Consider the following 57,332-nt stretch of genomic DNA (forward strand, 5'->3'; position numbering starts at 1 on the left):
TCATTGTGGGTTATGTGTTTGCAATGGCCATAAACAAAATGGTGACCTCCTGGAGGATAAGGCTGAGCTTTATGCCTCGTTGTGTTAGCCTTTGATCCCAGAGCAGGTGCACGGGGCCTGGTCCAGGTGGGTGCTCTGTAAATGGCAGTGAGTAAATGGCAGTGAGTTGAGTGGTGGGTTGGATAACCTGGTGGACAGGGGTCTCCCCACCTGCACCTTCCCGACGCAACCTCTAGAGGGCAGTCACACCACACGCGGCTTCTCGAGACTCTGCCCTCCCCACCCCCAGACGCTTCCTTTCTGACAGAGACACAGGTGTCCACGCTTTTCCAAAGTCATCAGGCCACTTCGCTTTACCGAAAGATCTACAGTAGTACTTGTTTTCACTACCTGAAAGAAATCCAAAGAGGATCTTTTCTTTTATGAAAAAAGTGAAAATAGCCCTTGCTCAGCATTAGTCTTGCAGGGAAGACCCCTCAGCAGCGCAGCGCCCCCTCCCCCCAGGCTCCCCCCACCGCGATTCCTCCCAGCCACACTCAGCATCTCAGCACCCAGCAGCCTCCAGAGCTCTTTTTCTCCATCTACTTTGTGCATCCCTTTGCAAGAAGCGTCCTAAGGTACCACAAAGGCCTAAACGAATTTACCATATAAATTAATGATAATTTCTTCTTTCCTTTGTGTCATTTTGGCTTACACAAGATTTCTCAGGATCGCTCCAGTTTTGGATATTGGGGAGAAATCTGTGAAGAGATCAGTGGCTGGGTGGAAAGACAGGTAGGGTGTGTGTGGTCCAGGTGGACTCTGGAGTGGACAAGCTCTGGGACAAGCTCTGGTTGAAATATAGAATGATGTTATTGGTTTCAAAATAAAAAGAGAAGATTGTGAAATGGAAACTCATAGATATTATAGTAAATGGCAACAAAACCAAACATCAGCCAATCCGCTGCAGCCCCATTTGTACGGTTTGTCTCGAAATCACACTGCATGTGGGATGGGTGTGCCTCTTAGCATTTTTGACATGATGCGGGCACAAGTGTCAAGGGCCCTGGATGCCCTTGAAAACGGTCTGGGAGGGAGTAAACCCACCAGACTGCTCTGTGGAAGCCCGGACTCCCCGCCAGAGGGCTCTGGGTGCCGCTCCAAAGCTCAGCCAGAGTGGCTGGGTCAGAGGCTGCCTGTCCAGAGCCCCCCTTCCTGCTTGAGGGCTCTGGAGCCAAGCCCGGGAAGGTAAGGATCAGTAACAAAGGCTGCCCTCAACCACCCTTGCCTGATCTTGAGATGAGATGGAAGAGGAGTGGTATTTCATTTACTTAAATTCCCACCCTGGGGAGATGCTGGATAGGAAAAGATGCTGTCCCCTGGGACTTTCTGGGGTGGCACGAACAGGAGGCAAGTAGAGAACTGAGTGACTCTGAATTTAAGTCTGAACCAGTCGGCATCCGGTGGGGACCCAGGCAGGCTTCTGGGAGGAGGCAGCATTTTGAATGGGCCTTGACAGGTGAGTCAGCATTCCGCTGGCAGTAGGTGGAACATCCTAAAAGAGCAGGGGAGAGGGAAAGGGAGACTCCAAGACCGGTCCTCCAGGCCTTGTTTCCAGCGGACACAGGAAGGGCCTGACACTTGGGGAGTTGGTTATTGTCACAAGAGTCACTTGCTGAGTGCCCCTTTCCAGCCAGACCTGTGTCAAGCCCCTGACATATATTGTCTCATTTAATCTTCTCAGTAACACTAATGCGAGGTAGATGTTATTGGGTTCATTTGACAGAAGGGGAACTGAAGTTCACGGAGCTTAAGGAAGCTGTGGCAAGTCAGCATTCAAGGGCAAGGCTGTCTAATTTCAAACCAGTGATTTTTTTTTTTTTTTTAATTCATTTGAGAGAGAGAGAGAGAGACAGGGAGAGCACAGGCAGGGCTAGAGGGAGAAGCAGACACCCTGATGATCAGGGAGCCCGACATGTGGGTCTCCATCCCAGGACCTGGAGATCACAACCTGAGCCAAAGGCAGACACCATCTGAGCCACCCAGGTGCCCCGAAGGCAGTGTTCTTGATTCTGACCTCATACCCTCTTTCAAGGAGGCCTGCCCAATCTCATGAGGCTCTTAATTAAGTGGCGGAGTGGAACATTTATTGAGAGCTTACAATCAATGAGGCCGATGCTGTCTCAATGCTTTCCATATTTTCTTTACAGTAGAGACTGTATTCGTCATTGCCAAATGGGGAAACCGAGACCAAGAGAGGCTAAGTAATTTGCCTAAAGTTGTTGCCAGGTGGTCCGGTCCCAGGGTCTGGGCTCTTGACCGAGGTACTCAACTAGCCAGCCTCCTCGATGGAGACACAGGTGTGGGGTGGCCAGAATGCGGGGCCGGCGGCAGACCCAGGGGGGTAGAGACGTGGTGGTTTGTGAGGTGTGCGGGGGAGCTGGGATAAGGAAGGACACGCCAGCCGCAGGAGACGCGGGGTGTTTTCCTCTGCTGTTTCCTCCGAAGGAATTCAATGCTGACTTCCCAACAAGACTACTGAGTGCATGGTTGTTGAAGTGGTTTTTAATTAGCAAACCCAGCCGTTTTGAAATAGGGGCTCCTTTGTTTATGGCCATAGTACCCTGAATGCAAGACCTCGCCTGAAATAGGGGTTCCGTTTTCCTGCTGAGACCGGGGCTGCCAGTCGGCTCGAGCTTTTCTGAATGGCTAGCACAGTCCTCCAGTCAGGGTTAGGAAACCACTTTGTCAAGAGGGGTGGGAGCAAGACATGGTTATCCAGAAGGAGCAGCTGGTGTGGACCTAGTCAGAGGTGGCCTTAAGAGATGGGAAAGAAACCAGCCTGGGGTCTGGACCCTAATAACTCTATTCATCTTCTTTGGCACCAGTTGTAGGTTTCCTGGCTCAAAGGAGAATAATGGCAGGTTGATGGGGATGAAAACTAGCGAGACATAGAACATTAATTATGGAGCTCGTGGGCTCTGAAGTTGGACTGTCTGAACTCAAATCCCAACTCTGTTACTGTATGACCTTGGGCAATTTACTCAACCTCTCTGTCTTGATGTCCCATCTCTAAAATGGGTATATCAATGATATCTTTAACCACTAATTGTTCATTCATTCCTATGAGATCAATGGCTTGTTATGGGGATTAAAATCACCAAATACAAAGTGTTTAACCCCGCAGGCATACCACTACGTAAGCATTCAATGCCAACTAGCTCACTCAGATCCAAAGTACATATTGTATCATGGGGAACAAAACAGAAACAATCCTATTGTTCTGGGCTATAGGAACAGAGACTGAAGTTGGCTCCAGGAAGAATTTACCCACAGCAAAGGGTGTGAAGCCCTGAGCGTATTGGAAAAACTCCTTGGTTTCTTCCCAAGGGTGGGGTGGGGTGGGTGATGGGGGGGGGTGGTCATTCATGGAGGCTGGGAACTGGAGGACTTGCCCTGGTGATGGGTGCGGCTGTTTGGCTTCCTGAATCCACAGCAGTTGATAAACAGATGATCTGTTTGGCTTTGCCCCGGGTTTACAAGCAGGAGACTAGCGCCTGTATTGCCAAGGTGCCCACTTAGAGCGATTTCCTGGACCCAGGTACATTTCTGTTTTACAAGTACTCCGCCATCCTACCTCAATCTCCCTCCTGCTGAACCGTGATGGTTGCTTCTCCTGGGCTGAGTGGGGGCTGAGCTGCAGCGCAGTGGGGTTATGTTGCAGGGGCGGTGGGGATGGGTCCCCATGATGGGGATGATGGGGATGGACCTGGATCTGGGCGGCTTCAGAAGGATTTGTCCTGACTTGAAGGTAGGCTGGAAAGCCTGGCAAGGAAAGGGTTACTGAAGGGGGCCCTGGCAAGTGGTGAGGGAGGCTCTGGCCAGGCAGTTCTTATCTTCCAGGAAAGTTTCAGGGTCATTGTCACTTGCTGGGACTTTCCTGGACTATGAACTTAATTGCAGAGGGGAGAATGGAGGGGTGAGAGGAAGTCAGGCTCGGCGCCACACCCCCCCACCCCCCCACAGCGGGGTTTGCTGTTTCCCCAAACAGGAGTGTTGCACACCTAAACCCTGCTCCGGCCCCGCCTGCTTGGCTCTGCCACCGTCCTCATCCTCTATAAAAAGGGATAATGGGGCACCTGGGTGGCTCAGTCGGTTAAGTGTCTGCCTTTGGCTCAGATCCCGGGGTCCTGGGATCGAGCCCCGCATGGGGCTCTCTGCTCAGTGGAGAGCCTGCTTCCCTTCCTCTATCTCTCTGCCTGCCTCTCTGCCTACTTGTGATCTCTGTCTGTCAAATAAATAAATAAGATCTTTAAAAAAAAAGGGATAATGGGGCGCCTGGGTGGCTCAGTCGGTTAAGTGTCTGCCTTTTGGCTCAGGTCATGATCCCAGGGTCCTGGGACCAAGCCTCTTGTAGGACTCCCTGCTCAGCGGGGTGTCTGCTTCTCCCTCTCCCTCTGCCCCTCCCCTTCCTTGGGCTCTCTTTGTTTCTCTAACAGATAAAATCTTAAAAAAAAAAAAAGGATAACAATAGCACAAACACTCAGTGTGCGTTGGATTTAAATAATATGATAATAATGAGTTCCCCGGTCAGCTGGGGGTGGGGCACAGAGCTGGAGGCACTCAGAGGTGGGAGAGCAGAACAGGACCTCCCCCTCCCACCAAGCAGATGCTGAAGATGAATGACGACGGATGTGAAATATTAACCTAGGGAAAGGGAAAAGTGCCTGGTGTTTATCCAGCCCAAAGCAGGGCAGCAGCTTCCGTGGGAGGAGGTGCAGGAAAGGGCCCCAGGTCCCGAGGGCCACGCTCCTGCTGGCTTGCCGGGGGATCCTCCCCGAGGTCTGGAGGAATGCAGTCCCCCCCAGCTGGGGCATTTAGAGAAGGATGCTTAGGTTGGGAATCAAGGCAGGCACCTTACCTGTGCACTCGCATCTAAAAAATTGGTCTTTTTTTTTTTTTTTTTTAAGCTCATAGGAAAAAAAAACCAGCTGGAAATGTTAGTAGTGATTGTGTTTGCTTGCTAGAACTATACTTGACTTTCTCCCCACTTCATGCATTTCAAACATTCTTTTTTAAAAAGTATTTTATTTGTTTATTTGAGAGAGAGAGCATGGCTTGGGGGGAAGCGGAGGGAGATGCAGACTCCCTGATGGGCAGAGTCTGATGTGGGACTCGATGCAGGGCTCGATCCCAGGACCCTGAGATCATGACCTGAGCTGAAGGCAGACACTTAATCGACTGAGACCCCCAGGTGCCCCATTTCAAATGTTCTTGGTTTTTAAAAAGGGAGAAAGTAGGCACATCTGCATGTTTCTTCAATTCCTAAAATCAAATGTTTCTTTCCAGGCCTAGTCGCCCAATATTTGACACTGTGGCTTGAACCCCTTTCCTGAAGCTGTTTTCTTGCTTGACTTCCAGGCTGTGACTCCTTGCCTGGCTTTTCTCCCTTTCTTGGATGGCTGCCCAACCCCTAAAGTTGATGCTATTCGGGGTCTGTCCTCAACTCATCCTTTCCTTCTTCTCTGTCCAGGCGAGCGCCTGTCCTATGTCAACAGTGACTTCCAGCCCCAACCTAGCCCTTTGCTGGAACATTTCTCCCACGGCCTACTGACTATCCCTACGAGTCCCTCAGATTCAACATGCTTAAAACTGAAATTCTCTCGCCGAAGGCCTTCTGTTTTCTGTATCGTCTTCCTTGGTGGCCTGGGTCAGAAGCCTAGGAGTTAGTCTTCCCTACCTTTTTTCAGTGGGGTGAATGGTGCTCTCCCCATAAAAGAGCTATCCCCATCCTAATCCCCGGAACCTGTGATCATTACCTTATACGGCTAGAGAGTATTGCCTTATAGGACAGAAGACATAATCATCTTTTCTCTTGGATTATTCAAGTGACTCCTAAATCCAATAAGTGTCCTCAAGAGACATGCAGAGAACACACACTGGGAAGGAATTAGGGGCATGGAGGCAGACATCGGAATGAAGCCACAAGTTGAGGAATGCCAACAGCCACTGAAAGAACGGACTGTCCCCGACAGCCTCTGGAGGGAGCGTGGCCCTGCCAACACCACCCTGGTTTGAAACATCCAAGGGCCTCCGGAATCTGAAGGGTGAGAGAATAATTTTGTTGCTATAAGGAATCCGGTTGGTGTTCATTTGTTATGGCTGCTCTAGGAAATTAACACACCCTCATTCTTTGGCATCTACAGGTTCCCCCAAATCCTGTTGATTTCAATTCCTTGAACAGCTCTGGGTTTTGCCCCCTTGTGTATCTCTAATCTGGTCCAGGCCCTGGCTGCTCTCGGGAACCACCGTAGAGAGAAGTCTCCTAACTGGTCTTTCTTCCTCCAGGCTTCCCCTGCTTCCTATCCCTACCACCCCATTCATTCTCCACAGGGCTCCTACAACCCAGAACCGCACCACAGGGATCATTCTAGAAGACAAACTCGATTACATCATTCCCCTATTAAAAATCTCAAAAGCTCTCTCTTGCCTCTGTTAAGACCAAACCCGCCTTATTCCTTGGAATAGAACACAAAGCCCTTCCGGGACTGGTTTGAACCTTCTTTCCAGCCTCCTCTCTTCCTGTGCCCCGAAGGGGACACTGTGTTCTCATCACACGGACGGCAGCAGTTCCTTCATCCTGACCTGCTCTCTCGAAGCTCCTGTACTTTTGTTAAATTTTTAAAATTAAAAAATAAATAAATAAATAAAGATTTTATTTATTTATTTGACAGGGAGAGAGACAGTGAGAGAGGGCTCGATCCCAGGACTCTGGGATCATGACCTGAGCCGAAGGCAGACCCTTAACAACTGAGCCACCCGAGTGCTCCCCCCCTTTAAAATAACACTTTTAGTTTTGAGGTAATTGTAGATTCACAGGCCAGTTGCAGAAAACAGTACAGAGAGATCCTATGTACCCTTTATGCAGTTTCCCCCAACATTTTGGAAAACTTTCGTCCAATCTCACAACCGGGATATTGACATGGGTACCATCCGACAGTCAACTGAGATGTCCCAGTTTATTGGTTCTCATTCACGTGTAGTTTCATGCAGGTGTATCGCGGGGATGTTTCTTATCCACCAGCAGGGTCAGGGTGCAGCTCTCTCACCACAAGGACCCCTGGCCTAGCCCTTCAGACCATACCCCCCTTCCCTTTCCTTCCGAGCCTAGCTGCAGCTGAATCCCAGCAATCACTGGTCTAGTCTCCGTCTCTCTAATGTTGAAGTCAAGAGTGTTAAGTAAAGGAAATACAAAGCATGCAATATAATATGTGTTGCAAAGTTAGCATAATTCCCTGGAGACTTCAGTCAGGTTTTTGCATGGATCCAAGTTTGTTCCTTTTTATTGCTGAGTAATATTCCATCCTGTGTCTTTTTCTTTTTAAAAGATTTTACTTAGGGCACCTGGGTGGCTCAGTAGGTTAAGCATCATCTGTCTTTGGCTCAGGTCATGATCCTGGGGTCCTGGGATCGAGCTCCACATCAGGCTCCCGGCTCAGAGGTAAGCCTGCTTCTCCCTCTCCCTCTGCCTGCAGCTCCTTCTTCTTGTGCTGTCAAATAAATAAAATATTTTTTTAAAAAAAAGATTGTATTTATTTTTTTACCAGAGGGAGAGCAAGAGCGAGAGGGAGCGAGAGAGCACAAGCAGGGAGAGCAGCAGGCAGAGGGAGAAGCAGACTCCCCGCTGAGCTCAATCCTAGATCATGACCTGAGCTAAAGGCAGACACTTAACCACTGAACCACCCAGGTGTCCTCAAAAGCACCCTTTAAAAAAAAAAATATTTATTTGACAGAGAGAGAACACAAGCAGGAGGGAGCAGGAGAGGGAGAAGCAGGCTCCCCACTGAGCAAGGAGCCCCATGCAGAACTCGGTCCACGGACCCTGGGATCATGACCTGAGCCAAAGGCAGATGCTTAAGCTTAACCGACTGAGCCACCCAGGTGTCCCCAAAAGCTCTCTTATCAGACATCATTGACTTGGGCCTTGGTCACACCTTGGTTAACACTCAGGCCTCACGGCCCTTCTGTCCTCAGTCGTGAGAAGACTTCCCCTATCTTTGTATCCTTAAATCGCTTTCGTGGGTGACTCTTTTCTCCATCAGATTAGGAGACCCCTGAACCCCAAGCCTCTTTCTCTCAGCAGTTTAAGCGTTCCCTGAGGACCGAGGGACTGTTTTCATTAATCTTGCAGCTACCTCAAGGGAAGAAATTTTCTATTTTTTAAAAATCCTGGCCCTGTGCTCGTTCTGCACACTGTGGGTGCTTAATAAATGTTGATTGACTGAGTAAACAATAGACTTAGTCCCCGGAGTGTCATATTCCTCCTTTCCACAGGGAGAAAGTAATAACATTAGGCAGAGCAGGCTGGCTCCCTTAATATGATTATCTGAAATTTGTGGCTGGTGACTCTCTCCCCCAACTTTATTGGGTACATTCATCTCCACAGAATAGATATTCCCAGAGAGCACTAAAGCTGCCGGCCAAATGGTGGACTACTGATGATTGCCCTGACCCTGTTCGTCTTGATTCCGTCACGACCGAAGCTGCTGCTTGCTTCCAGCCCAAGTGGGGGGAGAACCCCAGGCTGCTGTGGCAGTGGGCTCTCCTGGAATAAGTACACTCTAACCAAATCCGGTAATGTGGGCCCAGCCCCGTGTCTGTGAGACATTCTACCTTGAGTCAGTGGATGGATGACTTGAGCAAGTTATTTTTCTAACTTTTTTCTTTTTTTTTTTTAAGATTTTATTTATATATTTGAGAGAAAGAGAGAGAGATCCCAGGCAGGGGGAGCAGCAGTGGGAGGCAGAGAAGCAGACTCCCCACTGAGCAAGGAGCTGATATGGGACTCGATCCCAGGACCCTGGGATTATCATGACCATATTATTAAGGCAGACGCTTAACCAACTGAGCCACCCAGGTGCCCTTTTTCTAACCTTTTAAAAATACTTGAGATAGAACTCGTACAGCATAAAATTCACCCACTTAAAGTGTATAATTCAGTAGTTTGTAGTGTATTGAGTTGGGCAAACATCTCCACAATAAATTTTAGAACATTTTCTTTTTTTTTAAAGATTTTATTTATTTATTTGACACAGAGAGATCACAAGTAGGCAGAGAGGCAGGCAGAGAGAGAGAGGAGGAAGCAGGGTCCCTGCGGAGCAGAGAACCTGATGCGGGGCTCGATCCCAGGACCCTGAGATCATGACCTGAGCCGAAGGCAGTGGCTTAATCCACTGAGCCACCCAGGCGCCCCAGAACATTTTCTTTACCCCCCAAAAGAGACCCCATACCCATGAGCAGTGACTCTCCAGTTCCCCCCCAACCCTCAGCCCTAGGAAAACACTCATCTGTTTTGTTTCTACAGATTTGCCTATCTTAGAAGTTTCGTATAAATGGAATCACACACTACGTGTTCTTTTGGGATGGGTTTCTTCCACTTAGCATGTTTTCGAGGTCCTTTCATGTTGTGAAGCAAGTTACTCAATTCCTTTCTTTTCTTTTTTTTTTTAAAGGAGGCTCCAGGCCCAGCGTGGAGTCCAACATGGGGCTTGAACTCACATCACTGAGATCAGAGTTGGCTGCTTAGCCAATTGAGCCCCCCAGGTGCCTCTTTTTTAAAATTTTATTTTTGAGTAATCCCTACGTTCAGTGTGGGGCTCAAAATCACAACCCAGAGACTGAGAATCACACAATCCATTGACTGAGACAGCCAGATACCCTCAATCTTTTTTTTTTTTTTTTTGCCAAATAGTATCTCCTTCTCTAGATATACTGTATTTTATTTACCCATTCATCATCTGATGGGCAATTGGGTTGTTCCAACTTTTAGCAAGTTATTTCTCCAGGTTCCAACTTATTCATCTACAAAAATGGGAGTTAATAGCTGTCTGCTTCAGAGATTACTAAAGTAGATGTGGAATATATGAACACAGTCTGAACTAGGAAGCATGCATGCAGAGACCTAGTATTAATGTTTACATGAGAGCCACTGAGAGACTGGTGGTCCAGAGTCTGTGGCCTGTGGTCGGTTACCTCTGGGCAGTTGGGGGTCTCAGATCCCCATGTCGAGGCCAGTTTGCTTTTTCCTAGGTGGCAGTCTGCATCTCTCAGGCCGGGCCTGGCATCTCATTACCGTTTGTTGCTAGGAGACCAGGTTAGAGCTGAGCTCACTGTGGTCCACTGCCGCTGCCGAAGATCACCCGAATCACAGCCAAATCACAGCGGAAGGATGTTGAAACATCAAGGTTGTTTCATGTCATCCCAGTTTTTAGCAAGACCAAGGAAAAGGGCTGAAGCCACAGGTGTTCTGGGGAGGGGACGCTAGGCTTCTGGAATATCTTGCCCTCTTTCTGATTTTAATTCACTTCCTCTCACCTCTCTCTCTCTCACACACACACACACACACACACACACACAGTGCCCAGCTGACTTTTCCCCTACTGCCCATCACTTGAGTGTGTAAGTAATGCAAAAACATTTTAGTATGAGACCTAGAAGAGGTGAATTAGGAAGGAAAGCTTGTTGCGTAAATACAAAGATGCTAAAATCCAATTTAGGCACATGTGGTTTGCTCCCACAACTTCCTGCTCCTTTCTGCAGGTATTTTACAGCCGTAACATGTGTGGGTGCGAGGACGTTAGCGGAAAAAGGCTGGGGTGAGGAGTGGATTATAGAAGAATGATTGTTTCCTTTCACTAGGAGCTGCCTGGAGCAGAATTTCCCCTTCAAAGCCTTGGTAAGAGCAGCTGGGGATAATGAACAGTGGTTAAAGATGCTTTGTTTTACATCCAGCAAAAAGGATCATTAACACTCGGGTTTTTAAACCAAGCCTGTGGAAGGGCTCCTGCTGCTGTTGATAATCATGGTAACCCTCGGGGTAGCGGGGGCAAAGGGATCGGTAATTCACCAGAAAATGGTATTCACTCATTTGGATTATGTGCACCGCTGCTCTTCTCCATTCACGTGCTTAATTAAGAGCTGACGAGGATGAAATAAATGAAACTGCACTTCTTCACTGGACCGATCTGGGGAGCAGCAGCAATTCTGCAGGGAGGGAGGGTGTCTGCCAGGAAAATGGTGGTACCATCTCCCCACTACATTTCTGTATTAGAGGTAGTATTTTTTTTTTTTTTAAGAGACTTTATTTGAGAGAGAGAGAGCATGAGAGGGGAGGTCAGAGGGAGTAGTAGACTCCCCACAGAGCTGGGAGCCCGATACGGGCCTCGATCCCAGGACTCTAGGATTATGACCTGAGCCAAAGGCAGTGGCTTAACCAACTAAGCCACCCAGGCGCCCCTACTGGAGTTAGTGTTAATGCCACCGGATTAAGGGGCAAAAGCCTTGAGTCCAAGAGACATCTCCTTGAGGTGATAAAGGAGGAGGGGGGGTGGAGTTTCTTTTCTTTCCTTTTTTTTTTTTTTTAAATATTTATTTATTTGACAGAGATCACAAGCAGGCAGAGAGGGAGGCAGAGAGAGAGGAGGAAGCAGGCTCCCTGCTGAGCAGAGAGCCCGATGTGGGGCTCGATCCTGGGACCCTGGGATCATGACCTGAGCTAAAGGCAGAGGCTTTAACCCACTGAGCCACCCAGGCGCCCCCTCTTTTCTTAAGATTTCATTTGAGAAAGAACGAGCAAGCGCAAGCAAGGGGCAGAGGGAGAAAATCTCCAAGCAGATGCCCCGCTGAGTGCAGAGCCCAATGGCAGGGCTTGATCTCAGTACCCTGAGATCATGACCTGAGCCAAAATCACGAGTCAAACACTTAACTGAGCCACCCAGGAGCCCCAGGAGGGGTGTAGTTTCACCTTCATTTTATCAAAGGAGAAATGAAGACAAGGAACCATGACTAGGACAATACTAGACAGCTAGTCTAGGGCATAACTCACATCAGGGAAAGCTCCAGAAGGAAGCTGACTCAACCTTATTTGTGACATCATGGTTTACATCATTCAGAAGTTTCTGCAGAAGTCTCTAGAGTAACCAGCTGGTTGACTTCCTGGAGTCATTTCCATTTGTTCAATCCCGAGGTGGGGGAGTGAGGCGGGGCAGTGGGGGGGGGGGGTTGGGGATGGTGGTGAGAAAACGGAATTTCTTTCTTGTCATTCTATTAGGCAGATCTGAATGGAGGGAATTGAACCTAGATCATAAAGGGTTCCCAAATGCACACTGACCCCTTTCACAAAGTGCGTGGAAGGTTCGAACAAGAAGCCAGGGCTCCAGACTGCTCGAAAGAATGTTCCACCACCTTCCTCTCCATCTCCACGTCACTGCCAGGACACTCTTGTTGACTAGTTAAGACAAGTGAAATCGACTGATGGGCTCTACAATTCCCACTAGCCTGTTGGTTCCCCTTTTCTCAGACGCTTAAAACAAAGGACCAGAAAGCCCAATTACCTGGTTTAAAATGAACAATGTCCCCGAGATAGGACGAGTTTATTTTTAGTATTAAAGAGATTAACAATAGTTCTTATTCTGACTTATCCATAGTAAAACTCACCTGCTCACAAAGTTGCAGACCCAGACAGCTTCTAACAAGTCCTACTAATCATTAAGAAAGGACTTACAATAAAGGTTATGTGCAGTTTCGTGCACAGGAAAGATCGAAGAGTAGAAAACGCCAAACAGAGGTATCCAGAGAGAGAGAAGGCTTTCTGTGAGTGAAATACTTTTGTGTCTATAGTTCAGGAATAAGATGCTTCTGCTGGGAGGTGAGAAGTCAGGATGAGAAACCTTTGGTATCCCAGTGGGATGTCGGAGTTCTCTGCAGTGGCATCTGTGGCTAGTTTAATGCCATCAGTGGGAGAGAGACCTGAGGAGGCGGCGGCAGAAATTCTCAACCTCTGCTCGATCACCAGCCACACGGTTAAGACTGGGAACCGACAGTGAACACACTCAAGGCCTGACCTTGAAGGGCACTGGGACATCTTGGAAATGAACTGCTTAGTACTCAAGTCAAGCCTGTTGTGAAAGAAGGGCCAGCTCGGTTGCTTGTACAGGGCCCTGTACTGGAGACCTGCAGAAGACGGGGCACCAGACGCGAGGACGGTGCAGCTAGTTATGGGATTTAAAAGGTAGTAACCCCCAAGGATGGGAGTGACAGCCCTCGCCACTACTCTGCAGATAATCACCATGACTCCGACTCTACCCGTAGGGCCCCAGGACTGATTAAATCCCTAGGAATTTCATGTTAGGCAGGATCGTGGGTCAGAGCTCTAAGTAGAAGCTATAGGTTCTACTCTATAAAAACCGACGCACAGTATAGATCCAGGCGTCCGGGACACTTAGAGAGTGTGGCAGAACACATGGTCTTCGAAGATCTGCTTCTCTGTTGCTGGGAAGCTCTTGTCACAGATTGGACAATTCAGACACGGGGTCTGCATGCGCTGCTGCTCCAGGGTGTGATCGAAGACGTCATCAGCGAAGTCTGACTTGCAGGTGGGGCATCTCTTGATGGCGAGCTGGGAGGAGGAGCGAAGGCGTCAGGGCAGGTGTAAGCTCTCTCTCATGTTCTGTTACATCCTCAGCACGGGGCGTACCACTTGGCAGGTGCGCAAGCAGAGGGTGAATGAACGATGTCACATTGGGAGACACTCACTGAGGCTTTCTCTACCCCAGGAGTGAAAGGACCTACTCTTGTTACAGTGCTCAAAGAGCCTCCGGCCCAGAAGGGGCAGCGGACACACCTTGCTGGGCTGCTGCCTAGTTCACATCCGGTGCCAACCTCAGCTCCCAGGGGGAGGTCGCAGGAGCAGAAAGCTGAGGGGCGAACTGGGCTTTCTTCTCCCCACCTCAATGGGCTCCCTCAGCTCAGGTTTGACCCAGCTGATCCAGGGGACCTCTGGAGTTATCAAAATGAACCAGTCTCCCTATGGTTCTCCTACGAACTGGAGCAGGAAGGGGCACTTCTCAAGGGATCTGATGTGGTCAGTCTCCGGATTCGCATACTTACCAGGCCTGGGGCCGAACTTTCCTGGATACCTGAGGATCATAAAAAAAGGTTTCATTCAATGAGAGAAATACCATCCCTGGACTCTCCAGCTGTGATCTATTAGCTGGTTTCTGTAACTCCCTTCGTTTCCCGTTCTCCCCACTGCCTCTGACTCTTTCTCTCTCCTGTGTACCATCAACTGCTGATAGAGGGGATCTAGGTCAATGCTGAAGGGAAAAGAGGAAAAATAATAAAGTGGGATTTTTTTTTTTTAATATTTTATTTATTCGACAGAGAGAAATCACAACTAGGCAGAGAGGCAGGGAGAGAGAGAGGAGGAAGCAGGCTCCCCGCGGAGCAGAGAGCCCGACGTGGGGCTCGATCCCAGGACCCTGGGATCATGACCCGAGCCGAAAGCAGAGGCTTTAACCCACTGAGCCACCCAGGCGCCCCTAAAGTGGGATTTTTCATAGCCATGTGTATGCTACAGAATCAGGAAGAAATAAAACAAAAGAAAACAAAAACCCAACCTCTTTTCAGGATGGGCAAAATGAGATTTAAATAGAAAGAGTCACAATTTAATAAGAATAAGAAAACAATCTGGGAATAGATTTTAAGACTGAAGCCACATAAACTGGTATTTTTAAATGAAATGCTTAAAAATATTTTAAAAGAGAAAACAAACATGTATCCCTGCCTGCCGTAAAGATTTGACTGTGACCCCAGGAGAACATGGCTGCCTTTAACGGTCCAAGGAAAGGACACGAGGTCTTCTACCACTTTTGGAGACAAAAGAGGAAAAGTTCCCTGTTCCCTTGTCCCTGGCAAGAACAATCTGACCCTCTGTCCTTGAGTAACGAGTTTTCGTCCCATGTCCTGTCCTCTAAACCACCCCGGGCTCTCTGTGGGGCACATTCCTGCTACCCTGGGTCAGGCCATCGAGAGGCTGCCCTGACTGCCCATTCCTGGGCGGCATACCCCACGTCTTAGGCTTCCATTTCCAAACCTTAATTAGCTTCCTCAGCTTCGTATGTGTATGTCTTCTATATAGACACATTTCTCTGATTTATGTATTTGGAACATAGCCACGGGACTCAATTTGTGTCTGCTGCCTCTAGGCGAATGATCTGATTTGCGTCTTCTAGATTCAGATTTATTTCTCAATTAACACTTCCCGCCTGGCGATCTTTCCGTGGGGTCCTCGGCTTCAGCCCAGCAAGTCTTAACAATGAGACTGGTCTTAATTAGCATCTCAGACCACAAGAAAAAAAAATTAAGTGGGCGAAAGGTATGCAGGCAAGGGCCTTCTAGCTCAAATGGCAGTTGTCTTACCAGAATATGGGTTTCCATAGACAAGTCCAGGGTTTTGTCCAGCGCCTCCTTGATCCGAAGTAGGCACTTGATAGGGCAGAGAGTCAAAATCCAGACCCATGTAACTCATCAATCTGCTGTTGTCCCTCTTCAAAAGCTAGGGAGAGAATGTTTAGAGAGACTCGTTGGAAGACAACAACAAAGGAGGGCCATGAGCAACTGGCTGGGGGATGCCTGTTATGGGGAGTTCTCCAGGACAGTGTGGTACTGGAGAATCCCGGGAACTGACAAATCGTAACTCTAAAGGGGAAGCAGCAGCCTCCGCACTCGGGAGATCGGAGTTCTTTACGCCTGAAATTAAGTGTACACTGAATTTTTGTTTAGATGAATTGCAAAAAAGAATTTTAAGTCTCTAAATACATACCAACCGAGGTGGGGTACAAACACTGTGTGCACGGGTGATGGGGGCGGGACCTGTATTAAGGGTGAAGCTCCTGCACATTACTGAGTGCAAAATGCTTCTTTTAGTCTCTCCTAGGACAACTGTCTTACACAATGGAATATTCATCTGACACAATTTTCCCTTCTTCGTGTTTTATCCTTTCAAAGGGATATACCAACAGAGAGAGTGAAAGGAGGAAGGAAGGGGGGGATGAAAGAATGAGACAGAATAAGCTACGAGGAGGACAGACTGCATTTTAAAAGTTCTTAGAAAAAAGTTAGTTTTAACTGCCCCTTCACATCTTTTTTTTTTTCCCATTTTATTTATTTTTTCAGCATAACAGTATTCATTGTTTTTGCAAACACCCAGTGCTCCATGCAAAACGTGCCCTCCCCATTACCCACCACCTGTTCCCCCAACCTCCCACCCCTGACCCTTCTGCCCCTTCACATCTTAAGAGGGCTCTGCTATAGCTCTTAACAAAGCGTTCAAATACCAGCTCTTTTCCTCCGTGTTGCAAATTGTGTGTGTCCTTCTCTCTCCCTCCCACCGCCATCAGACTATTCCGGAAAATAGAGATTTCAAAGTCAAGCTCTGTTTATCTAAATCAAGAGGATGAGGAGGACGGGACCGGAAACAGACTCCTAAGGCCCCTACAATGCTGAAAGGCATTGGCATAAATGACATAATCAAAGCTGGAGATGCTCACTTGGAGGCACAGTCCGGAAGGCTTAGAGAGAGGGGCGAGCTGGAGAACCGTGGCAGGTGCAGATCTAGGAGCATAAGCCAGAGCCTGGGACACCTGACTTTGATGCAGGGGCAGGAAAGTGCCTTTAAGTACAGCTTTTTTTTTTTTTTTTAAAGTTTTTATTTATTGTTTTTAATAATCTCTACACCTCATATGGGGCTCGAACTCACAACCCCGAGATCAAGAGTCGCACGCTCCTCCAACTGAGCCTCCACCCCGAGGTGCAGCTTCTTTATTTGCTGCCATCATCCTCAGTCAGCCAAGAATAGCTTGTGTCTAACCCACAGCAGAAGATAAATACTGCCTGGATGAATGAATGAATGAATGAAGGGATGGATGAATGAGGGAATGAACGCAGAGCATTTTATTAGGAGCTGACCACGGGTCCAGGGCAGGCACAGGCCACCACTACTGCCCTGGTTTGGAAGCAGGAGAAAAGGAAAAAGTTGCACTGAAGGAAAGGAGTCCCTCCACTAGCCTAAAAATGACGTCGGATATGATTCCGCAAAGACAATACTTACAATAGGTGGGGAGTTAAGAGCAAAATGAATTAAGCTAGATCTTCCATGAAGGTGTTCCTTTCAAGCTGACTACTGCCAGGACAAACAAGTTTCAGTTACAGAACCAAGAGAGGGTTTGTGGTAGATGAGGACTAGATTAAATTTACTCGTAGGAGCAATGGTTTCACCCACAGTCCCAGAAAGGGCTCTTTTACTTAACTTGTTAATCACCACATCTCTGGGTCACCCTCCTCCTGTTCCTTAAAACCTTGGGGTTTCTAGGGCCGTCCGGGTGGCTCAGTGAGTTAGGCAGCCAACTCTCTGATTTCAGCTCAGGTCATGATCTCAGGGTCGTGAGATCGAGCCCTGCACTGGGCTCCGTGCTCAGCGTGCAGTCTGCTTAAGATTCTCTCTCTCCCTCTCCCTCTGCTCCTCCCCACCACATGCTCGCTCGCTCTTAATCAATCAGTCTTTAAACAGAACAAAACACCTTGGAGCTTCTACCCTGTTGTATACACTCACGTCGTTTTCTCTTTCCAATCTCTCTTTCTCTCTCTGCAGAACATTACATAAAATCTTGTTCTCATTCAGTGTTTCTGACAGGCCCGAGTTCTCATCCTGTCAATAACAAAAACCGGTTAGGATTAGGCTCATATACTGTAATCTGGATCCAGGGTGGGGTACCACAAGGGGCCTGCAGAGGGTCTGGTTTCCCCACGCGGTGGGACTGAGATGGGGAGAAGGCAGCTGGGGGGCGGAGGACGCACGGTGGAGGTGATGCCGTTGTTTAACGAAATGCCTGAAGGCCTGGCCCAGCATCAGAGATGCTGATGTCTTTTGGTTAAGCTGGTGGTGAAAGTGACCAAAGAGGGGGAAAGTCATAAAGACGGACTTGGGAAAGGCCCTGAGACTGACCTATCAGAATTAGAGCTAATCAGAGCCCCATTTAACAGCACCCAACCATGAAAACAAGCATCTTTGTCTGGAATAAACACCTTACTCGATGTAGCATGAGGGACTTAGGTCGATGGGACACCCTCCCAGTGAGGATAGGCATCCGGACTCAAGGAACACTGAGGAACAAGGAACCTCAGAAGGCATTTATCCAAGGCTACAAGGAACCCGGACTGAGGTCTTGGGCGTCCCTCTGTGACGGGCGGACCTAATTTCATAAACCCCATACTGGCAGGCATGCGTCCGTGCTTCCCATCTCCTACCTACAGACAGACACGTGCACATACCTCACAGACACACTTAAGCTAATCCTACTAGTTGTGGTTTGTTTGTTTTTTTTTCCAAGATTTTTTATTTGAACGCTGGTGCCCAAACTGCTGTGCGCTTCTAGCCGACCCTGAGGTAGGAATGCGAGAGGGACTACCCGATGACAGGGCTGACTGCAGGCTCCCGGCTCCCCATCCCCATGGGCTCTTGCTGGCTCTTCGGGTCCTGCTTCACTTCCTCAAAAGGCAGAAATAAGAAAGGGCTATCTGAGTCTGCACAGAAACCTGCTCAATGGTTACCACAACCTTCCCTCAGACCCAGGGCTGGACGGGGGCCTCTACTTCCGGGGACCCCCAGACTGGTCTCTGGCCGCACACTCCATCCCTCCTCTTTTTAGCAGGAAGTGTTTCTCCTCAACAAGGGTGGGCAGTCCTCCGGCCTTTGGTCTAGGAACCGCAGACCTTCACACCCCTGGCTTCCTGGGCCCCCTGAGCTCTGGCACCTACCAGTTGCGCAGCCGCCCTGAGTTGCCTGATCTGCCTGTGGAGTCGTTGACACTCTTTGTACTTCTCTAAGAAACAGGCTTTCCCGGCCTCTACCTTTGCCTTTAGGCGCTCCACCTCTTGTACTAACTGCTCCTCCACTGCTGTTTCCTTGTTCCTAGGCGCCTGAAGCATAAGATACACAGTCCTCACAGTTAGGGGCGCTTTGGGTATGTGAGGAATAAAGAACGGAGCCCCTGGGTCTTGAAAAATAGGCCACAGAAACCCAGGAAACCCCTACCTGCCATAAGGAGGTTCAAACCTTTGAAGGGCGGCAGCTTATGTGAAACAGTGATTTCTCACTACAGCGGAGGCCACGAGCTGGAGTGTGCTGGCAGGGGCCAGGCGCATGACGTCACTGAGAGGCGGAGGTGAAGGCCACGGGGGCCGATGGAGGCCGTGGGGGAGTGGAGAACATGGGGCCCGTCTAGAGGGAGCTGCAGCCACCCAGGCCAGGCGTCGCTGCTGTGCGGGAATGGGGGCTCCGGGCTGCCAGAGCCCCCAAGTTTTCAAGAAGCTAGAAATACACATTTTTTAAAAAATGGGAAGTATTCCCATTTTTAGTCGTTGGCAACCAATTCGATTTTTGAAAAACACTATCTAGGCTAAATAACACGTTTCTCTGGGCCAAACTCAACCTGTGAGCAGTTGCTTTTCTAACTTTGTTCTCCTCTTTTTCATGTGACAGTATCGATCTAGTAGCTTACATATGGGACTTACATATTCAGTCAGCCTCTAGCTGACTGAATAATGGCCCAGGGAGTGAATGATACGACTTATCCCAACAGCTGGATATCCTCCAGACAGCAGGGTTTCTCATACTCTTGTGAAATTCAGAAAATGGGGCTTCCTGGCACCTGTCATCACTACGAGGCCTCTTTTCCAACAACCTATTCTAGAAATTTATCAATTAGGCTTTCATGACTACATTACTATAGCTTGGAAGAATTTAGAATGATAATTGCTAATATTATATTAATCGTAACAAAAATTTTGATTGCTGTAGTATTTTCTAACCATAGAGCTTAACTTTATCATTATTCATTAGTCTGCCCCCATGATAAGAAAGGGGCTAGGGGTGATTCTGGATGATTCTTGGCTCAAGGCTCTACTTGACAACCTGTCATGAAGTACTTTCAATATCCCTCCGCCATTCCTCACACAGTAGGAATGGCCACCTCTCCTTAAACATTTTGCAAATGACAAATTCTCTGTCCTTCTGGGACGATGTCCAGTGGTAAACGCTATTCTCCTCTGTCTTTTTTATCCTTTCTGCCACCTGAAAATAGACCCACCCCCTCCTTCCCGCAGGCTCCCTCCCACAAAGCCGTCCAAAGACAGACGTGCCGTTAACTGCTGCTGTTTCTTCTTGGCAGCTGCTTCTTCCTGCTTCATCTCCTCTACCGTCTGCTCCAGCTTCTTCTGGTGTTCCCTCTGCACAAAAACAGATGTCAGGACCACTGCTGGGCAAACACTGGCACGCGCACGTGAGCTAATGAGCAAGCAGCAGGCAGAGAGAGAAGCAAGTCTCTTCCTAGGTTTCTGAGAAGAGCCATGAGCTCCCTCATCTCAGACGGCTTCCTCTGAGACCTTCCCCACAGCCAGCAATGGTAGGCGTATGTGACAGAGTAAACAAAGAACCATGTACGTATTTTCTCGCGAATGCCTAAAAATATTGGTTCCGTTTGTGACTCTACCTGTTGAGCCAAAGTGAGAAGGAGCTGGCTATTCTCCTTCTTCAGATGCTCCAGCTGCTCTGTCTTATCTTGATCTCCCTGCACGAGCTTCTCCATTTCTTCCTCTTGGGTGGTCAGCTGGGCCTAAAGCAAAAACAGCGAATATAATCAAGATATAAAAGGAAGAAAGCTGAACAGGAACAATGCTGTTGTTTTTTTTTTTTTAAAGATTTTATTTATTTATTTGACAGAGACAGATCACAAGTAGATAGAGAGGCAGGCAGAGAGAGAGAGAGAGAGAGGGAAACAGGCTCCCCGCCGAGCAGAGAGCCCCATGCGGGACTCGATCCCAGGACCCCGAGATCATGACCCGAGCCGAAGGCAGCGGCTTAACCCACTGAGCCACCCAGGCGCCCGGAACAATGCTGTTTAATGTACACTCACACAAAGAGATGCGTGCTCCTTGGCAACTCCCGACTGCCAAATATCCCCAGAACGCCCACTTTTCAGCTCTCCCTCACACCCTGCGCCTAAGACTCAATGGAGGAAAAGTCAACACACCCCTCTTTAAGGCACAGCTTCCTAAAACCAAGAGTGATTCAGCCTTTTTTTTTTTTCATTCTAGGCTGTTGAGAAAGACTTTGAAGAGATTTTGTAGCTAAAAGAAAAAAAGCGCAAAAAGCAGTGGTAGAGGTGACAGTCCTCCATCTTGAGAGTTCATGATGAATATAAACTGGACGAATTATTCAGTTCTTGAGGGCCGGGGCTTTAAGAGTAACGGTATGGGGGGGGGGTGTCCAGAATAGAAAACTCCGTGAACCTGCAGCCTAGCACTTTGACAGTCAGGCACCCCCACAGTGGAACTCGTGGAGGAGCACGGGCAGGGTAAGATGATACACTTTGGCAAAGGTTTGGCATTACCCACCTGGAGCTGATCCACTTGGACTCCCATCTTCTCATTTTCTGAGGACATCTTCTGGTTCTGTTCTTTCAGTCTGTGGAAGAGAAGAGGGCTGCGTGAGAGATATGCTGATTCCGGGTCAGATCCCCTGGGTCTTTGTTGATTGAAGGCTGCCTTGGCCCTAAGGCTGTGGAATTAGTTTAAAATCCTTTCTTCTTGGGGCGCCTACGTGGCTCAGTGGGTTAAAGTCTCTGCCTTTGGCTCAGGTCATGATCTCAGGGTCCTGGGATTGAGCCCCGGGTTGACCTCTCTGCTCAGCAGGAAGCCTGCTTCCCCCTCTCTCTCTCCGCCTGCCTCTCTGCCTACTTGTGATCTGTCTGTCAAATAAATAAAATAAAATCTTTAAAAACAAAACAAAACAAAACAACAGCTTTAAAAAAAAAAAATCCATTCTTCTTCAGTCCTTTCTTGGCTTCCTGACCTTAAGCCACACGTACTGGACACTTCACATTAATACCTGAATTCAGGTTACTTCATCTTACCGTTCGGATACTAACGCTCCAACCTAGAATCGCACCTATCACTGCCGTAACAGGAAGACTGTGTCTAACGAGATCCGGAGATCTCATCTGTGACACCCGGGAACACAGCAGATCCCCCCTCCGGGAATCACTCACTGGAGCAGCTCGGTCTCCCAGCAGTCCTTCTGCGCCTTCAGCTGCTGTTCCAGCTCCTTATTGGTGCCCTTTAGAGTTTCCAGCTCCTCCTGCAGATTGAGACATCAAAGGAACAGACCATTTCTAAGACACTTTTTAGTACTGAGGCCAGCTGACAAGTATTTACTGAGCACTTACTACATGTCAGGCCCTTATTCAATGTCATGACACGACGGTGAATGAAATATCCAAGGAAAGGGGTTTCCAAATTAAATTGTTCTTAATCTGTTTTCTCCACGCAATGCATTCACCTTAATTTCTCTTCCACTGGAGCTTGTATTTATCCATTAACTCATTAAACAAATATTTAACGAGTGCATACAGGGCACTCTTCCTGCACTACGGACACAGCGGCAAATGAATGAAAGTGGGTTTTCTCTCGGAAAGGTGCTGGCCAAGAAATTTATGGACGCTGCATATGTAATTCAAGTCTAGGAGCCATATTTTAAAAAGCAAAAAGAGGGGTGCCTCGGTGGCTCAGTGGGTTAAAGCCTCTGCCTTTGGCTCATTCTCAGGGTCCTGGCATCGAGCCCCACATCGGGCTCTCTGCTCAGCAGGGAGCCTGCTTCCTCCTCTCTCTCTGCCTGCCTCTCTGCCTACTTGTGATCTCTCTCTCTCTTTTAATAAAATCTTTAAAAATATATATATTAAATAAAAAGCAACAAGAAACAGCTACGCTTAATTTTATTAGTAGTACATTTAACCCAATATATCTAAAATATTGTTTCAATATGTAAATAAGAGGGAAATATTTTAACTTTTTTCATAATACGTCTTCAAAATCCGATATACCCTTTATGCTTATGGCGCATCAAAAGACGCCATGTTTCAAGTGTTCGAGAGCCACAGGTGGCTAGCGGCCCCCGCACTATGGCTACACATTTGCTTTTTTTTCCCCAACTCCATTCTGCACCAAAGCCAGCCTCGTGCGTCAATAACAACTCCCTGCTTTTAGCTCCAAGATTTATATGTTTATCATCCTTTTAAAAAATAGGAATACGTACATAAAATTTCCCACCTTCATCAACTTTAAGCCTACAGTTCAGCGGCATTAAGCACATTCACACTGTTGTACGACTGGCCCTATAACCACCCACAGAACTATTTTCATGTGTACAGCCAAAGCTCTGTCCTGTGAAAGCACTGACTCCCTGTTCTCCCCACCCGCCCCCTCTCCCAGCAACTACCACTCTACTTCCTGTGTCCGCGAAGCTGGCTACACCAGCTACCTCCTGAGTGGGATCACATGCTATTTGTTTCCCTGCGTCTGACCCATTTTTGCCCAGCTAATGTCCTCGGTGTTCATCCATTTTGAGCATGTGTCAGAACTTCTTTCCTTTTTTAAAGCTGAATAACATTCCATTGTTATCTACTCGCTAAACCACGTGTACCCTTCTATCCGTCACTGGACACCGGGGCTGCCTCCACCCGTTGGCTGGTGGGAAAGATGGTGTCGTGAACATGCGTGTACTAGTCTCTCTTCCAGAAAACGAATATCATCAATCCCTCTTTTATAGAGAGGGAAAACTGAAGTTCAGAGATGTTAAAAAATTTCCCCTGCTTCATCAGACATTAAGTCGGAGAACAAGTCTGTGTGACTCCAAAGACGGGGTTCTTAACCAGTGAATGAATGGTCCTGGCTCTAAAACACATGGGTTTTCTTCCCCATTTTTGTTTTTGATTCCTAAAAAACATGGGTTTTAATATCAGAAAAGTCTGAGCTCAAATCCAAGCTCCTTTCAAAGTCATGAGCTGACTGTAACATTGGGCAAGTCACCTAACCTCTCTGAGCTGCTGGGTGGTTTTAAGGATTAAGTGAAGCGATCTGCTTAATTACAGTGCCTCACTAACAGTGCACAAAGTAGGTGCTGAATAAATACTGGCTTGTGTTATCATAACAAAGTAGCAAGTCGATAGGAGAGCTAACTCAAGAAGCCAGACCCTCTGATTCCTTGGCTAGAACCTGGCAGGTGAGCTGTAGGGCTCGTGGCCAGATACTGGTTCTTGACAGACAAGACTGTGAATTACACCTCTGCCACCTGTTTGTTATCTAACTGCCTGGAAGAGGCCAGATCTGTAGCCTGGACCTGTTACCCACACTTCTCAACCAGCCCAGGGCTGAGGACATCACACAAGGCATTTGTGTGACAGCAACGTATAAAAAAACAGTCTGTCTGGGAGTTAAGAGAAGTGGGTCCCAGCCCAGTGTGATCACTAATCTGACCTCTTCCGCTCTCCTTTGGGCCTCAGTTTGCTCACCTGTACATCAAGGGGTCTACAGATGGTGACTGCCAAGGTTTGCATGTTCTGGAACTTCTAAGATATGACCTCAGTGTAATTAGTTTATAGTCCTGAGAGAAGACTCTCTTCTTTAAAGCTCCTTGCATTATCAACTCTCAATTACCACCTGTTAACTGGAAGGATGTTTCAAAAGAGAAGTAGCAAAGAGTCTGGATAACCTGCAGCCTTGCTTTTATACTCTCTACTCTCTCGAGGTCCACAGTCTAGCGAATCAAAGCAAAGAGATTACGTTCCACATAGGAACCAGGAAGCAGCAGTCAGACTGCCTGGTTTGAATCCTGGCTCCATCACAGATTAGCTGTATAAGGGATTATGTACCCTTCCAAGCCTCAGGTTACTCATCTGTAAAATCAGGGTAATAATAGTACCTAATCCAAAGTTTAAATAAAGTAATCCATATAAAAATTTTAACACGGGGCCTATTCAAAGATATTAGTATAGGGGAGTAAGACCACAAGCAAAAGAGAAGGTGGGGCTGGATAAGAGACGCCATCCAGTTCTGACCTCTGTGGTCCAGGCTGATGTTTTTTGTCTGTCTGTTTGTTTTCAGGTTCGTGTTTCACTAGCAGCCATACCTCCTTCTTGTGGAGCTCAGCCTGCATGTCTGAGTTCTGCTGCTGGAGGCTGACGCAGCTGTCCTTCAGCTCCTGGTTTTCTTTGCGGAGCTCCTTATTGTGCTCCTCAATTTCTTCCACTTCACCCTACGAAAGAACATCCCATGAATTCATATTTGACCCTTTATAGCTTGATAAAATATTCAAGTCCCTCTAGTGGAACATTTCCACGGGCTGGGATGCTGAGGGTCTGGTAGATTCCCACTCATACGGTGACATCTGTGTCCACTGAATGGGAGCACCTGCTCAGTATGTAGGGTAGGGGTAACGGAGGCACATCCGTATAATTGCAACATTGAGCCGGTCATTACCAAGAAAGAAAGACAAACAAGATTAAGGCCATAGAGTTAAAAGGTGGAATGACAGAAGAATGTAGACTCTTCTTGCAAACACTTACTACTGTTTGTCTCTCCTAATGGACTTAGCTCCTAGAGGCCAAGGACAGCAAGTGATTTAATTGATTCTTCACTGCCTACTACAATGCTGGATGGAAAGAGGGTGTCCTGTGAAGTAAATGAGTAAGTAAATGGATCTAACACTCAGAATATGACAGGCTCTGGGTCAGAACGGAGAGACAGGGGCGCCTGGGTGGCTCAGTCAGTTAAGCATCTGCCTTGGGGTCAAGATCCCAATCCTACATTGGGCTCTCTGCTCAGCGGGGAGTCTTCTTTTCCCCTTCCCTCATCCCCCACTTGTGTGCTCTCTGTTGAATAAATAAATAAAATCTTAAGAAAAAAAATAAAGACAGAACTGAAAGATACAAAGCATATTTGGTGCATCCCTCCCCAAAGGAGCTTATAATTTACTGTGGTGGTAAGATGTGCAGATGACCAAAATTAAGCAACTGGCAAAGTTAAGGAAATAACTGAATGCCGACTGAGTTACAGCAGCTTTTGAGAAAGGAGGAACCACTTATTGTTGGGATTCTTTTCAACGTTCCTAAGTCATTCCTGAGTAGGTTTGAGTGGGTACTGTATGCATTTCTCCCCATAGTATCTGTTAAGACATTTAATAAAGGCTTTATTGATCCCAATTCCACTCTATCCTGAACTTACTACTCTTACTGGCAGGAAAGGATGGGGGTGAGATGTTTACAGACCTGAGTGGTAACAACCAGGATGTCCTCCTCATTTTCTGGACGGAACTGGAAAGGGATGCTAGCTCCCCGGACCACACCATCCTGATCCACATAGCAGAACTGGTAATACTCATCATCCTTGGGCAGGTAATAAGCTGAAAACAAAACATGATTTTTAATCCCAAATAAGGTCTGTTAAGAAAACTAAACATCTGCAAGTCTTTTATCTGCCCCAGAAAGCTTCAGCTCAAGGGAATTAGTCTTAGCTGCAGTCTTCAAACACCTTTGATCCAGGATTTTTCTCACCTTTGAACTGGACTTCCTGTTGTTTGGCTGATTCACTGTTTAGGTCAACGGGCAAAGTGACCCACATGAAGGTGTAATACTCACGGGTTGTCTTCCACCCCACCTGCAATGACAGAAGGCTCTCACTCAGCATCTGACAGTGCTCTGGGGAAACTCCTTATGTGTGCGAGGTCTCCTCAAAAAGCACTTACTTTTCATTTGTTTATGTTGAAAATACAACAGAATGAGTCCCTTACGATAGGTGGTACGACGTCTGGTACAACTAGGAATTGGCGCGCACGCACACACTCACACACACACACACACCATCCAGAATACCTGGCTCAGAAGGAAATGAAAACTGACATGACACCCGGGACGAGGGTTCCAAAAATTCTGTCACCACTTCAGACAGAGAACGGTGACTGACTGGGGGAAACAGTGAAGACAGTTCTGGGCTTGTGACTCTGATCCCACTACCTTCTCCCAACAGTGTTCTTAGAACTTCTTTATGAGAAAGCCCTTCTGACCCGCTGTCTCTGTGAATCAGTCCTCTCCTGTGTCCAGGCCAGTCTTGTCACCCACACTGACATGGTTATACTCATGCATTTTAAAAAATGCTGTTTTTGAATCATGTGCGTGCAGGAGTGGGGGGGCAAAAGGGTTTTTAGACTATGAGGTAGGTCCCAGATAACGGAGTCCAGTCTACAGAATTTTTGTCAGTGTTTTTCTTTTTTTTTTTTTTTTTAAAGGTTTTATTTATTTATTTGACAGACAGAGATCACAAGTAGGCAGAGAGGCAGGCAGAGAGAGAGAGGAGGAAGCAGGCTCCCCGCAGAGCAGAGAGCCCGATGTGGGGCTCGATCCCAGGACCCTGGGATCATGACCTGAGCCGAAGGCAGAGGCTTTAACCCACTGAGCCACCCAGGCGCCCCAGTCAGTGTTTTTCTTAATGCGAGCTTAATGAAGGTTTTTTGGTGACAGATACTGACAACAATCTGGTGGTCACAGAGGTCTCTTCTAGGTCTTGAATGCAGTAAGTCATGATATAAGAATACTGTAAAATATGCCTCAGAGCAGAAAGCTGGCTAAGTGGAAAATACTCTCAGTAAATGTGAAGAGGGGTAAAAGATGGCTCAAGCCATATCTGGAAGATAAGGGCACACCAGAGACTAGGAAGGGAGCCATTGTGTCTTCGAGGGGAGAGCACTCAGCAAATGAGAAGCGAAATTACATTTATTGCCATATTTTGACCCTGCCTGAGCCCAGTGGGAGGAACAAGAACTAAAAATAAATTCCATTTTTATATATGAAGGAATCAGTGCAGGGTTGAAAAGGCTACACTGAAAGCGCCTGAGAACATACCGGGGCATGTTTTAGTGTCTCATTAATACACACCCCATCGCTGTGAGCAGCTCACAGCCGCTGCGGCCTGTGGTGGTACAGGAAGCGGGAATTTTATGGAGTCTTCAGTCACATCCTGGAGTTTCTTAATGCACTGTGACCGAAATATCATCTGGGAAGGCCCAAGAATTACTGCAGTGTTGGAGCACGGAAACAGCTTCTGGCCACTTGCAACTTCTGTCCTCGGCCCTTCCACCAGCGTGGTCCTGGGCCTGGCGGGCCTCTCGTGGCACATGTCCCCTCTCGGAGCCCCTCGAAATATTAAAATGCCCAGGGGAAGGGGAACTGGAGCACCGGGCTGTGCACTAAAGGCAGGAAAGGTAACTCCCACTTTAGGCTCTATCGTTGCTGGTAGCTTTTGCTATATCCAGAAGACAAAGCATAAAGCACATTCAAAACCAGTTCACAAGTGCCCGCCTGGTGCCAGGAAGGACCCGTGTCGGGACTGCTGAGGAGCTACGTGCAGCTCCACTGACTGGGCCAGTCGGACGCCCTGAGTGTGCGACTCTTGATCTCGTGGTTGTGAGTTTGAGCCCCATGTGTGGTGTAGAGTTTACTTAAAATAAAATTAAAAAGAGGGGCGCCTGGGTGGCTCCATTGGTTGAGTGTGCAACTGTTGATTTTGGCTCAGGTCATGGGACTGGGCCATGCACTGGGCTCTGCACTCAGCATGTGGTCTGCTTGATATTCTCTCTCCCCTCTGCCTCCTCCTCCCCCTGCTCTCTCTCTCTCTAAAATAAATAAATAAAACCTTTAAAAAGAGAGAGAGACTGCACTATAAGAACACCAGGTGAGGGGCGCCTGGGTGGCTCAGTTGTTGAGCGTCTGCCTTCGGCTCAGGTCATGGTCCCAGGATCCCAGGATCGAGACCCGAGTTGGGCTCCCTGCTCAGTGGAAAGCCTGCTTCTCCCTCTCCCACTCCCCCCTGCTTCTGCTCCCTCTCTTGCTGTGTCTGTCAAATAAATAAAGAAAATCTTAAAAAAAAACAACAACAACAAAAAAAAACAACTCACACAGGTGAGCTTTCCAAGGGAGATATGGAAGATAACACTTTATATCAGTTCTTAATTTTCTAAATTTACCATCTGTTCAGATGAATTCAGAAGAGGAAAAAAAGCAGAGGTTTAGGAAACAAACTCATTTACCACTTACTCACTGGGAAAGTCACCACCTTGAGTATATCCATTTTGTTCATCTGTGCACGAGGTAACACTCCCAGTCTGAGGGTGCTGCTGTGCCATGAGGCTCAGTGAGAACACACACGCACGTGCACACACACACGCAGAAAACCTCATCAAAGACACAGCGCATCATATGCTCTTAAAAATTTGTGTTCTCTTTACTAAGTTCTCTTAACACTTTCTTTCAGGCTTCTAGGTAGCTGTTCAAGTCAATAGCTTTATGGACAATGAACACAAGGGGCCATTTTTTGTATTAATGGTTTTCTTTATGGAATCACTGCGCTGTCTCTGAAATGCACGAAGCACTCCAAATACTGAGGCATTTTTCAAAAAAAAAATTTTTTTTAAAGAATTTAATTATTTATTTGACAGAGAGAGAGATCACAACTAGGCAGAGAGGCAGGCAGAGAAGAGAGGGGGAAGCAGGCTCCCTGCTGAGCAGAGAGCCCGATGCAGGGCTGGATCCCAGGACCCTGGGATCATGACCTGAGCCGAAGGCAGCGGCTTAATCCACTGAGCCACCCAGGCGCCCCTCAAAAACGATTTTAAACATTTGTTTTTATTTTATTTATTTATTAAACAAATCTTTTATTTACTACTTTAGTGGGGAGGGTACACTGTTCCTGGAGGTACTGCAGTGCCAGGTCGATGCGTGGAGTGGACGGAGCAAGCTCCTATTCCAACTCCCTACTCCAAAAATCCATTTAATATATTGTCCTCGGATAGAGGACGTATCAGCTATTAAACTGATAAGAACAGATACTACACTTGATCTTAGCCAAAAGGCCAAGAAGCAATTAAACATTTGTTTATTCTTTAATTTTTAATTTTTTTTAAAGATTTTATTTATTTATTTGACAGACAGAGATCACAAGTAGGCAGAGAGGCAGGCAGAGGGAGAGGAAGGGAAGCAGGCTCACTGCTGAGCAGAGAGCCCGACGTGGGGCTCGATCTCAGGACCCTCGGATCACGACCTGAGCCGAAGGCAGAGGCTTTAACCCACTGAGCCACCCAGGCGCCCCTAAACATTTGTTTTTAAAAAGCACAAGATTTTCATCCGGTTTATGGTCAAGTCCTCACTGGAAATTGCTAAGTCCCTGGAAAATACAACCAGTCTAGAAAAAACAGAAATATAATTGTTGGGGGGGGGGGGGGGGTTAAGATTACATTTCAAAGGCAAACAAGCAATTTTCAAATTGTCCTCTTTCTTAATTATCTCTATCTGCACTGTCCAGAATGATAGCCACTAGCCACATGAGGCCATTTAAATTTAAATTAATTAAATTTTAGTTAATTCACTAGCCACATTTTAAGTGCTCAACAGCCACAAATGGCTAGAGGCCATTGTACTGGACAGTGAAGGAACAGCTCCATTGCAGAAAGTTCTACTGGACAGTTCTGCTACATGTGGAGAAGAAAAAAAAACAAGAATCATCTTCCAAAATAGGAAACAGTCCAGTGTGTCAGGACATCCTTTAGTCTAACGAGTCCATATCCTGCAGTCTCAGGGAGGTGTCCCTGATACTCGCCAGTGTGTCTCTGGTTGTTTGCTCTCCTTGCTTCTAAATGTCAGCTTCCACGGTTCCATTAGTTAGCTTAGAATTCCAAACAATTATGGAAAAGTAACTCTATGAGTGATGGAACGAGCCTGAGCTCCTCCACAGTGCAGTCAAGAATGATGTCTGGTTTTAGGATGAACAACAAGGCAAACAATCACATGACATACGGAGATGTCAAAACAAAGGTCACTGATGTTGGAACTCAGCAGTGTAAATTACTTAAATTTGACCTTTATCTCCTGTCTCTGGATATAATAGGAAGATCTGTCATTATGGGGTGTGTGTGTGTGTGTGTGTGTATGTGAGTGTGTGTGACGTGAGAGATGGAGAGAGACACAGATAGGGGGAGAAAGGGAGGCAGAGAATAAGCTGACTATACTAAAACAAAGTACCATTTCTGTACTTGAACTGCCAGGGTGTTAGGCACTAGAAGAGGTCTCTGAGGAACCTCAGAAAATTTCTATCCATGGAAATCTTTACAAAGAAACAGTCACACTTATTCAGGAACAAACTTCTTAGATGCAGTATGTCAAACTTCTCAGCCTCCTTTTTAGGTATGTAATACTCATATTAAAACAAGTTAGGGGCGCCTGGGTGGCTCAGTTGGTTAAGCGACTGCCTTTGGCTCGGGTCATGATCCTGGAGTCCTGGGATCGAGTCCCATATCAGGATCCCTGCTTGGCAGGGAGTCTGCTTCTCCCTCTGACCCTTCCCCTTTTCATGCTCTCTCTTATTCTCTCTCTCTCTCTCTCTCAAATAAATAAATAAAATCTTTAAAAAAAAATAAAATAAAATAAAACAAGTTAAACATTCTTCTAAGTAAGAAAGCAATGTTTAAGGTCACAGAAATTACATAAGGGGCCACTCATCCTAGTCAATTCATAGATGAGTATTTCAAAATAAGATAATTTTAAAACATTTACATTTCATCTTTAAATTAAAATTAAAGTTAAATTAAAACTTGAGTCCCACAGCACATGTTGGTGTGTGAAGGTGGACGTAGGGAAGTACCAGGGAATTTAGTTTAGGATTTTAAAATTGGCCCAGGGATGCCTGGGTGGCTCAGTGGGTTAAGCATCTGCCTTCGGCTTAGGTTGTGATCCTGGAGTCCTGGGATCAAGCCCCATGTTGGACTCCCTGGTCAGCGGAGGCCTGCTTCTCCCTCTCCCTCTGCTGCTCCCCTTGTTTGTGTACTCTCTCTGTGTCAAACAAATAAATAAAATCTTAAAAAAATTTTTTTAAATGGCCAGACCAGAAAAAAAGGCAGGGGGGCACCTGGGTGGCTCAGTCAATTAAGCATCTGACTTTGACTCAGGTCATGATCTCAGGGACCTGGGATCGAGCCCTGTGTCAGGCTCCTTGTCAATAGGGAGTCTGCTTGTCCCTGTGTAACACCCAAAACTCTCATTCTCTCTCTCAAATAAATAGATTTAAAAAAAAAAAAAAAGGCCAGACATAAGATGCAAAATGCTTATAACACACAGACGGTCACACAGTCAGGAATGAAGTCACCTCTAGTTCCCAGTCACTCGGTACTAAATTAATCACTTACTCGAAAGATGCCAATCCAATCCTTTCGGCGGGGAATGAAATGCTGGGTGAGCGTATAATAGCATGTGACATCCCCTCCAGGGACATAGAACTTCTCCACGCTATTAAAGATGACCTGAGAGAAATGACAATGATCCAGCAGGACAGCTGACGTGGGGGGATCTTCGACTGTCTCTTCCATGGCGGGCGTCCTGTTATGAGATACGGGATAGAATAAGGCTTAGAGTTGTCTGAAATGTTGGGAGATTTCTGGGCTCTCGCCCAGGGAACATTCCATTCGAGGCAAGTCAGGAAAAGCAAAAGCCTGACAGGGATTGAGACCATACAACTTGCTTTCTCTTTCACTTTGAGTCAGTCTGCATTCATAGCTTCCTATGCTACAAGAACTTTCTAAGAATGTCTTTGATCTCCACCACAGGCCCCACCACCCTCTCATACCTCACATACTCTCTGCTCATGGCTGTTTGTGGCACTTCTTCTAATGCCTTAAATAAGCAAGGCAGCCTAGAGGAAAATGACCGGAGCTGGGAACAGTAAGACCTAGAGTCTTGATTTTTTTTATCCCATCAAGTCCCGTGACTTCTGAGTATCAGTTGCTCTACATTTCAGCTTCTACCTTCAGTTCCATTCATCCTGTAACTATCGAGACCTTGCACGTACGTATTAAGGCACTCTGTTAGGAACTGGGCATGGGTGCAGAAAGAAAGGGAGAGTTGAGAGCAGATTATCTGACATGCACCAGTGACAAGCACGGGCTCTGAAACCAGAATGGTGAGGTTCAAATTCTAGCCTCACTACCTATAAACACATGAGCTTGAGCAACTCACGTAATCGGCTGGGCTCTCTGCCTGCTGCCTCACCTGTAAGACCGGGCTATCCACACCCACGTCATTTCGTTTTTCATGAACGTTAACTGAAATAATGTGAAGTCGGCAGGCCTTAAATCACTACCTGCCATAGAGTCACACAAAGTAGAAACATGTTAGAATGACAGAATAACGTACGAGCAGAGTCTGCAAGAAGAAAGGGCTTGCAGGTGTTAGCGATTTTCTTAACCTTGTGGGGTGTTTTGTTCTGTTTTCTGGCATAGTCTCTGCCCTCGGAAGGGTCCCAATGCAGTATGACAGTTAGAGGAGAAAACGAGTGACCCGCAAACGAATGGAATCAATGCAAAGTGCTCTGGGGTTCAGAAGAGGGAGAGATGCAACTGGCTAGGAAAATGAAGGAGAGCTTTTGAGGGGTGAGAAGAGTCCCGGATAAGCCCTCAAGGAAGATGAGGGGTGAGGATTGGAGGGTGAGGAAATTCCAGGTGAGTGAAATGGCATGCGTAAAAGCAACGAGAGAGAGATGCTGCCCATGTTTGGAGGACAGCAAGCAAGTCAGATTCCTATTTGTAACACTAGGGATATAACCCATATTTCACTTTTGCAGGTCACAGTACAGATAGAACATGATCAAGGATGGCAAACTAACGGGGAGGTAAAAACAATATAGAAAAGAAATAAAATCTTTTGAATTGCTGAGATCTGACACTTCCTGCCTCTCAAAAGTCATGTGCTCCATCTTCTAAATGCTCCCTGAGTCTAACATTTAGTGAGTCCAGGATCATCAACCCAGGATTTCATGGGGAAATGGAAACAATATTGTGGCTGTTATACAGGGGCTGAAGGAGAGCTGCACACAAGGGACCACCACGTGATCCCTTACAAATTCGGCTGCTGGAACATGCCAGGAGATTGCATACAACTCAATTTTTTTTTTAAAGATTTTATTTATTTGACAGACAGAGATCGCAGGTAGGCAGAGAGGCAGGCAGAGAGAGAGAGAGGAAGGGAAGCAAGGCTCCCTGCTTAGCAGAGAGCCCGACGCGGCTTCGATCCCAAGACCCTGGGATCATGACCTGAGCCGAAGGCAGAGGCTTTAGCCCACTCTCTCTCTGCCTGCCTCTCTGCCTACTTTTGATCTCTCTCTCTGTGTGTCAAATAAATAAATAAAACCTTAAAAAAATTTTTTTTAAATGTTGTAGGTGCCCCTACAACTCAATTTTTAAAAAATAAGTACAACCAAAAAACACAGCCCTTCTAGTCCTGCCTGACCCTACTTATTTCCTGGTTTTATTTCTAACTCTAAACAACCAGTCCTCCTCTTCCAACTCCCCTCGTAGTCCGTTTTCTCATAGAGAAGGCAAGGGGATTTTTGGTGGCACTGAACTGTCTGTTCTTGGGACTAAACTAAGGAACCAAGAAATGTATTAGCTTTCTGGTTTGTGCCGATTTTGCCACATCCTTAACCTCAAACCTCAGATCAGTTTTTCCGAGGACGGGGGTGGTCACATTCCAGTCGAGGTCAGAACTAGTTCCTCATATAAGCAGCTGCTTGTGTGATCTGTTGGATGCTATGGGAGGATGGGCAGAGTTTCCAGCTTGCAGACCCCTCGCTTTCCTAGGGGTCTCAAGTCTTACTGAGGCCAGCATACCCCTCTGTCCTCAGCACAGAGCAGTATATATCTGAGCTCGTAAAATGACTTAATCTGTTGTCTGTGGATCATAAAGAACACTCAGGTAAGAGTGGCTTCAGGGCCTGTCTCTTAATTAACCTTAGTGCCCAACTCTCACTTCTTTTACTTCCTAACATGATCACCCCTGGACACACGACATAATGCCTAGGCCATAGTAATTACTGATTAACTATTCAGGAAATAAGTGAAATGCATGTGATTCATCAAAAAGTGAAAGGAAGGGGCTTTGTAGGTAAACAATGGTGGAAATGACAGTAGGGCTAATTTTTTTTTAAGCCCTGCTCTTCATTTGTGGGATACCCTTGGAGAAGCTGCTGTTTCTCAGCTTTCTCTTTTCTATAATAGGGTGAAGAGATGATAATCTCCAAGTGCTATGTCAGTTCTCGGTATGGCTGGTTCAGCTGGCATAGCTGGTTCGAGTGGCACAGTGCCAAAAAAACAAAAGGCACAGATTTGATTTCCTTAAGGATCCATAAAATTCACACTCCATTACCCACCTTCTACGCACTCAAACTCTGGCAAGCTGTTTTGCAAATGGATGTTACTCTGAAAGGCAAGACCAGCCAAGGGTATGAGGGCTCCGTAAACCCTCTTTCCTACTAGAAAAACAATCAATCTATAAGCTCATGAACAGAATACTAAAGAAAGGACACGCATGTGCGCACACGCAAACTCACACACACACAGACACAGGCACAAAAGAGCTCATGTTCTGAGGCTTGAGTGTAGGTATAACCAGTGGAAACTAGCTCTTTTCATTCATCTGAACACCTAATCATCTATCTGGAAAAGTCGACAGTCTTGGCTCCTTATTAGAAATGTAATATTCCGGGGTGCCCGGGTAGCTCAGTGGGTTAAATCTCTGCCTTCAGCTCAGGTCGTGATCTCGGGGTCCTGGGATCGAGGCCCACATTGGGCTCTCTACTCAGTGGGGACTTGCTTCCCCCTCTCTCTCTGCCTACTTGTGATCTTTCTTTCTCTCTGTCAAATAAATAAAAATCTTTAAAAAAATTTTTAATTAATTAATTAATTAATTTGACAGAGAGAGAGATCACAAGTAGGCAGAGAGGCAGGCAGAGAGAGAGCGGGGGAAGCAGGCTCCCTGCTGAGCAGAGAGCCCGACTCGGGGCTCAATCCCAGGACCCTGGGATCATGACCTGAGCCGAAGGCAGAGGCTTCACCCACTGAGCCACTCAGGTGCCCCTAAAAAAATTTTTTTAAAAAGTAAAATTCCATGAAGTTTCCCATTTCAGAGATCTCAACACCTTCCTGGGATGACTCAGAGGGCACCTAGTGGCTCTCTAGGTATTTGGAATTCAATTGTTCTTGAAATAGGAAACTCTCCTCTACAGAGACTGGGCCTTCAGGGGTTGAGGAGGCAAGTGGAGTGGAGAACAGCCATGGCTTTGCTTCTCTGTTTCTTACCAAAACTGAGGACAGAAAAGGCCATGGGTGAAAGGCCATGAGCATAACCATGCTAATCTGAACTGGGTCAGTGAGCAGTCACCTCATTTAACTTTTCCTGGAAGGAAGGTATCTACTATTAATTTTTAAGGTCAGTGACCCTTAAAACCCTTTCCTCCCTCCCAGTGATCAGGTTCCTTGGGGGAAACAGGTTCTGACAACGGCTGGGGAAATCACTTTGCTGTCAAAGCAGTCCAGAAAGGACCATTTGTGGAGGGGACAGAGAGGATATGGAAGAAAAAGCAGAATGACTTAAGCATCAACTTCCCCTTCTTTTTTTTTTTAATTATTTTTTAAAAGATTTTATTTATTTGACGGAGATCACAAGTAGGCACAGAGGCAGGCAGAGAAAGAGAGAGAGAGGTGTGTTGGGGGGGGAGGGAAGCAGGCCCCCTGCTGAGCAGAGAGCCCAAAGCGGAACTCGATCCCAGGACCCTGAGATCATGACCTGAGCCGAAGGCAGAGGCTTAACCCTCTGAGTCACCCAGGCGCCCCTCAACTTCACCTTCTTTAACTGCTCCTTCCACTATAGAACCTGTCTGCCAACCATTTCTAGTTCTGACCATATCCATGGAGGGAAATGAAGAAAAAGAAGTAGGAAAAGAGCAAAAGTTAAATTTAGAAGCCTGGAGAGCTACGGAGTCATGAAAAAGCAGCGGGATGAATCAGGCCCCCTAGAAATCTTGGGATGGTATTCAACCTAATTCCCTCCTCTTACTCTCATGCCCAAGACTAGCCACGTGAGGAGAGAGCAGGGAAAACAAACAGGGATGTCCAAAAGCAAGCCACTGAACAGGGGAAAATAATGCAGAGAGTCTATGGACTGTCAGAAGCACTTTACTTGGACTCTGATATTTTTTCAGCTCAGTTTCCAAACGGATTAGGGTCCTCAGAGGATGTATGCAGTAACAGGCAACATGTTTTAAAATGAGTCCCCTGAACCGGCTTCTGGCTTCTCTGAAAACCTGACACATTTTCATCTAATGAGCTTTTCAAGCCTAATATACTAGTTCCAGGACTGTTCCATGAGGGCAGAAATTCTCTTATATTCTCCTGAAAAAAAGGAACAGATAATTCAGCTTCTGCTCTGAATCAATCTGTAAAGTACACTAATACGCTTTTTAGCAGAAAATTTTAAAAATATTATAAACCTTCCTGGTTCAGGTTTTAACAATGCAAATACACAACCAAGTCAATTCACCAATTTTCCTAAAGTTTTTCCCCGTGTGTGCTGAACCACGAAGAAGAAATGATCTTACTAAAAAATAACTGATTCTGGGGCGCCTGAGTGGCTCAGTGGGTTAAGCCTCTGCCTTTGGCTCAGGTCATGATCTCAGGGTCCTGGGATTGGGCATCGAGCTCTCTGCTCAGCAGGGAGCCTGCTTCCCTCCACATACCTCTCTCTCTCTCTCTCTGCCTGCCTCTGTAGCTACTTGTGATCTGTCAAATAAATAAGTAAAATCTTTAAAAAAAATAAATAACTGAAGTTCTACCGTAGAGTATGCTCAACATTTTAACCTTAGCCTTTTATACCTGTGGGCACATGTTTTAGAGAAATGAAAGACTATCAGTAGTTTATCTGGATTAGTTCACAGAAGGAAACCAAATGTTCCCACAGCCAAGAAAGAAATATAAATCAATTCTTCATTTGGGAACAGTAAAAACAAAAGATAAGCAAAAAAAATCCAAACCACATTTCATCTAATTCCTTCATCCTGTTGATGTAACTTTCTAAACTAGTAGCCATTAGCAAAACGGATGAACTGATTTGAATCTCACTCCTCCCGGGCCCTGGAAGAGATGCTTGCTCAAAACCACCCTTAGAGAACCTGGACAGTAGCTCCTAAGGCCCTGAGCAAAAGCAAAGACACACCGTCACTTGTCTTTAAATTCTTGAGCTACTTGTTCTTTTTTTTTTTAAGATTTTATTTATTTATTTGACAGAGAGAGATCACAAGTAGGCAGAGAGGCAGGCAGAGAGAGAGGGTGGTGCAGGCTCCCCGCTGAGCAGAGAGCCCTACATGGGGCTCGATCCCAGGACCCTGAGATCATGACCTGAGCCAAAGGCAGAGGCTTAACCCACTGAGCCACCCAGGCACCCCTTGAGCTACTTGTTCTAATCCAAAATTTCCAAGTTCGTTTTAGTTCTTTACCTAGTATCTTTCAGAGTGCCTTATAGAACATGTATACCTCCAGGAGGCTTGTAATACTCCTCACTAACAACTGTGGGGATTGGTTGCCCCTGCTTGTTTGATAGCTCACGCCAGCAGTACCAGCAGGAGGAGAGAAGGAAAGCAAAACAGTCATGGGATATGAGATGTGGGCAACCAGAAGAAACTGTGTAAAAGCCTCAATGCTGTGTTCTAATCCTCTCTTTAACTTAACTGAGATGGTACACTTTTTCCTTGAAAAGGGGTGACAGGGCTAACCGCTGAGGTCACATGGGCGGTGACGGGTTTGAAGTGCCGTGGAAAGGGAACCAGGCTGGGAGTCAAGGGACCTGGGTTCCTGTCTTAGGTCTGCCACTAACTGGCTCTGACGTCTTGGCTAAGTCCCACAACCTCCTTTCAGGCCTCAGTATCCTCATCAGTAAAACGCATGGATGAGGCTAGAAAACCTCCAAGAAACTTTCCAGCTACAATGATGATCCTAAGTGAAAGAAAAAGAAAGTGAAAGAGGTCGTTGTAACAGTCTTTCCTTTCATCTAAGGAAATAAGGAACCACGGCATTGTATCAACAAGCACAAAGTGTTTAAAGAGCCCTAGAGGTACTATCTGACTTGAAAGATGATACCTGTTAGGGTTATGTAACTCTCACCACCTTTCTTGGGGTCCTTTCCACTCCACAGCTATCATACCTGCTAAAAGGTACAGTTTCAGGTAGAGGCCCTTTGAAAATATTTGTGAAAGTGAGGCACCTGGATACTCCCTAATCATGTACTCTACATAATCTACAAAGACATTGAAAGTCTCGGTTTTTCACGGTTTTTGCAACTAGGGAAGTAAGTTATAATACACAGCATCTGCATTATTCTACTCAGCACCAGCAATGGCCACTTGTTGGCTTGCATCGGGAGCGAAGAATCCAAGTGATAGAAAAAAGTTAACATGCCCGGAAGGCGCTGAAATCTTAATGGGGGAACGTTAGCCTCCAAACTGGGCTCATGGTAGCGGTGGGGAGGGGCTTCCGGAGATCAGCGGTAAAGCAGCAGGTCATTACAACTCCAGTTGTTCTTTGTTCTGCCTAGAATATTTCCGATTAGAGAAGGCCTCCTCTGAAGGAAAGGGACCTTAGCGATCAGGGAATAGACAGGGAAACTGAGGCCCAAAGAGACGGAACTTGCCTAGCGTGTAACTCGGCCTCGAAGCAAACAGCGATGCTGATGCCGTCAAGGACAGGGATTAAGTAACTACAGAGACCTCGGCCCGCGGGGGAGGGAGGCGTTGACGCCGTGACGTCAAGACCCCCGACCCCCGTCAGAGGGGTCCCTTCTGCTCAAGGAGCCTGCCACTCGGCCACAAGCACTGAAATTCTGCCCTCCTCGGGAGAAAACTCGACCCTCCAAGGCCGCGGAAGGGGCTCCAGGAGCCCCATGACGCCACATACACTGTTACCCTGTAAGGATGAAAGGAAGTGAAAACCGAAACCAGCCGCACCGCTGCCTGCCCAAGGTCCTTTCTGAAGAGTGGAAGTCTGAATTTGGAGAACCCGAAGGCCCAACTGCCCCTAATTGCCCTCCTTCACTCCAGGGACTCACCAGGGGTAGGAGCCGGCGTCGGCGCAACAGCAACAGGGCAGACCAAGGCACAGGGGCGGGGCTAAAAGCCCAGGGGAGAGCGGAACCCATCTGGTCCCGCCCACTACGTCACAACGGCTACCAAGCCCCGCCCCTGCAGCGGTGCTTGCTGGGACTTGTAGTGCTCAGGTGAGTGGGCCCCAGGGGTGCCCCGCTGCACTATGTGGTTTTCGCTCATCCGGAAGAGTTCCCCAAGGAGCCTATTTCTTCCCCTAGAATGAGCCGTTTACTTACCTTGAAAAAAAGAAAAACCCCAGAAGTTTATTTCTTTCAGTCCTGAACAAGAAAGGGCCATCGAGAGGTCATCTTCATTGTTCACCTGCCTCTACATAGCGCTTCACTAAGAGCCCTACAGATGAGACCCTCTTTGGCATTTAGTCATCCTTCTGCCTGCTCCTAAAGGAGACCCAGCAATCTCCCTGGATGCCCTTGTTTCAGTGTTTCATCTTTCCCTTCCTATAAAGAAATTATTTTTTAGCATTAACTCTGCCAAGGTAGTGTTCTTAAATGCAGTAAGAATAAAGTCATTAGAGGGAATTCCTTATCTCCTTGATAAGTGATCAATCCCTGGCCTGTCTTCAGCAAGAATCCCCCTCCCCCACCCTTGATGTCTTTTCTTAGTAATTTTCCACCTACTTGTCCTTATTGTATTTGGAGTTGAGCGCAATCTTTATCTATTGTAATGTCCCTATGGCAATACTCCTAGGTAAAGTCTCTCTTAGTGGTTTAACAAGTGCCAGAGTAATTATTTCTTTATACCGCAATTGCTATCTATGGGTGGTTAGAAGTGCCTCTTCTCCAAGGTGTAGTATCCATCTGTCTGGAAAGAAACTTTCCATGCCATCTAACTGGGGAATTTATGCCCCTGAAGACACTTTACATTTCAGGCAGAAGAATGAGCATTCCTTCTACTGCCTTAGCACAAAATTGGTGGCATTCCACTGAGAAGAATGGATGGCGGAAAATAGTAAGTAAGCCAGAAAACTTTTACTGGGGGTTCTGTTGAACGTTCAAATCACCTTCCGTGTCACCAAAATTATGCTCTTCCATTTTAAACTCTGTCTACAGGGATAAGTGTCCTCAGTATCCTGGATATATCTCCTTTAATTTTACTTACTAGCTTTTAAAAAAGCCCTTATTATTGACATTTCCTACACCCACACACCTTACTATCCATATTAATACAACTATTTCATGGAACTTTTTTGCCTGGATGTTAATAATGCAAATGAATCCACTGTGCATTTTAGAAGTCGCCTAGAAAAACCACCAATTAAAAAAAAAGATTTTATTTGGGGTGCCTGGGTGGCTTAGTTGTTAAGCGTCTGCCTTTGGCTCAGGTCATGATCTCAGGGTCCTGGGATTGACCCCATGTTGGGCTCCCTGCTCCACGGAAAGCCTGCTTCTCCCTCTCCTACTCTCCCTGCTTGTGTTCCCTCTCTCACTATGTCTCTCTGTCAAATAAATAAAATCTTAAAAAGATTTACTTAGTTGATAGAGAGATAGCAACAGAGGGAACACAAACACGGGGGAGATGGAAAGGGAGAAGCACATGTGAGACTTGATCCCAGGACTCTGGGATCATGACCTGAGCTGAAGGCAGATGCTTAACTGACTTAGCCACCAAGGCATCCCAGAGCCACCAATTCTTCAATAGAAAGCATCACATGATGATAGCTCTATACTTTTCAAGACTCTAAGAACCCCCAGCCTCAAAATCCTTGTTTGGCTGTGCCCACCAGTCCCAAGCTGTTATATCATGACTCTTACCCTATCCTAGTCAACTTTTGCCTCTACCCTCACATTGAAAGATCCACCCCCTTCCCCAAACCAAACTTCAAAGTCTCAGTAAATACCACTATTTTGTCCTTCTGCCCCTGAGCTGGTACTACAACTTTGCCAAGATGCATTCCTCACTAAGGTAAGAATAATCTTAGGTTTGTCTTTTTAAGAAAGATTTATTTTTCCGCCAAAGACAAGGGAAGCAAGGGCAAATATGAACTACTGGGACTTCATCAAGATCAAAAGCTTTTGCACAGCAAAGGAAACAGTCAACAAAACCAAAAGACAACTGAAAGAATGGGAGAAGATATTTGCAAACGACATATCAGATAAAGGGCTAGTATCCAAAATCTATAAAGAACTTATCAAACTCAACACCCAAAGAACAAATAATCCAATCAAGAAATGGGCAGAAGACATGAACAGACATTTCTGCAAAGAAGACATCCAGATGGCCAATAGACAAATGAAAAAGTGCTCCACATCACTCAGCATCAGGGAAATACAAATCAAAACCACAAAGAGATACCACCTCACACCAGTCAGAATGGCTAAAATTAACAAGTCAGGAAACAACAGATGCTGGTGAGGATGCAGAGAAAGGGGAACCCTCCTACACTGTTGGTGGGAATGCAAGCTGGTACAGCCTCTCTGGAGAACAGTATGGAGGTTCCTCTAAAAGTTGAAAACAGAGCTACCCTATGACCCAGCAATTGCACTACTGGGTATTTACCCTAAAGATACAAATGTAGTGATCCGAAGGGGCAAGTGTCCTCAAATGTTTATAGCAGCAATGTCCACAATGGCCAAACTATGAAAAGAGCCCAGATGTCCATCAACAGATGAATGGATAAAGAAGATGTGATATCTATCTATCTATCTATCTATCTATCTATCTATCTATAATGCAGCCATCAAAAGAAATGAAATCTTGCCATTTGCAACGATGTGAATGGAACTAGAGGATATTATGCTGAGCAAAATAAGTCAATCAGAGAAAGACAATTATCATATGATCTCCCTGATATGAGGAATTTGAGAGGCAACGTGGGGGGGGGGGTTGAGGGGAGTAGGGAAGGAAAAAATGAAACAAGATGGGATTGGTAGGGAGACAAACCATAAGAGACTCTTTTTTGTTGTTGTTAAGATTTTATTTCTTTATTTGAGAGAGAGATAGTGAGAGAGAGCATGAATCAGGAGAAGGTCAGAGGGAAAAGCAGACTCCCCATGGAGCTGGGAGCCCAATGCAGGACTCAATCCCGGGACGCGGGGATAATGACCTGAGCTGAAGGCAGTTGCTTAACCAACTGAGCCACCCAGGTCCCCCATAAGAAACTCTTAATTTGACAAACCAAACTGAGTGTTGCTGGGGAGTGGGGGGATAGGGAGAGGGTAATGGGGTTATGGACGTTGGGGAGGATATGTGCTATGGTGAGTGCTGTGAAGTGTGTAAGCCTGATGATTCACAGACCTGTACCCCTGAGGATAATAATACCTTATATGTTAATTAACAACAACAAAAAAAGATTTATTTTTTCGAGGAGGGGAGGGGCAGAGGGAGAGAGAGAATCCTGAAGCAGACTCCTCGCTGAGGGTAGAGCCCAACAGAGGCCTGGATCCCAGGACCCTCAGATCATGACCTGAGCCGAAATCAAGAGTCAGGTGCTCAGCCAACTGAGCCACCCAGGCGTCCTTCAGTTTTGTCTTATCAGTAGGTTGTTTTGGTGATACTTTAGGAAGCTAAATTTGATAGCATAGAATAAAAAAATTAATTAGTCTGATTTATTTCTGATAGGAGTGTCAAGGGAGGGCTACAAGTACAACCGTTTAGAACTGGATAGTGAAGGAATGGGAATTGATATTCAGACCTACAGAGAAAATCCTCCATTTCTATCTTCAAGTGTTAAGAATGGAGACAAACAAAGACTGGGGCTGGGAGTAGTTATTCTGTGCCTGACACAGTGGGTTTTCTCATTTACTCCTTATAAGGGAAGCCCTTTTATTATCTCCATTTCACAGATGAGACAATTGAGGCTTGGAGATGTACAGTTAGTTGCACAGGCTCACCTGGCTAGTGTCATCAGAAAGTTCTGTACCAAGCATTCTGATTCAAGCAACTTTGGTCCTAATCGTGACACTCACTAGACTCTTTACTGGAGTTCGGTAATCCATAAGGGAAGACCAGGGCATAAATGAGTATGATACCACATGATAGTGGCTTTATAAGAGGGATTACACAGTGTTAAGGTAGCATGGCATTAATTTTAAAGTTTCAAAAAAAGGTGTTAGAGAAAAAATTATTCTGAAGCCTATTAAAACAGTAAGGAAAATTTTATTTGGGATGATTGCAATAAGAACATTACAAAAGGGGAGAGAGACTGTGCTTAGTTCCCCCCAAAATGAGGACAAGTGGGGATTTACAGCTGTCAGGGAGGGTGAGGGAGTCAATGGATGGAAAATTACAAGAGGAGACAAGAATGGGGGATTCTGAGATGCCTGGGTGGCTCAGTCGGTTAAGCATCTACTTTCAGCTCAGGTCATGATCCCAGAGTCCTGGGACTGAGTCCCGCATTGGGCTCCTTGCTTGGTGGGGAGCCTGCTTCTCCCTCTGCCTGCTGCTCCCCCTGCATGTGCTCTCTATCTCTCCCTCTGACAAATAAATAAAATCTTTTTTTTTCTCCAGAAAAATTTTTTTTAAGATTTTATTTATTTATTTGAGAGAGGGAGAGTGTGAGAGGGGAGAGGTCAGAGAGAGAACAGACTCCCCGACGAGCAGGGAGCCCGATGTGGGACTTGATCCTGGGACTCCAGGATCATGACCTGAGCTGAAGGCAGTTGCTTAACCAACTGAGCCACCCCGGGACTCCAAATAAATAAAACCTTAAAAAAAAATGGGAGATTCTTCCTGAACTTGTTTAAAAGGATTCTTGCTGAAGGCAGACTAAGGATTGATAAAATTTCAAGAATAAGGATTCTCAGGGCTCCTGGTTAGCTCAGTCGTTAAGTGTCTGCCTTCAGCTCAGGTTGCGATCCTGGGGTCCTGGGATAGAGCCCCACATCCAGCTCCCTGCTGCTTGGGAAGCTTGCTTCTCCCTCTCCCACTCTCCCTGCTTGTGTTCCTTCCCTCGCTGTGTCTCTCTGTCAAATAAATAAATAAAATCCTTAAAAAGAAAAAAAAAAGAATAAGGATTCTCTCTAAGCTGATTTTTGCTGAAATTGGACTTGAAAGAGGATTTCAACTATCTCCATTTTGACCTCAATCTGTACTTTCTAATTAGGTTCTTTCCCACCTATCCCTTAACTCAGGCAAAATACCCTGCAGGCAAAGCATCCTGCTATGGGAACTGAAACTATCCCCTCCCCACCCAAGCTACAAGGACCACCCAGAGCCAGCCGGACTCAGCATGACCAACCCCAAGACAATGATCGACCTGATCTTTACTGCCTACCTGTTTGTACCCACAAACCTTTATCTCACATTTTCCCTATCTAAACCTCTATTTTCAGGACTTTGGAGAGGGTCCTTGAGACTGTCCACTGACTTCCTCATGTTGGCCTTCCTGAAATAAATTCCTTTCTTGTTTCTCCATGACTTGTCTCTCTGCCTTTGGATTTTGTCAGTGGTGAGTGGAAGCACCTGGTCTGTTTGGGGGTCCCAGAATCCAGTGCCCTTGCACCCCTGGACCCCAGCTGCAGACTTGGCAAAGACAGACACAGAAGCCCAAGGTTGAGGCCTCATCAAGAAAAGGGCTCAGAGGAGCCTAAGTGACTAAAGTTTGGTCAAAGAGAGACTCTTTATCAAAGGAGACATTTGATTTACTTGAATAACAAGCTTGGCCACAGAAAAAAGGATGGGAACGAAATTTGACATGGAATAGTCATTTACAGCAGTACTGTCTAGTAGAATTCTCTGCGGTGACGGAAATGCTCCTTACCTACACTATCTGATCTGGTAACCACTAACCACATGTGGCTTCCGAGCGCCTGAAATGTGGCTATTGCAACTGGGAACTGGGTTTTTAGGGAGTTTAAATTTATTTTACTGGAGAAAATCAGATTTAATAGGATATGTATGTATGTATGGGTAAGCCACACAGGCATGGAAATTCTCTATTCAACTGAAATTCATTCATTTATTTATATATTTTCAAAGATCTTATTCATTTTTTTGACAGAGAGAGAGACACAGCGAGACGGGAACACAAGCAGGGGGAGTGGGAGAAGGAGAAGCAGCTTCCGGTAGCAGAGCAGGAGCCCAAGGCAGAGCTCAATCCCAAGACCCTGGGATCATGACCTGAGGAGAGAGAGAGAGAGAGAGAGAGAGAGAGAGAGAGATTGCGAGCGAGCACGAGCAGGGAGAGGGACAGAAGAGGGAATGGGGAGAGAATCCCAAGCAGAATTCTCCCTGTTCTCGAGCCCAATTCAGAGCTGGATCTCATGACACTGAGATCATGACCTGAGCCGCAATCAAGAGTCTGACGCCTAACCGGCTGAGCCACCCAGGTGCTCCCGAAGCTGCAGGTTAAACAGACATACATGCTCACTGTCCTTGCTTGTGCATATCTGGAGCATCTGGGTGACAGGGGAGTAGACTATGGGGAGGAGAAGAGGCAGGCAGCCTACAAGGTGTCCACACAGCAATAGTAGCTGCTTACTTTCACCTCTGCCCTCAGCTGCAGCCCTGCCCGGCTCTACCCAGTGGCAATGACTCTGGCCTTTGGACTCTCAACTCCATGAAAAAAGAGGGTGAGGGAGGCATGTTATCCCTGAAGCTTGCTGTCTCTGTAACCCACCTAGAGCTCTGCAACTGGATGCCTTACAGAGTACAGAGAGTTTCTATGCCCGGATTTGAGAAAGAGAAGGACTGAACAATCATTGGAAAGAAGGAGACTACTTAACTAGGTTAGGATGCTGTTGGGTTTTCTCCACGTGCAGGTCAAGTATGGTGTTTTATAACCCTCTGGAGAAACAGGAGCAGGTATGCCTCACCTTAACCCCGTCTAGGCTGTGTGGGCAAACCAAGTCACCTGTTACTCACTTCAGGGAATGTTAATATTTAAAGGTGCTTTGCTGGGCACCTGAGTGGCTCAGTGGGTTAAGTCTCTGCCTTCGGCTTAGGTCATGATCTCAGGGTCCTGGGATTCAACCCTGAACCGCCTCCCTCCCCACCATCCATCCTCTGCTCAGCAGGGAGCCTGCTTCCCCTTTTCTCTCTGCCTGCCTCTCTGCCTACTTGTGATCTCTCTCTGTGACAAATAAGTAACAATCTTAAAAAAAAATAAAGGTGTTTTGCAGGGGTCCCTGTAAGAACTTGGGAGGGCTATCTGTTTTAAAACACAATGTTAAATAAACTAAAAGGGGGAGAGAGAGAGATTTCTTAACCCCACCCATATTTTCAAAACAGCTGTCTGTAGAGAAAAACCTCTCTGTTGGACCCCCTCCCTTGATTAGCTGATTTGAATTGATTCTATGAGAATTATTTTACAACTCTGTAAATTGTAGGTAACTGATAGGCAAGGAATTCCTGTCTGGTGTGATAGAGGTTTGACTGTTTTCCCTCCTTCCCTTGAGGGGGTGGGGGGAGGTAGTTTTTGCATCCATTTACAATTTCTTTTAATATTCCTTTTGCCAGGCAAATTGTGCTGCTTTTTTTGAACCAGCGGAACCATTGGTTCCCTCACTGACTGAGTTACATAAAATCTTTAACAAGTGCACATTTTTTAAATTAAATATTTTATTTATTTGAGAGAGAGAACGTGTGCGCAAGAGTGGGGGGAGGGGCAGAGGGAGAGGGAGAAGCAATGTGGGGCTCAACCCGAGGATCATGACCTGAGCCCAAGGCAGACGCTTAATGACTGAGCCACCCAGGTGCCCCAACAATAAATGATTTTGCCATAATTTACTTCGCCATTCTCTAACCATTGAATATTTAAGTTCTTCATTAAATAATTTTTAAAGAGCAAAGATTCTATGTGAATTTAACTGCTTGTAAGTCTGGATTAGACTATATACTACTATTTTTTTACGTATAATTTGATACCACTGTGCAAGAAAGAGGACTTCATACTATATACTCATTTCACGCACACACGTATTGTTGGGCCCACCAAAAATAAATGTTCACAGGAAATGGATGCTCCAAGCTCTTTGAAGAAAAATTAAAAGGCAAGTGTGACCGCAGGGGGTCCTTCGGCTACATGTGGTGCACACATTAGTGCGTGTGTCTGCCTGGTTCCCAAGGTGCCTGGCGAACTGCTCTGCACACAGGAAGTATTCAAGTAACGCACTTTCGACTTCACATGCAGAAGGACACTTTCTGTAGAACTTGCTTCTAAGATCCATCCACACCAAGGAGAGGATGGGCTGAAAACATCCATGAACAGCTCATTTCAGGGAGAGTGGTTTCCCCCAGAAGGAAAAGGGAAAGATGACAAAGGACAAGATAAAGGCAGAAGCCCAGAAGCTCCATTGCTCGAGGGCAAGCAGCCCCATTCCCCAGGGCTCTGTCGGCCCCATCAGCTACACAGCAAAGTGGGGGTGCTGGGCGGCAGTCTCTGTTTCTGTTTCACCAGTAACGGTAGTAAGAGTGTGTGAAGGAGTAGTGGGTTCTATGAACTCACTGCAAGGCCTTGGTCAAGCCACTACATTTTTCTGGGCCTCTATTTCCTTTTCTAAATAGAATTCAAGGGAAATACTCAGTTTTTAAGAGCGTTTCTGATTTAACAGGAATTCTGATTCTGTGATTGTACACGCTTCCAGAACATGCCCTCATACCTTGCAGACCTAAAGCAAAGAACAAAAACAAAAAACAAGACAACAACAACAAAACCCCAAAACTGGGGTATGGGGGGTAAAAAAAAAGATCTTCTAAGAATATTTGTCTCATTTCCACTCCCTATTCCATTCTGGGTACATATACCAAGACTTTCTTTGGCACAGACAGGAGCGGGACGCTCTTTGATTTCCCCATTAACAACTTAGAGGAAGGTCACCTGGGTGGCTCAGTGGGTTAAAGCCTCTGCCTTTGGCTCAGGTCATGATCCCAGGGTCCTGGGATCGAGCCCCACATCGGGCTCTCTGCTCTGAGGGGAGACTGCTTCCTCCTCTCTCTCTGCCTGCCTCTCTGCCGAGTTGTGATCTCTGTCAAACAAATAAATAAAATATTTAAAAAAAACAAAAAACACCTTAGAGGAAGAGTCCCAAGCTGAGAAAAAAGAGTCTGTGTGTCAACTGTAGAGCTAACAACATTCCGAGGATTTTGTTATTGTCTTGTTAGCTAGTCAGGTAGGTGTCTTAGGAACAAACAGTGAAAACAAGTTCATACCTCTATGTCCTGCTGTCCCCCTTGTACACTCTGGCCTCTTGAGCTCAGGGGAGGGGACACAGTCCCAATTTTCTGACTCTTGGAAGGGAGACTCCAACATACTCCTTCAAACTTTCACACCCAGGCCCAGAAAAACTCTGGGTGTTTGCCTAGGGGATTTGTCTTCCTTTTCCCCCCCTTTTAAGATTTATTTATTTATTTGTTTGTGGAATGAAGGGGAGGGGCAGAGAGAGAGACACTCTCAGGCAGACTTCCTGCTGAGCACTGAGCCCCACACTGGGTTCAACCTCAGGACCCCCCTCCCGCCCCTGCCCACCAATCATGACCTGAGTGGAAATCAAGAGTCAGACCCTAACCGACCTAACTCCCCAGGTGCTCCGGACCTCAGGGAATTTTCTGTTTTGGGTTTGCCTGCACAAATCACTGATGCTTTCTGATTTCCTAGCTGTCACTCTGGCCCTGGAGGGGATGCCTGACAGGGTCGAAGCCCACTTTGCTCTCCAGTAAGGGCAGGTCTACGGTTCACCCTGTGTTTGTTCCCGTCATCACCCCTGAAAAGACAGGGGTGCCAGCCTCTGGCCTATTAACTCCCGCTGCAGCCAACCCTCTCATAAATAACCAGTTGTCAGGGATTTTAATGGAAACCCTCTGGAAGCTGTAAATCTTTGCGGCTCCGTCCCGCATCCTTTCCCTCATTTCCATCACAATATCTCTCCAGAGGGACCCGAGACCAAAGCAGGAGCTTGGCAGGGCAGATTGGTTGGACACTGGGGAAAGAAAGAGGCGGGGTGGGGGAGGGGAAGAGAGCTGGGACAGTTGGTCCTAGGGAAGCATCTGCTCCGGGACAGTTGATGACGGTCACCTGGGCCTCCTGGGCCCTGGAGAGGGGCAGGGCAAGATAGCCCACGGCCACTTGGAGAGAAGGGGGAAGAGGGAAGAGGAAGAAGATAGGATGGCCGAGAGGTTTCTGGAAGAGCAGCAGATGGACTGCTGGTTCCACCTCAGGCCCTCCAGGGTCTATTTAAGCATCTTGAACCAGACTTTCATTGTCTACTGGGGGCTAAGCCATGACTTTGCCTGCCCAGGCAGATCAGCAGGTAAAAGGGCAGTGTCCTGTGCTGGCGGGAAAACTTCCTCCAACTTGGGTCCAAAAGGCAACAGTTTATTTCTCTGCATACGAGAGCACTCAGTAGTGAGTAACTGTCTAAATAGCTAGGCATAAAGGTTTATCAAATATCCCTTTTCTAAGGGGTGGGAGTTAGGGCTTCAAAATGGGCCCCTAGTGAGATTTGTTTACACAAATTTTGGCGTGTCCATATGCCCAAGGACAGAGCCTGCCTGCCTGGAGATTTCCCCCAGGGTTTAGGGGGTGTATAAGCGAGAGGGCCAGCTGACTGTTGTAATTATACATTCCCGTAGCATCAATTCAAGCATCTGGAAGTCTCCAGAACGAGAGGGATGGATATGGACAAGAATCTTTGGCTCGGAAAAAAAAAAAGAATCTTTGGCTCGATCCCTAAGAGAGTTTCCTAAAAACACTGTGGTTCAGGAATTTTAAACTGATCCTTTTTCACCAATCCCGAACTAACCCAGGCAGAACCAGGTCTACCAGCTGTCAGTCCTTTGCAGGCAGCCTGGCACGCATCGGTCTGGGCTTAGAAAGGTGGAAAAGGAAGGAAACCATATTATTTGAATCCAGATTCCCTACCTGCCAGACGACAGCCAAAATGTCGCTGGGAGAAGCCAAGACCCCAGGACTCTGGGCGGCCCTCTCTCTCTTCGGCCAGGCTCCCCACTCTTTGAGATGTCATGATTTAAAAAGCCAGAGCGGTTCATTGGCAGGTTTGCGATTAGCTACTTTACTGTTAGAGAAGCTGAGCCCAGAGAGAGGTTCGACGACACCCGTGCCTGAGGTCTTGACTGGGGTCTCAATCCAGTGCTCTTTGCAGGGCTTCCCCCTGGTTCTGGTTTCGGCTATTTACCCTCCCGCGAGGGCCTGGGTAGAGCGGCCCGGCTCAGCGCACCCCAACCGCCGACCCCTCCAAAGCATTTGCAGCTTCTGAAGGCGGCGATTCGAGTCCGCTGGGCCCTGGGGCTCCGGCTGCGCCTGCGCACGACGCCCCGACGGCGCGGGCGGGGGAGGGCGGGGACCTGCGCGGGGCTGCGGTAGTGGGGCCAGTGAACGCTGGGAGCGCGGCCCAAGCGTCCTCCGCGTCTCCCGGGACAACCTCGGGCGCTGCCCTCTCCGGGAGCCGGGCGGTTAATTGGATTCGGGAGGTGGGGGCACGGCAGCCTACCGCTGGGGCCAATCGACGACCTAGAAAGTCCTATATGCAAATACATGAGGGCTGGGCGCACCCCAAGTTAGGAGGGGCGAGGGTGGGGTACACGGGTTGTCGGCAGCCAATGGGAGCGTGTCTCCTTAGTCTTTTGAGGAGGGGGCCCGCAGGTGTGGTTGCCAGCGGTACGGGCAGCAGAGCCGGGGCAAGACCAGGGAATAGGAATCGCGGGTAAGAGCCCCCCAAACCCGGTGCTGGCCCTAGATCGTGGCCTTCTAATATCTCCCCGCCGAAAACCCTGTCCGTCATACCCCCCAAGCCCCCTCGAAGCCCAGTTCCCCAGGGCTACACCCTCCGCCCTCCCCGGTGGCGCTCTACCGCCAAAGCCACTCACCCTCCCGGTCCCTGCCCTCCCTTGGCGGGGTGGCTCTTCTCCTCCCAGCCTCATCCTCGCGCTCATCTCTGAAAGACCCTCGCTCCCTTTCTCATTCTCAAGACTCCGATGCCAAGACCTTGCCCACACGCCAACTCTTCTTTCCCTAGCTCCATATTCCCTCCTGTCCCCACTGTCCCTCACTTCCTGCCCTCCCCCGATTTCCCAAACCCGGTGCACCCGGGGAGCTGTTCCGTGGATACCAGAGATCCCTGGGAATCACAAAACTCTCTCTGCCTCCTCCTTCCCTATCACTGGGTCCTTCTCCCGATCACCTTTCTTCCTTTGTCTTGAGAAATCTTTCAGAGAGACACTTCTGTTTTGAATAGCCAGCGCAGCCCTCTGCAAATATTCCTACCTCTCCTTTCCAGCTTCCCTCCCCCTTCCAGTATTATTTCTCACCTCCTTTAAAAAAATTATTTATTTATTTATTTATTTGACAGAGACAGGGAGAGAGGGAGCACAAGCAGGGAGAGTGGGAGAGGGAGAGAGAAGCAGGCTCCCCGAGAAGCAGGGAGCCCTATGTGGGACTGGATCCCAAGACTCTGGGGTCGTGACCGATGGGAAGGCAGACTCTTAGCCACTGACCCACCCAGGCACCCCTATTTCTCATCTCCTAGAGGAGAATTCTTCAAGGCTTGAGGAATGTTCTCCTTGGGATTGGAATGCTAGGAAAAATGTAACATATCTGGGGACCACATGGAAGAGAGTTAACCTTTACTAAGCACCAGCGTGTGCCAGGCACCTCAATAAGTTATTTAATAGGTGCACCAACCCTACTGTTCTATTTTTTTATATGTTTTTTAAAAAGATTTTATTTTTTATTTATTTATCTGACAGACAGAGATCAGAAGTAGGCAGAGAGGCAGGCGGGGGAGGGGAAGGAAGCAGGCTCCCTGCTGAGCGGAGAGTCCGATATGGGGCTCGAGCCCAGGACCATGAGATTATGACCTGAGCCGAAGGCAGAGGCTTGACCCACTGAGCCACCCAGGCGCCCCATTCCTCTCTATTTTTAGAAGAATAAAAAATGTCATCTGAGTCTGCAAGATTCTTAGTGTTTCCAGGGAATGGGGCCAGTCATTCTCAGCGCTTCTTACTGGCCCATTCCGTGAACAACTGAGCGCCCCCATCCCTACCTTGTTAGTCCATGTCTTGCTAAGAACCTATTCAGTCCCTGTACTGAAAGTTCGAAGGTGGCTAGAATGGAAAGCCAAAAGGTCATAAAAAGCATCTTAATTTATCCGGCCGACATTCAAGCTCAAAGCGCTTTTCTAGACGTGAAGTTTTTATCTTCCTAGTGGTCCTATAATCGCAGAAAAGACACGGAATCAGGGTATGCTGAAACTAATGTAACCTTGTATGTCAGCTATTCTAAAAAAAAAAAAAAAAAGAAAAGAAAAGAAAAAAAAGATAGGAAATAAGGGAGGAGGTGTTACTTGGCTTCTTACGTCATACAAAGTCAAAGAAGCAAAGCCGGAAGCAAGGTCTGGAGTTCTTACCTCTATACCTTCTCCCCCCATCTACGTTGACCTTTTCCAAGAGCTGGCCACTGGAAGCCTTCAGAGGGATGCTTCTGGTAGGGGAATGAGGACCAAAAGATGAAAAGACGAGGAGGTGCAGGAAAATATATTATTCGTGAGAAGAGAAGGAAGCCCCCAGCAGACATAGTAGGATAGCTCTTCGGTGCCATGTATAGGGCTACAGACTGAAAGAAAGGTCCAGGCCCTGGGGCGCCTGGGTGGCTCAGTCATTAAGCGTGGGCATTCGGCTCTGTTCATGATCCCAAGGTCCTGGAATAAAGCCCCACATCAGGCTCCCTGCTCAGCGGGAAGCCTGCTTCTCCCTCTCCCACTCCCCCTGCTTATGTTTCCTCTCTCACTGTCTCTCTGTCAAGTAAATAAATAAAATCTTTAAAACAAAAACAAAACCAAAAAAAGATCCAGGCTCTGAAGGTCTGGGTGAAAAAACTCAGTTAAAACTTTAAACAGAGGGGCGCCTGGGTGGCTCAGTGGGTTAAGCCGCTGCCTTCGGCTCAGGTCATGGTCCCGGGGTCCTGGGATCGAGCCCCTGGGATCGAGCCCCGCATCCGGCTCTCTGCTCCGCAGGGAGCCTGCTTCCTCCTCTCTCTCTGCCTGCCTCTCTGCCTAGTTGTGATTTCTCTCTGTCAAATAAATAAAATGTTAAAAAAAAAAACAAACACCTTTTTTTTTTTTTTTAAAGATTTTATTTATTTATTTGACAGAGAGAGAGGTCACAAGTAGGCAGAGAGGCAGGCAGAGAGAGAGGAGGAAGCAGGCTCCCTGCAGAGCAGAGAGCCCGACGCGGGGCTTGATCCCAGGACCCTGAGACCATGACCCGAGCCGAAGGCAGCGGCTTAATCCACTGAGCCACCCAGGTGCCCCCCCCAAAAAAAAAAAAAAACTTTAAACAGAAACTTTTAACATGCTCTACTCTCTGTTCTTAATCAACCTCCAAATGATTCTTTCCTCCAGTTTCTTGGAACCTGTATTTGAATTCAGCCTTGCAAAAGAAAACCCTAAATATTTCCCACGCTCTGCAGCACCTCTAGGAGGTAAGAAGTGTAGTTGACCTGTAGAGTCCTTCAGAACTGGCAATGAAATATGGTTCCTCCTTTGAGATTTTCCAAATAACCTGCGATGTGTTTGCGCTACGCCATCCCAAGGCTCATTTCCTCCCCCTGGTGGCCAACAAAGTACATGTTCGTGCTGTCTGACCAGGGTTTGGTTGGCTTTGTCGGGCTTGGAAGATCCAAGATCAAAGCCCACACTAAAAGGAAACTGCAGCTGCTTCTTAGCAAGGATTTAACATCACATCTCTGGGGGTGTCTGGGTGGCCCATTCGCTTAAGCATCCGATTCTTTTTTTTTTTTTTTTCCTAAGTAGGCTCTACATCCAGTGTGGGGCCAAACACTGGGCTTGAACTCATGACCCTGAGGTCAAGCCATGAGCTGAGATCTAAGAATCAGATGGTTGGGTTGTCTGACTCTTGATCTCAGCTCAGATCTTAATTTCAGGGTTTGAGTTCAGGCCCCACGTTGTGCCCCACATTGGGCATGGAATCTAATTTTTAAATAAATAAATAAATAAATAAATGTCACTTCTCTGACTGCAGAGCCCTTAGACAGGGTATATGTATGGCTCAGGATGCTGGCAGCCCCCATTTCACTCTTTTGTATTTTCCTTAGGCTTTGTCCTTAATTTAGTGCCTCTCCTCTGATTCCTCAAGGCTGCAAGACTGCTTTTGACAATGAAATTGTTGGGCCCGAGAGTAGTTGGGGACCCCCAGGTTAGCAGGGAGTGGCTGCTGAGACTAGCAAAGAGAAGGCTGGTGGAGTTGGAGGAGACCTGAGAGGTTCTGGGGCAAGCAGCTTTTGCTTTAACTCATTGCCACTTGGGGGCCAGAGCTGTGTTAAAGGAGGACAGCTCAAACCAGGGATCCATGAGGCCAGGCCTCTGTCCTGAAGGAGAGAAGTGATCCGGGCATACAAAAATGTTCCCTCTTAATGCTACTGTAAGGAAAGGGATAGCACCAGGACAGCTGTCGCTTGGCTCCAGGATCAGGGAGACCGTCGGGATGGAACTGGGCAGACTGGAAAGTACCCAAAGAGGGAGCCATGACTTGGCTCTGTGGATTGCTGGCATGAAGCAATGGGGCCCTACTTTCCCAAAAGAAGTGGAAATCTGGATTTTTATGAGAAATCTACATTGTCTAGTTGTTGGCAACTACGTCTATTTAAAACTACAACAAGGACGCACGGTGGTGGGCCACGTGAACATTTCTGCGGACTAACTCCCGCAGTCCCCCAGCCCCCCAACTCCCACCCCAGCAAGTTTGGAGCAAGATATTCCCTGTTAGGAGCCTTTGAGAGAAGTCAGCGGGGATTTAGCGTTGGGGATGGAACAGGAACGAGAGGACTGGGGGAAGAGAAAGCTAGAAGGCCAAAGGCAAAGCCAAAAGAGATGCACGGGGCATTGACTGCTCTCTACCGTCTTGTGCCCAGCTCGGGTACCATTCAAGTGGATCTCATGTCATGGACAGCCTAGAATCCGGGGGAAGGTAGGTAAGTACGCTGCGAGGACCAGCTCCTTGAGAAGTACATGGGCTCAGCTCCTTGGTCTCTGTGCCCGGGGCCCTCTCGTCGTGCAAGAGTCAACAGAATCTGATCCTTTTCCTGTTGTTGTTTTTCTCTTTGAAGCAGACAAACAGCAGCAACCATGACTTGTTCTTACCACTTGGGCAGCGACTCAAGAAAGAGCAGAGACAACTCGCAACTCCAGAGACCAAATTCAGGGTCAGTTTTCTCTCCTTCCGTTAACATTAACCTTTGGGTGAATGGAGCCACTCCTCCAGGGCTTGGTAAGCAGAAACCACTTGTGGAGGGCTAGGGGAGTGGAAGTGGCCGTTTACCTGGAATTGGAGTAGCTCAAGGTCAAGATTTCAGGCACCTTAGTCCTCTTGAACGAGAATGTGCCTGATCACTGGGAAAACAGACTCACAAGGGCCAGGTGTCATTGGTTTGTTGTGATGCGTATAACTCTTTCTCCCCCTGCCCGGGTGTCACCATAAAGGGCTGTAAGTGGCAGCCCTCCTGAGCAAGAGAGATACCCATGGTGATCCTTGGTTGCCCTTCCTCTTGGCGATGGCTGTGAACATTTAGTGTGACGGTGTACGGGGTAACTCTCTGAAAAACATAAAGAAGTACACTCACATAAAGGCTTATGATTAAGTTATTTCTAGGTAGCCTCCAAGTTAGAGCCCTCCAGTCCCCAATTTTGGTTTGGGAAAGGGGCAGAGACACGTAGAAGGGTGCAGTAATGTTAAAAACATGGCCCATAAGGTGCAAAATGTTGGCGAGAATTAGCAAGTATGGGTATGGAGGAAATGTGATTCCCATGAGATTGTGTGGACCTGCTGGGTCTGCTGTTATCACGTATGATGATAATCCAGATTGTTGGAGTCCCTCTGGGAAACATCATAGCGATATAAATAAGATAGATAGATAGATAGATAGATCGATAGATCGATAAAGCCAGAAGCTATATAATTTTTACATTAACCTAGTACTCCTCATTCTGGATATTATCTTAAGTAAAATAATCCTCAAGAGGTAAAAGGCCTTCTATACATGAAAGTGCGTATTTCAGAGCTATTACTATAATAGCAAAATTGGAAGCAACTTACATGGCCAACAATAGGGCAATGGTCGGTCAAATTCAGACACATTCCTTTAGTGCAGTGTTATTACACAGTCGTGAAACACTGGAAACATGTAAACTTTGTCACCACCAAAAGGATGTTTCTGATATGATATTATGTGTGTGTGGAGGAAAGCAGATAGAAAATGGTTTCCTATATTATTGTTATGATTCTGGAAGAATAATCATGCTTGGAAATTAAGAATCAAAGAGAATATGCAAAAGGAGCAAAGTTGCTCTTCCAGGGTAGAAAAGCCACAGGTGACTTCCCATCTTATCCTTTTCTAAACTCCCTTTGTTGTTTGATGATTTCATTGTAATACATTATCGTAAAGATATGACTATCTTTTTTTAAAAGACTTGATGAGGGAAGAGCAGGTAGTAAGTGGCAAAGGCATCCAAGGACCGGGGTTGCCATGGTGAGGAGGTTGGCAGGGTTTGGGAGGTAAAGAGGAGGAGCAGCCCCGGAAAGTTGGCTTTATGGTCATAGAAGCCTCCGATGTGAAGGAGATGGAGTAGTTCATTGGATCTGGGCTGCTCTGGGCTAGCCAAAGGCACACGAAGCATATTCCTAAGGTTTACTGA

General features: G+C 47.0%; 1 protein-coding gene and 1 non-coding gene across 2 annotated transcripts; both read right to left on the reverse strand.

The window, feature by feature from the left end:
- Positions 1 to 12,372: 12,372 nt before the first annotated feature.
- CALCOCO2 (calcium binding and coiled-coil domain 2) lies at positions 12,373 to 39,775 on the reverse strand. The gene is made up of 13 exons (XM_045985410.1): positions 39,675 to 39,775; positions 31,937 to 32,126; positions 26,262 to 26,364; positions 25,977 to 26,110; positions 24,839 to 24,964; positions 21,924 to 22,012; positions 21,271 to 21,340; positions 20,367 to 20,489; positions 20,017 to 20,103; positions 17,429 to 17,524; positions 15,238 to 15,373; positions 13,927 to 13,955; positions 12,373 to 13,435 (listed from the first exon to the last, which is right to left on the reverse strand). Exons 2-13 carry the CDS (start codon positions 32,114 to 32,116, stop codon positions 13,259 to 13,261), a joined length of 1,350 nt encoding a protein of 449 aa, XP_045841366.1. The 5' UTR covers positions 32,117 to 32,126; positions 39,675 to 39,775; the 3' UTR covers positions 12,373 to 13,258.
- Positions 29,433 to 29,623, reverse strand: LOC123930394. The gene has a single exon (XR_006816104.1). It is a non-coding gene; the product is annotated as a U2 spliceosomal RNA (small nuclear RNA).
- Positions 39,776 to 57,332: the final 17,557 nt, after the last annotated feature.

Source organism: Meles meles, chromosome 18, assembly GCF_922984935.1.
Source record: "Meles meles chromosome 18, mMelMel3.1 paternal haplotype, whole genome shotgun sequence".
Taxonomy (NCBI): Eukaryota; Metazoa; Chordata; class Mammalia; order Carnivora; family Mustelidae; genus Meles; species Meles meles.

What these genes read in the sequence shown, in the direction of transcription:
- CALCOCO2 (XM_045985410.1), bottom strand. Translation starts at nt 32,116, where the DNA reads ATGGAAGAGACAGTCGAAGATCCCCCCACGTCAGCTGTCCTGCTGGAT. An exon ending in CTGAGCTCCACAAGAAGGAG is followed by an intron (nt 22,013 to 24,838) that starts GTATGGCTGCTA and finishes CTCAATCTGCAG; the next exon opens with GAGGAGCTGGAAACTCTAAA. An exon ending in GATTGGAAAGAGAAAACGAC is followed by an intron (nt 15,374 to 17,428) that starts GTGAGTGTATAC and finishes TTCTCTCCCTAG; the next exon opens with CTTTTGAAGAGGGACAACAG.